The following is a 72,089-nucleotide window of genomic DNA, read 5'->3' on the forward strand; positions in this document are numbered from 1 at the left end:
AAAATAAATAAAAAAAGCAGACAGTGGAATGACAAGGCAGTGATATAACGGAGTTGCCGCGCGCAATTTTAACTTGGGGCGAAATTTATGTAAACCACCCGTGTGCTTAGATTTAGGTACGCTTTGAAGAACCCAGCCGTTAAAATTATTCCCGACGGCGTGCCTTACATCTATGTCGTATAATTTCACGCAAAACCTCATCCTTTTTTTTTACATTATCTTGAGTGTTTGTGTGGAGTTATAGATTGATGGAAGGCAGCGGACATTATTACTTTGAAAAAAAAAAAAGACACTTATTCCATAAAATAACCGGACATTTGTTGCATCACTGTCGTGCGCGTAATCAATCGATGAAAGATTTGTGCTCTTACCTGCGTATGCGTATTCGCATGAATATTGCTATTGAACTCATTGCGCACGAATATGGGCTGGTATACAAATGAAGAAGTAAACACTTTATTTCAGTCGTGCTACAGCAGTGCGTAGTACATAGAGCACAAGTTAAACACGTACAGAGAAAACAAGAAACGTCATATAGTGCGTAAGCGCAGACTGTCATCCAGGGCGAGCATCCCTTTCATCGGCAGATTACGCTTCTCTCACTAGTAATAGTAACATTGGATGACCTTCGTGCATCGATTCAATAATGAAGAGCATATATATTACCAGTCAGCTGCAATCAATGCATTTTATTCGCCGACAATAGGCCCAAACCGCGCACAACGAAGCGTCGTTGCGTGTATTTGTATACGCGCCGCCGACCGCCTCTCCGCACTAACGCGGTGACGGTGCTGCCACCTATAGGTCGATCTCGCGGCGAATAACGCTGCCTTCACACACTATTTAATGCTCCTGATGATTGTGACTATGCCAAGCGCACTTTAGGATGTGCTTGAACCAGAAAGCGGCACCAACACTGAAATGATTCTGGCGAACGAAGGGTACGACACCAATACACAGCCCTCTCGAAAGTCGCACTCACTCACATTACAATGCGCATGCAGCCGAGCAAGCCCATTTGCTTCTGTACACCATGTCAGGTATTCGCCGCGAGATCGGGCTACAGGTGGCAGCACCATCGCCGCGCTAGTGTGGATAGGCGGTTGTCGGCGCGTATACAAACGTGCACAACAGCGCTTCGTTGTGAGCGATGTGACCCGATTTCCGGCAAACAAAATGCATTGACTGCAGCTTTGCGGTAATATGTGCGCTCTTCATTCCCGAAATATTGCACGAAGCGCGCCGAACGTTACAATTACTTGTGAGAGAAGCGCATTCCGCCAACGAACGGGTTGCTCGCCTTCGGCGACAGTCGGCGTTTTCGCAATGGGTGACGTTTTTTTGTTGTTTTATTTGTACATGTTTAGCGTGTGTTCCACCTACTACGCACTGCTGTATCGCGCGAATGAATTAACTATTTACTTCTTGTTCATTTGGATGCTTATGAACAAAAAGAAAGCCCGTATTCCTGCACGATGACTTCAAATAGCACTTTGTGCACTGCATCCTCAAATATTCATTCGCATTTCTTATTCAGTTCTCCATGAAATGTTGGACAGTTTATAGGTTTACTGAGGAAAGCTACGTGGCTGACAGCGCTTTAGCGCTACGGAGACGTTTAACACGCACACGCTTGTTTTTATTCCAGTAACAGTACACAAAGGTAATGGTACAGCACGGAAATTTCTTCGATTGATTAATTGCACGACAGTAATGGAACAAAGGTCCCGTTATTTCACGGGACCAAAGTACGTTTTTTCATACGAATAATGTCCGCTGCCTTCTGTCAATCTAAACAACGCAACACAAACGCTCAAGATAATGTAAAGAAAAAAAGATGTGGCTTCGCGTGAAATTACTACGACATAAATGTAAACTACGCCGTTTGGATTAATTTTGACCATCAGCGCTCTTTAACGCGCACCTTAATTTAAGTACACGGGTGTTTTTGTATAAATTTCGCCACAAGTTAAAATTGCGCAAGGCAACTCAGTTTTGCGATTTCCGTGTCATTTCATTTTCTGTTCCTTTTAGGGGACAATTTAAGTACTGAAGTGTCAGACGTGACTTAACAGAAATATTTCTCTCTAGTGAGACCAGGACCGTACACAACTAAAGCTCGTCGCGTAACCTATAAACAACACCTAACCACAACGCTCAAGTACATGCGAGCCTTTTTTTACCACCGCGCCGCTAAAAGGCTATATTCACATGAGATTTAATACTTCTCATCTTTAGGGCAACGCCAAGTGCACTTTGCAATGCGCTTGAACCACAGAGCGGCACCTACGCTGATATGACTCTCGTGAACGGAGGGTACGATGACCACACACAGCACTCTCGACAAGTGCACTCTCTGACAGTATATATACAGCCGATCAAGGCCAAATGCTTCTTTACATCGTATTAGGCATACGTACGAGCGGTTAAAGTTGCACTAACGCAACGAAACAAACCGCCTTTTGAGGATCTGCATGACGTACGCGCACATGCAAACACAACGGGGCTAGCAGACGACGCACGGAGCAATCCACACTAGGCGCGGTTCAGCCAGAAGCCGCTAGGTGGCGACTCCGCTCGATCTCGCGGCCAATACGTACGAGCAGTTAAACTCGCGCTAACGCAACCGAACAAACCGCCCTTTGAGAACGTGCATGACGTACGCGCACATGCAAACATGACGTGGCTAGCAGACGACGCAGGGAGCAATCCACACTAGGCGCGCTTCAGCCAGTGGCCGCCAGGCGGCGACTCCGCTCGATCTCGCGGCCAATAGCTCTCGCGCATTTCGTCATCGAACGTTGCCGGCGGAGCTCCTCGTAGCTCTGGCACAGTGTTATGACCTCGGCCACGGTGGAGGGGGTTTTGGCGAGCAACATGGTGAAGGCATCGTCGTCAATGCCCTTCATAATGTTCCGGATCTTGTCAGACTCGGACATGGTGCCGTTGGCTTTCTTACACAAGTCCAGGACGCCTTCGATATAACTGGTGAAAGATTCACCGGCCTGCTGAGCTCGTTCGCGTAAGCGCTGTTCTGCTTGCAGCTTACGAACTGCAGGGCGGCCAAAAACGTTGATGACGGCGGTCTTGAAATCCGACCAAGTCGCAAAATCGGACGCGTGGTTGTTGTACCACAAGCTTGCTACTCCCGCGAGGTAGAAGACCAAGTTGCTCAACTTGCCTGCTTCGTCCTGTAGCGGAGAGGTAGAAGAAGATCGATGCTGCTACATTGACGTACGAAAACCAACTACTTTATTCCAGGGCCCACGCGCTCGCCTTGCACGCGCCTGCGCTGACTTCGTCGTCGTCGGTGCCTCGGCACGCCAGCACGCGACAGGGCCCCCCGCCGTATAGACGGAGTCCCAGTGAAAATGTGTCCGTTTGGCAGTCCTCGTCGAGATGGCGTAATGGCGAACGGGTGCTGAATTTTTTTCGGGGGGTCGGGCTGAGAATGGCGCAGAGGACGGATCGAGAAACCGCGAGGATTCTGCGAGCCGTTCCGCTGACGGGCGGCGCTGCGGAGAGACGCTCCAGGAGGGCCGAGTGGGTCCGCGAAAGAGCGGTCGCACCGGGCGCGCTCGTCGACGAAGGCGTGACCGTCGTGGCCACCAGTACCGGGGAGGGTGCCGGCGCAGTCATGGAGGACAGGGTGCTGCCGTGAGGGTGCAGTACGACGCTGCCGTCGTGCGCCAGCAAAACCTGTATGCGCTGCTAGGGAGACACTGCCGCAGTCTGCGAAGCCTTGCTCACCACAACCTGCACGCTCTCTGTGACTGGTGCGGGCGCGACAGAAGCCTCGACTGATATGATGTTTTCATGATTGAACGTAGGGGATGGCGGGGGCGTAGACTCCGGCATGATTCCATGCTCCTTCAGCTACTCGGCCAGGCCTACCGTGGGCGCTTTCGCGGGCTTCTCCGCGGCTGGTGGCGCCGTTGTAGTAGGCGCCTGTGGCTGGTGGTGTATCGTCGCCGACGTCATGGGCGCCGAGACAGACATGGGGAGAAGTTGCGGCGGCGCCGGATGCAACACCGCCGTAATGGTGATGACGGGATGGTGGCTGACGATGTTGGCAGCGGGCGCAGAGGACAACATACTGCCGCCCGTAGAGATGAGGGGCGCCGACAGGGTGCCATGATGGTGGTGATGGTGATGGTCCTGCGCCAGTATCTGCGGCTGCGTGAACGTCGGTATCTACACCAGGGACTGGTGCTGGTCTGTCTGGAACGCACCCAGCGTGGGCTGGGCCAGCATGGTCTGCACGTGCAGCATGGCCTGTAGCTGTTATAGTGTCAGGGGCTGTCTCGGGCCTATGGCAAACGAGGGGGGTGGCATCATGCGTGGCGGCGCCAGAATGATGTTGCGCCTTGGCCCCAGATTCTGCGGAATGACCAGGGTTGGGGTGCCACGTGTGGCCTTGTTCTGGGCCGCCCGGGGAGAATGGGACCGGGTGGTCGCGGTCGGTGCGGGCGTCGTCATGTTTGCGCTGCCGCTCGACAGCTTGGGCAGCATGGGGTCCGGACAGCCTGATGTTCGAAACCAACCAGCGTGTTCTGGACAGTCTGAGGTGACTCGGTTAGGGTGACACCCGTGGTGTCAGCGAACACGTGACAGGCAGCGCTGGTTTGGGTGTCGCACACAGGATCAGTAGGCGCTGATGCCGTCATGCTCACCGATGTGTCCACAGGTGTTGACCACTGTACCAAAGGCTGTTCGTCGGCGATGGCAGGAGTGGCAGGCAAAACAGTTGACGGCAGGTGATACTCAGTCGTGGCATGTGACGTGCACAGTGTCGTCCTGGGCGCCGCGTCGAAAGCGATGTCTTGCGATGGCTCGGTGGTTGCGTTTATCGCGGCAGGAAGTATGTGACGTGGCGCTGCCGGTTGCGGTAGGGCTAGAACGAAACCTCGAAGTTGGTCGTATGCCTGTGGCCCAGGAGGAGGCACAACGCATCGCAGAGCAGGAGGGAGCATAGCTACCGTGATGGCGTACATGTCCTGCTGCGAGACGATGTTTCGCAGGTAGAAACCAGCCTCCATCTTGATGAGCCAGATGGCTGGACATCGCGGCCAGAATTTGGGAAACTCCGGCGGCAGCAAGATGCAGTGCGCCGTGGATTCATCTGGTCCCAGCGCCATCGTGATAGGCGTGTCAGGGGTCGGTTCACTCGGTGAAAACGTCCGGCGGAATCTTCTGGAAGGTCATTCCAAGGTCCGGGTCACCACTGTAGCGGAGAGGTAGAAGAAGAACGATGCTGCTAGTGTGCCTCGATGTGTGCGGACAAAACGCGCATCAAGGCACCCTAGATGCTGCTACATTGACGTACGAAAACCAACTACTTTATTCCAGGGCCCACGCGCTCGCCTTGCACGCGCCTGCGCTGACTTCGTCGTCGTCGGTGCCTCGGCACGCCAGCACGCGACAGTCCCATTTGTAGGGTACGCTCACGCGCTCGTAAATTGCGAGCCAGTCCTCCACGTCGGTGCCATCGGCGCCAGTGAAAATAGGTGGATCGCGGATGCGTGGGACACCGGGACATGTGGTCGGTGTGGGAGGCGGCGTTTGCTGAGCGGCGTCCTGAGGCATGGTAGACGGCAGAGTACGGGAACGAAGCTCCAGGGGCATCGAATGGGAGCGCAGCACTCTCCACCAATTTGTTAAGCTGTTTATTGTACAGCACTCGGCGACAATGAGCTATGGCGACAGTCAAGGCAAAGGCACGGGCTCCGAGCGCGAGCGGCGTCTAGAAGAGAACGACCCACTAGGAGCCGCTGGAGAGCGCAACCGTTAAACAGTACCAATTGCTTCGCCACAAATAATAGATAACAAAGATATGCAATTGGATCAAAATACTGACAGCAATCACGTATTCATTTGTCATTTATTAATTGGTTACCTTTGCTGTAGACATTTCCTCAAGTAACATTATCATCATTGCTCCATAATGACTGTTTTGAACCAGCACAGCTTCGCCGAGCAAATATTCCGGAAGAGCGGAAATGCCAAGTAATATGGTGATTCGAACCTCAATTACCCATAGCTCTACACTAAAGCCTAAGCAACGCATTATTTTACACCCGCAGAGCAAGATCAGCTGGTGTCAAACGACGCCGTTTACGTTTTAAAGTAAATAAACTATCACGCCAACAAGCGCTCACAGGGCGTTTAAAGGTGGTTTCAGGCAGCAGCATACCATCGCGTGAAGCGGTGAATTTCATAGTGCTGTTAGACAATAAACTATCAAAAATAACATTTAATAAACCATGATAACACATTAATGCCTGTCCGGAGTATTATAGTCTACGCAAAGCCTCCGTACAGCCTGCAAACAGCTCACACACGCGCCGTCAATCAGGGCGCCGTCAATCAGGGCTATCGCGATACTGTTGTATCGCTATTTCAAAGATACTTTTGAGTATCTGTATTTCTATATCGAGATACATTTGAAAAATGTATTCGTATCTCAGTAACGAAATACTTTTACGATGTATCGGTTGTATCGCGATACTATGCAGGACACGGGTATCTTGTTACATTTATTTTTTGTCGGAAATGAGTTGAGGCGTCTTTCCAATAGGAGAATGGTAGGTTTTTGTTTATTTTTGTGCCAATACAAGCAATGGCGCGCCGCCGGTCGCCGACAGATAGGGGGCGATGGTTACCCCTGAAGCACAGATTGGTCCATGTGGGGAATGCGCGCGACGCCGCAGACGGCAGTGTTGCCGGCCTCTGCCGACGAAAGTCGCTGTTTCTCAAGGCCAGTGCAGCACGCCTAATTTTTTTTCGGGTGGCAAGCCATTACTTCGTGACCCCCCACGCGAATACCGGCTTGGAACAGAGGCTTTTCCATGCTTCGCGTGCGTTCAGTTCTCAAAGCGGCGGCACTTCCAAAAGCAGTTCCCGTAGTCGCGGTGGAAGTGACTAGAAGATGGCTATCTTTGTCGCGCTTTCAGCCACCTCTACAACGTTTCAGGGTGCGTTCCTGATTGATTGCAAACGTGAAACGGTCTTTTGTGGTACCAGGCTCCACCGCCGGAGCCGACTTCGCCTGTTGCGGCGTGCTGAAATGGGTGCTGGTAGCGTCGGTGGTGGTGACAGCTTTATTGAAGAAGGACCCTTTCGACCCAGGCGACGAGTGCTTGCCGTAGTTTCTGATGGGGCGCTCTGAGCAGCTATCCCCGTTTCCACGTCTGTTTAGAGAGCTGTCAGGAGCGACTCGGGAGGGCTTAAACCCTCTCACCCCCAAGGAACGTGATTATGGGAAGCCAATGTTTGAATCCTGCAGTTTTGACATATTGGGCTCCATTGCGCGTAGGTAATTATGGCCGGCCTATACGCGCAGCGGATGCCTCAGCCGTGTGACCCGGCGCCGGCCGGGCCATACGGCTGAGGATTCCGAAGATGGGGGCCGACTTCAGCTTCTGAACGATCAGAACAACCCACGTAAGGGCGGAAGTGTTTCGGTATCTGGATGACCCGAGAAGAGATATCGCCCCTCTGCAGGGCAATCCGGCTATGAAGGCGGCATTTATTCACTATAACACGAATTTGCGCTCGCCTTCAGCGGTAGAGAGACTTTTTTTTTCTTTCGCGAGTCTCGTGCTGAGGATGAAGCGACGCTGTTTAGAAGACAGCCTATTTGAGAAGCTCACACATGCAGCAACCTTCTCAGCAAAGTTTATCCTATGTGGAAAATAAATCTATACTTTTTCTCAATTCAATGGTGTTCATTAGTGATTTAAGTGATTTGCTAAAACTGTGCTATTTCTAGCATAGTTCATTTTGTTGTCACCAAGTATGTCCGTTTCGGTGTCCAATGCTTGTTACTGTTGCTGTGAAATGGTGTATTTTTATTGCAATTGATACGAGTAATTATGTCATTAATAATAATTACGTACTTCGTACCCCCCACCCTCCCTCTGTAATGTCTCAGTGGCCCTAGGGGTACTGTAATAAATAAATGAACTGAAAGTTTCAATGCGCTGCAACTTTAATACCATTATGCTGCACTAATACGCAAATGTCTTTACGTAGTATGACCATCCTTGAAATAAAAAAACGTATTCCAGTATCTGTATCGCTGTATCTGTATTCCGGAATACTTTTTTCGTCTTATTGCAAAAGTATCTCCGAAATATCCCGTTACGTTAAAGGCGAATGTATCTCAGTATCTGTATTTTAGGCTTCCAGTTGATGTATTTCGATATCTGCATTCCAGAATACTTTTCTGAGTATCTGCCCAGCCCTGGTTTAGGGGAGGCACCGGGTCCCCACTTGCTGCATAGCAATTGTCTTATGCGTAGGGGTATACTGGGCTCTTCCCAGTCTGTAATGACTTTAGATCTCCCTGCAGTTAACTGTGCAGTTCCCTCTTGACCTTAGAGGGAGCACCTTGGTGGCTCGTTATGTAATTGTTCAAGCCATGGCATGAGCCGCCTCATTTATGGGAAGGTATAGGTGCCCGATCATTTGGACAGAATTTGCTGTTCGGTCAGCGACATGCACCCCTGGTGAAGTTGCAGAGTGAGGCTTTGGAGATGCTGGTTACATATCTGACACAACCTTAATGAAAACCAGCAGATGATGAAGCCAAGCAAGGTATAGGAGGCGTTAATTGTACTGTTTTAAGTGTATCACTGTACAAATTGTGATATAGATGTGAAGAAAATAAAGTGGACGAAAAGACAACTTGCCGCCATCAGGGACCGAACCTGCAACCTTCGGATAACACACTCAATGCTCTACCGTAGCTCACTTGGTAGAGTATTTGGCGTGTTATCCGAAGGATTTCAGGTTCGGTCCCTGACGGCGGCAAGTTGTCATTTTGTCTACTTTACTTCCTTCACATCTATATCACAATTTGTACAGTGATGCACTTAAAACAGTACAATTAATGTCCCCGATACCCTTGGCTTCATTACGTGCTGGTTTTCATTAAGGTTGTGTGAAGCAAAGAAATGAGCACTCAAAATTCCCTTCTTTCATTGATTACATATTTGGCTCACGTGGAAGCCATTGCCAATGCAATAGGCAATTCCTCGGCTCCTTAGGCGTTTTCAGCTCACATTGAGCCTCCCACTTTGGGATCGCCATCTGTTACAATGGACACGTTGCAAAGAGCTATGAAAATTGTCACATCATTCTTGTATTTTTATTCTGTGATTTGGGGTGAATCTTTCTAGGTAGGGGGAGTAATTAAAGATATCTGCGTATATTATGGGGAATATTCGCCCTTATGCTGTCTCATGCTGTGTAGTTCGTTATGTCAATAAGTTCATTGAGTGTGTGTGTGCCCATAGGACTCTGCGTGAGTCGTAATATTGCACTATCTTTAGTGACCACTACCTATAGTAGTCTTCCCTGACATTTGGAGTTTGGTACGGTGTTGCACACAGCTCATGATAATGCAGGCCTGCACTAGGCGTACCAAGTTGGCCTCTTTCATGGCAGAATGACAACTGAATATCCTTTAGATAATTAAGCCACATCATTTGTTTGGCGTATGGTTTAGCCTGTGTATGGTGTACTGCACAGTTTTTTCCTATCTGACTATTGCTGTCACCTACCCACAACATGATTCCATAAGCTTACAGGCCATGCTGTAATGCTTTCATGCTATTCAGTTCTACCAGTAAGCGTATACATTCAGCACAAAGGAAGATGGAACCAATCCCCAAGGTGTTCACCAGCTTTTGAATTCTACGTCACCTGATCTGATCTCCGTAAACAGGGGGTGGGTGCTCGAGCCGACGTTTCGACAAGTGGACTTGTCTTCTTCAAGGCTGGAACTGATTTCAGTTCCAGCCAAGTCCACTTGTCGTAACGTCGGCTCGAGCACCCACCCCCTGTTTATGGATTTTTTTCATCGCAGGCTTCCATCTTTCACTTCCTGCCGTTTTTTTTGGGGGGGGGATCTGATCTGATCTCCCCTGTTACGATTACCATCATATGGTACACATGGGTGTCCTTGTATACATGTAGGTATGTTTAGCTTTTGCAGCTTCTCTATAACAGCCTTGTGTGTGATGTTGTCAAAGGCCTTCATGAGACTCGTTCTAACGATTGCTTTGCTATGCAATATCTGCAATCACACGTCTATTATGTAGGGTTCAATTTGTAGCATAATGTTGTGTACGGACAGTTTTGGCCTGAACCTGATCACGGTATGGAGGAAAAGATCGCGGTCATCAATGCCTCAAGCTACCTACGTAGCTTCTGGCTTGGTATGACCACTTCAGCATGTCAACAAAATAACATTAATGCGATCCGAATGTACTTAGTCATATGAGCATTACATAATAGGCTTGCCTGTGTTCGATGTTATTGAAATAGGCCGGAGGTGATCTTGTTGCACCTCTTTTCTTGGCTTTGGGATAATTACCATCTGTGCAGTTTACCACTTATGTAGGTGGCTTGCTTGCCAGCATTCGATCAGATACTGGGAGGGAGCCATGATAGAATCATCACAAAAATTTTGCCACATCTTGTTAATGATTCTGGCGGGGCTGGGCATGGATTACATGCAGAACCTAATAAGTTTCACCCTGTCCTCCCCTCAATTATCGGGCTGTGTAGGTCCCAGTTTTTCTTCCCAGCTGTACGTGTAATTGTTCCTTGCATGGTTGTACAACTTAAGTATCGCGACTATTTCTTTTGATGTCTTCCTCAGTGTGTGATAACTGTTAACAAGAAAAAAAAACATCGCATGTATCCATGTATTTTATCTGGGCAGAGTAAGAAAAGAACACAGCAGTGTTGGGCAGTATCGAAGATACATGTAGCTTCGATACTATCTTAGATACTTTTTGGGTATCTTGTATCTGTATCGCGATACGTCTCGCAAAACAAGTATCTGTATCTGTATTTCCGATACATTGAAGAATGTATCGTGTATCTTAAGATACAAGGTACTGCGATCGCAGCACCACCGTGCGAAGCATAAACATTCGCTGAGCTCGAGCTTCTCAAGCTGATGCTGCTGCCACTAAGTCACCGGAATAAAACTAGAGGCAGTGACATTATTTTATCTTTCTGCAAGAGTTTGCCAGCGAGGATAGGCGATAAGCTCTGAGCGTCTCTATATATTGGTTGAGCAGAGTTACGAGGTGGCGCTCGCGTCGTCTCGACAGACAAGCACGCGAACGTCTGCGCCAAGCCGAACTTTTGTTTAATCGTTATTTTTTTAGTTTTGTCAGTGCCATGACACTTGGCAATTAGCCATTCTTCTGTGCCGAGTACTACAGTGCGTGCGGCAGGGGCGTAGCCAAGGGGGGGGGGGCGTCGGGGGGTTCAAACCCCCCAAAATTTTTCAGTTTTGCTTGCGTATGTATATATACACGCACACATGCAAACACACGCACGAACATATATTAAGTATGGTTGAACCCCCCCCCCCCGAAAAACATTTCTGGCTACGCCCCTGGCGTGCGGCGTCTTTCGCACTCATGCTGATGCCGCTGCAAAGTCATTATCGAAGTTCCTCTTGTGTGATCCTTCATTACGAAGTCTGAAGAATGCAAAAATGGCGGGTTCCTTTGCGTCTCGTGGCTTTCACACGTAGGTGATTTGAAACATTTCGTGAATGTAGAGAGAGAGAGAGAGAATAAGGTTGAAAGAAGGGCAGGTAGGTTATTTAGGGCTGAGCCCGGTAGGCTACCCTGCACTGGGGAAGGGGGGAGGGGGAATAAAGGTTAGAGAGAGGAGGAGAGAAAAGTCACTGTTGCCGTCGACGTAACGGCAGTTCTGCGCTTGACATCACAGGTGGTGAGTCAGTCCAGTGGCTGAAACTAAAGCAGCGCATTCGTTGCTTTAAGCAACTGGTATGCGCGGTCCTATGCAACCAAAAATCTTGTCGGCGGTGAAGTCATGGTGGTGCTGCTAGTGTTCTCAAGCAACAGACTTCTGAAGGCTTGCGAGAACTGGAGTGATTGTGTACAGCAGTTGCAACAGCTATAGCACCAACGGTATCGATGCTGGATTTAACAGAACAAGCATTCACGTAACAGACGCTATGTTGGCCCACGTCTGTTTTTCTTTCATTCAAAGAGCTTTTGAAATTATAATTTGATTGTTAGCAGAAGTTATTTTTTAGCTGTCCTTCTTTCCTATCCCGTACATTACCTATGCCTCTATAGTGTTTTTTTTTTTTTCTGCCGATCTGCTTACTGCAATATGCCTTTAACGTGCTACCAATGTAAGCGCTCTGCTTTATTCCAAGTTTTAACTGTCTGCGTCATTTCTGCGGCTGTTCTTTTTCAAGTGGAATATAAGTTTATATACTTATATTCCACTGGAATTTACTGTTATGTAAAGGTGATGTTGAGAACAAATATATAATAATCTGGGCGCGCCGGGAGTATACAGTAACGATAATTTTGCTTACTGCTAACTCAAATTTTGCATTATAACATCGTAAGTTATTAGGCGCCATCCTAAATATGTTGGCAAACACTGTTATGCAAAATGCTCCGTTTTTCTCATGAGCGTCCAAAAGAGTCGTTTTACGCCTTTTCCATAGGCACTGAATTTAATTATCGTAGCTATTAGGGGTTACCCACCGCGGTGGTCCAGTGCTTATGGAGCTTGACTGCTGGCCCGAAGGTCACGGTAGCCGGATTTCGATGGAGAGAAAATAGTAGAGGCCCGTGTGCTTATATGTAGGTTTTAGAACCCCAGGTGGTCAACATTTCCGGAGCCCTCCATACAGCGTCTTTCATAATCATATCGTGGTTTTTCGACGTAAAACGCAACATTTAATATTAGCTCTTGGGGGTGCATCCTGTATTGTGTTTCTATACTTATTCGCTGTGTTTGATACGGAGCCGCTTTTCTATTTTACTTAGATATATTTGTTTTCGTTGTTTAGGCTTCCCTTAATCCCTTTACTGTTGCTAGTCGCCACGTAATCGGATCTATAAGTGTCAACAACGTGAATAGCAGCGGTGTCCTGCAGCGCTTTGCGCAACTGTACAATTCGTCTGAAACGTTTCTGGGCTGCACATGTTTTTGGTTACGTACACCTGTCCGGTGATCCGTTATTGCGAAAACCGTAATATGTTTACCGGCAAGGTAGAACTCCACATCGGTATTTGCACCATCGTGCGGAGGCTTCTTATTGAAGTTCATGTGGTTACTTGGCAACCCACTTGCTGGTTAGCAAGCAGAGCAGCGACTAGCTATCAGTCACAAAAGCCACAAGCAAGAATCGCTATCAGCGAAATGTATAAAGAGCTGTCACGTTAAGCAGCTAAAACAACGCCAATAAGTTATTTCGGAATGAAACAGATATACCTTCAGCAAGAAGTACAAAACTTTTGAGATACTAAGAGAGTTTTCTTTCAAATGAAACACAATTGGCCGCATTTAAGAAATTTTCAAGCGAACATTTATGTGCATAGGCGTTTAATGCTCACTCTTTTATTTACACGTCGCCTGGGTAAAACAGGAACGCCAGAGCGGCGCCCACAACCGGCACACACTCTTTTATTTACACGTCGCCTGGGTAAAACAGGAACGCCAGAGCGGCGCCCACAACCGGCAGCCTGAAGGCCGCCCACAACGCTGCTTTTTCATTTTTTTAATATTTTTTTTCACCTTCAACAAATTTGAGAATGAATCGAAGTATCTTGAGATACAATTCGAATGTATCGTATCGGATACAATCAGTGTTGCAGTATCTTGTATCTGTATCCCAAATACTTCTTGCATGAGTATCTTGTATCGTATCGCGATACAATTTCAAAGTATCTTTGCCCAGCCCTGGAACACAGCTACTCAGCAGTCTTGCACAGTATTTGAAAGGAGAGGATGCCAGTCTGGTGCTGTAACTTCTGATAATAAAAGTTAAACTTCGAATAGAAACTCATATACATAGGCATGCGCAGAAGGGGGGCACACACCCCCTTGTCACCTAATAAGAGGGGGGTGCAAAGTCTGCCCCATACATTGACTTAACATGGAGGGGGGGGGGCGCTGCGATGAACCTTCGCCCCCCCCTCCTCCCCTGAAGGGGAACCCTGAGCACGCCTATGCTCGTACATCTATCACTCAAAAGGACGGCCAAGAACAGTGACAAAATTGGCCGCGTATCTGCGTGCTTCGCTGCAAATGTCGTCTAAAGACGATAGAAGAGGCGCTGCGTGAGATATGAACGCCATCTGGCAATACGTCGGGAAGCGTGAATGCTGTGTTGCGGGCTGGTAGTCCCGGCGCAGCAGCAGGCGAAGACCGGCGGTGACCAACGCGACCGGCGGGGACGCCAGCCAGCCCGAAAACGCGGTTTGGCGCGAAGCGCTGAAACAGAGAAACGTCCGCACTCAACGAGTACTCTCCACACACTCTTTTATTTACACGTCGCCTGGGTAAAACAGGAACGCCAGAGCGGCGCCCACAACCGGCAGCCTGAAGGCCGCCCACAACGCTGCTTTTTCATTTTTTTAATATTTTTTTTTCACCTTCTTGGCCTTCTCAAAACTAAAGTTTTTCAACACCAACCCATGACATTCGTACAGTGCAACAGAACCGAAACCGAAACACAACAATGATCTCGTGCGAAGGGCACGGAGGAAGGCAAATTTCAGCGCAGTCGCATTTTCAGCTTTGTTGAAACAGCGCTCACTAACGACGACGAAGTAAAAGAAGGCACAGGACAGGCGCTGCCTGTCCTGTGCCTTCTTTTACTTCGTCGTCGTCTAGTGAGCGCTGTTTCAACAAAGATGAACGCATACCAACTCGCTCAAGCTTCCATTCTTATGCATTTTCAGCGCAGCTTAAGAAACTAGGGTCCTTAAAATTACGTATGTATGCATTTCCTATTAAAGGAACACGCCACCTCATACTTACCTAGTGATGTTGCACCTCAGATATGCATGATATTTACTTTTTGATCGACAACGTTCACAAGTATGAAGAGCCGTACCAGTTCAAGGCGGCTGGCCCTTGGGCAAGTGGTTCAGCTTTGGCCGAGTGGCTGAATTGAGGGACGTGCCGACAAACAGAAAGACGGACAGACAGACCAAAATTTCTGCGTTTAAGTTCCCCAAGAAAGACTATCGTCTTTAAAATTTGAGCAGGCCCCTTGTCACCTAAGAAGAGGGGGGTGCAAAGTCTGCCCCGTACATTGACTTAACATGGAGGGGGGGCGCTGCGATGAACCTTCGCCCGCCCCCTCCTCCCCTGAAGGGGAACCCTGAGCCCGCCTATGCTCGTATATCTATCACTCAAAAGGACGGCCAAGAACAGTGACAATAATTTGAGCAGGCACTCGTGCTTTGCCATGGCCGCGGACTTATGACGCAAGGTTGAACGGCTTTGGGAGAACTAGGATATACGAGTGAACCTTGTGAAAATTCTCCTACTTGCAGCTTCTTTTTTTTTTTACCATCGTGCCTTTGTGGCCAACTGCGTAGATTCTGCAGTGCTAGCTGGAAAGAAAACGGACAATTTGTGGAAGCGCGCGTTTGCTTTCATTGCATTTCAGAACGGTGCCATCGGTGGCAGGGGTCGCCGTCAGTTTATGGCACTGCATCCGCCCCCTCCCCCCGCCCGCCTCCCCATTGCCGGCACTGCGCACTTCTATGATATGAAGAGGAAGAAATTTTATTCATGACCTACACGTCTGCACGTCGCGATCGATGGCCTGATCGTCGTGAGCGTGCAGCGCTGTTGCCGCGACAGGTTCCCTACCTGGATCATCGCATTAGAGACGTGTGCGGGGACGCCGTGTTCTTGCAAGTTGACGCGCACACACCTTCAAACGCTGCGATGTCGCGCCGAACGCGACCTAGCGCAGATGGGCTGATTGTTGCTGAGATGCGGCAGCAATAACTGAATTTCCTCTATACAGCGTTTCGGGCGTCCATGACCGCAACCATGCAACTCGTGCCGCTGTAGAACAGAACGTAACCGTGCAAATGCTTTGTTTACGTCAAAATGCAGAAAATTAAACCCACATGGGCAAAAGTATACGTTTGAGTCGTCTGCTGGTGATAGTCACCGCCATCGAACACATCTGCAGTGACGAACGTTTGCCAGCGCTTCGCGAACATCGCGTCGGCCAATCAGCGCGCGCATGCTGTCCGCTCGTGCGGTCCCACCGAGGACTGTTGCGGAAGCCTCACTCGAAAGGCGGAACGGAACAGAAAAATGGAGCGGAAACAGACGTGCGGTGGCAGTAACGCCGCGCGCTGGAAAGCGGGAGGTCGCCCGTTCGATCCCGCGCGTCGGGAAGTTTTTCTGAATTATTTTTCTTTGTGGCTTTGATATATATATATATATATATATATATATATATATACGGTGCATGACGACGGCGACGGCAAAAATCAGCCGAGAATGTCCATATAATTGCTATCGCAATAAAACGGACAACTTATCCGTCTTTGTCTTCCGCACCTCCTTGGCTAGCTTGTCCTCACTGAGGAATTTGATGGTCTCAAGTTTTGCGGGTATTAGGGTTACAGCGTTGAAATTTTTCGTAACCGCGAGCATGGCTTTTTCCGAGGAAAACCAAAAAATGTGAAACAGACAACTAAAGCAGAACGAGTTAGCAGTGCTAACAAAGCTGCCCATGACGACCACAAGAGAGTAGAAGTCATCCCGTATATTCATAAGGTCTCACATAACGTGAAAAAGGTTGCCACACGGCATGGTGTTCGCGTTGTGTTTTCGGCGCCGTGTAAGCTATCAAGTCTATGTGGCAGGATTGATGGGCCGAAACCCAACAGTGCCCTCTGTACCGGTCATAAATCTTGTTTTACTTCATGCATTGCAAGTGTTATTTATCGTATACCATTGTCGTGTGGTTGCGTGTATATTGGACAAACGGGACGATGCATTAATGTCCGCTTAAAAGAACATGAAGCGTCTATCACTTCAGGAGGAGGAGCAAATCTGCCTGCTCATTGCCGTGTGTGCGGCTGTTCTCCTGATCTGAAAGGTAAGGGAACCATGCGATATGAACGTGAAGTGATTGAAGCGTATCAAATCTGGAAACATGGCTAAAAAAAAAAAAATGCGTTAGTGTACTTCGTTGTCACTTTCAAAGAAAGAGATTGACTATTTAGAAAAATGTGGTTACTGATGTTATCTCTTTTGTTGTGAATCACGTGTTTTATGTACGACGCATGCGCGCTTGGCTTTCCTGGGAACGTTTTGTGTGATGGTTTCGTTAAACCTGTGTCTAGTTCCAGCGAGTGTCTGTCGTCTACTCCTCTTGTGTACGCGTCCGTAAGCTGGTTTTTCGTTTCTTCAAGTATGTACCAGCAACAGATTCTCCTGCGATATGTTTCTTCTACAATGGGCGACTTTTTACGTTTGTGTTCTAAGGAAAGTCAACTGACTGTATGCGTTACGGCGATTTCCCTTGTAGCGCCCTCGTTCGGGCGGCGCGCAAACCGGAGAGCGCGCGATGGCGAGAGAAGAAAATAAAGGCGCTAGGCTGTATCGTGGTTGATGCTGCAACAAACAGCGATCACCGTCCCGTAGTTATAGACATTAATATCCCCTTGGTCCCAACGGAATGTCAATCGCACACTTTTGTAAATTACTCACAATTTTAAAAAAAAGTTTACAGTCAACATTATCCTGTCTGACTAGCACTGAAAATGAAATTAAAGCCATGAGTTTGTGTTCTGTTTTAAAAAGCACTATGAAAAAATCACAGTTTACGAAACCTTCCACAAATGGAAAGTCTGTAAGTGCATGGTGGAATTCTGATTGTGATCGAGAGTACAGGTGCAGAAAGGCTGCATGGAAAAAATTTTTAATTAACCAGAATCCTACTAATTGGAGTAATTATAAATATGCCAAAGCTAAATTTAAGAGAACTGTTTCCGAAGCTAAAGCTAAACATGACGATAATCGTTATGCTTTTCTATCTAAAAGCAAGAATAAACAAGCTCTTTTTAGATTTCTTAGATCTCGTAAGGCTATTCCTTCTCCTATTAACGTAGAATCAGTTGTTCCAACTTCAAAAGAATTGGCTGATTTATTAGATGAAATTGCATTGGGACTAAAACAGCGATTTGCCTTTCAATTACAAACAAAATTCCAAAAACCTTTATATGTGAATGATTTCGTTGACGTAACCATAGAAGAACTGGCGCATGCTGTTCAGTTACTCCCGAATTCAACCCCCGGTCCTGACGGTATTACGTCAGGCATGTTAAAAATATCATTTGATGTGTCTCAATTTGATGTGATTTGTCAACGTGGATTTTTGGGCTAGTTGGTTATATGCTGATAACTCGTTATTGAGCCCATGTCAGATAGGATTTAGACCTGGATACTCCATCTGGCATGCACATGTAGATTTAGAGGGACGTATTAAGCTTGCTCGTCACAAGCGGCAATCGGCAGCAGTAGTCACTCTAGATTTGGCTAAGGCGTACGACAGTGTTGAACATGTCATATTGCTCAATGCCTTAAAAAACTTGAATTTTCCGGGATATATGATCAATTGGTTGTATGAGTTCCTAAAGGATAGGGAATTTTACTGTTCCCAACGTGGCTTATCATCCTCGAAATATGAGCAATGTAGAGGGGTCCCTCAAGGTTCAGTTCTTTCCCCTGTTTTATTCAATATTCTATTAAGTTCAATTCCGTTGAACAATAACGTTACAGTTTATGTATATGCAGACGACAACGTGGCTTATCATCCTCGAAATATGAGCAATGTAGAGGGGTCCCTCAAGGTTCAGTTCTTTCCCCTGTTTTATTCAATATTCTATTAAGTTCAATTCCGTTGAACAATAACGTTACAGTTTATGTATATGCAGACGACATTGCATTCTTCGCTTCGGCAGGTAATATTCACTCACTGTATGCAGTACTACAATCATACTTGGGAAGTTTAGAATTCTGGTTTGAACATATTCGAATGACACTAAACGTTAGCAAAAGTTCCTTGATTGTTTTTTCATTGAATGCTCCAGTTAACATTTCCCTTCAGTATCGTCAAGAAGTAATTCCCCAAAATGACTGTGTCAAATATTTAGGAGCTTTTATGATGAAAAACTCAGCTGGCGCAAACACATTGAGCACGTCAAATGTAAGGCAACACGCGCTGTTGGGATGTTACGTAAGCTTGGTCACCATCCTTCTGGGCTACGCAGAGACAAGCTACTTATGATTTATCGGATGTATGTTCGACCAATTTTAGAGTTTGGTTGCATATTATACTCAGGGGGGCCTGCATACAAGTTTCATCCCCTGGTTCTCATAGAGCGAGAGGCCCTTCGAAGTTCTAGGGGTACCAAAATTTACAGCAAACAGTATTCTATACCTAGAAGCCCGAATCCCCACTCTAGTTTGCAGATTCTGCATTCTCACCGTCAAAACATATTTAAAAAATTCGGCAGAACCCATGTACCGTGGGAGTTACAAAATGACCTTACAAAATGACGCTAAAGATTTGTATAAATTTTATACGCACATTTATATATGTTGAAGAGCCGCATATGTGTTATATAACAAGTTGTTTACGGTTAGGTAACGCTGCCAATGGCAACGTGGGTATTACCAACACCAGAAGCGGTAAGCTGATATGTAGTGCTTATACGTGTCCCGAGAACGCACGCACGCTTCACGAACCCGTGTGCATGTGTGCAAGAAGTTCTTGACAGTTCTTGAACAAGGACACCATCACCGCGATCAGTGAGCACCAGCAGCTGGTCATGACTTGTTATAGGATCCGGTCGTGATCGTGGTGACGAGGGGTCGATGTGTAGTGCTGCTGGAATATGTGGATGCCTCGGCCATTTCGCCGACAAATTGTCTGTCGACAGAGCCGGCGACATGTCGGAACCTGAAGCCACCCTTCGCGTTGGTGAGGTATAGGCCGTCGAGGCTGGTTGGCCTGGATAGTGCTATGTAGACCAACATCAGTGGATGGTGTTTGTCGTATTTGTAGACTACGTCCAGGCTTACGTAAAAAAATCACAGCATATCCACGGAGTGAATGATGATGAGTGGGCGAAGCTGCGGAGGTTCATCGGTAAACCGTGAATCTTCCGTGAATTCTGCCCAGTACATCATCACCGACGTGAGATCGGGCGCGTTTATACTAAAGGTTCGATGAGTTATGACGACTTGCAGCTCACTTTAATTTTACATGTACGCTGTGAATTTTCATTGTTTAGAAAACTGTTGCTTTAGAAAACATGTGGCGTCTTTCGTTAAGCAGCTGGCGTCTTTTCGCTTTGCTTTAGAAACATCTGGCGTTCTTTCGTTTTGCTTTTACAAAACATCTGGCGTCTTTCGTTGGTTTAATTCATCAATCAACGGCGTTTTGAACAAAATTTTTATTGTTTAATCACGCACAGGAGAAATCTCACCAGGCACTACCTCGGAGGTAAACAATGGCTGCTAATGGGAATGAGAGAGAGAAGAAGTCGTCTTTTAGCTAACACTTACACTTCTACTTCTACTAACGTTTCCTACTGGAACATGCCAATGGCTGCTAATGGGGAATGAGAGACAGAAGAATTCGTCTTTTAGTTAACGCGCACGCTGCGAATTTTTTATTGTTCAACAACGCACAGGAGAAATCTCCCACCGGCACCACCTTGGAGGTCAAAGCGTAAGACTTGTTACGCACTACTACTACGACTACGACTACGAGGGACGAACGGGTGCCGCCTTAAGGAGCTTCGCCCCTAAAACTCAGATGGTGGACGCATCCAGCGTGGCCGTCGGAGCCGTCTTACAGCAGTGCATTAACTCTGAGTGAAGACCCTTGTCGTTTTACTCTCGGAAGCTACTTCCTGCTGAGACCCGCTACAGCGTCTTCGGTCGGGAATTACTAGCCATCTACGCTGCGATACAGCACTTTCCGCATTTTCTGGAAGGATGCTCGTTTTACGTGCTGACTGACCATAAGCCACTGGCGTATGTTTTCCGCACTAACTCATCCAAGTACGTGCCCCGTGAACTCCGCCATCTTGCTTATATATCGGAGTTCACGACTGATATCCGCTACGTGAAAGGAGCTGACAACACCGCCGCAGATGCCCTTTCTCGTATAGCCGCGGTTAACTCTCCATCTCCAACCATCGACTGGGCCTCATTCTCCTCCGCACAGCAGGATGATAGAGAGCTTGCCGCTTTTAACATGAAAGTGTTTTATGCCGGGGTCCACCAAGACTTCAGTGACGTATTTCCGTCACGGAAATGACGTCGAAAAAATATACACAATCAGATGGCAAAGAAAAAACGGTACCGTCAAAGGGCATCGAACCCACGACCGCTCGGTCCGCAACGACAGGTGCCGGGCACGCTACCCACTGCGCCACGGTCACAGACTCTGGAGGCTTTACGAACGCGCCTTTTATATCTACCACTCTCCCGGTCGGCGGGGTGGTGTTGACATCTGGGAGTGGTAAGGTAAAGTAATTCGTAATTGTTGTGGCCTCCGCGACTAGCACCTGCAACGCGTTTACGCGTCCGTCCCATTCGGCGCGTTTTCAATAGAAGTTGAATTTTGTCAATGCTTTAACACTCCGCGAGGTCGACAAAGGTCGTGGGAGCACGCTTTACAAGTTGGTTGGTTGGTCGGTCCTCAGTTACTTGGCGCAACCCACCACGGGGGATCGGCAATGAAACAGTCGGTACCTTATTTTAGAAATTAAATTGTTTTACAATACGAATAAGTTTAGGAATGAATGTTTTAAAAAATTAGATTCACTGGTACAATCCAGATGCTAAAAAAAAACCATTTGAATAGGTTGAAACAGTGAAATGGTGCATAAACTTAACATTCTATTCTTTTTGTTTCCCGTAAAAACTCGCACACGGCTGCGCAAACGTTCCTGTGGCTAAAGCCCATTTCAGTTGCACCAAAGGAAAGAATCACCGGAAGGGATAAATTTAAGCCCATCCTTCGGAGAGGTTGATCTAGCAATCGTTTTCTTTGATTTGTGAACAATCAGCATGTTAAAAAGAAATGATGCAGAGATTCACTCTCGTTGCAGTGGAGGCATAAGGGTGACTGTACCAGACCCGACCTGTGTAGGTAGAAGTTCAGTGGGGGAACTCGGCATCTTATCCTGGTAATTGATACTTCTTCCCTTCTAGTGCAGCACCAACGATTTCTCCATGGATACTTAAGGTGTGGAAACTCAGATGTTGCCAAAGCCGATTTGGCAAAGGTATCCGACGTTGCAAACTTTTCAAATCGTGCTACTGACACGAACGCCACCGTCGGCAATATCGAGATTATGGGACCATTATGTGATGCCACCGCAAGTGCATCTGCATATTCATTGAGGGTTAGACCCTTGTGCCCTGGTACCCACACTAAGCGAATAAGGCGATAATGTCTTGGGACAAGGGAATAAAATACTTCTAAGGCATTCGAGAAATTAGGTGCAGTTAATGCAGAGCAGATAGATAAACAATCTGTCAGAATGACAGCTTCTGTTATTGATAGGGGCAATTTACGTAAGGCTAGGACAATGGCAAGCAATTCCGCTTGATAAATAGGCGTAAAGTCGGGTAATCGAATTGAAAAGGACCAATCCAAAGCTGAGGATGCAATTCCCACTCCTGCCTTTTCTTCACAAACTGAAGCGTCAGTCGCTATAAGGATGTTTGTTTCTAAATGTGACAGGTGGTCTTCCAAAACGGCATTCAGGTACCTATTGGGTAAATGTTTGCATTCTTTAGGAAATATATTGTCGAATTCTATTCTAATTGTTTGAGGAGATCTGTTAAGTACAAGTACTTCACGAAGGTTTACTTGTATTTTTTCCAAAAGCTTTTGTGCGACAATCACTTGTGGGCACCTTAATCTAGACCACTGCTGGTTAAAAAAGGACGTCTGCTCATTGATAAAAACATAAAGTGACCTTCTCTGAGGTGTCGCATATATCTTTAGGAAGGTACGTACGGTTAGAATTTGGAACCGTGTAAGAAGAGAAGGCAGGCGCGCTTCTTTATACAAAATATTATTTGCGACAAATTTAGTAAGCCCAAGACATAATCTTAATGATTCGCGTTCTAGCAGAACCAGTCGTCGAAGTTTGTACGCAGGTGCTCCGGAAAACAAGACGCAGCCAAACTCCAATATCGGGCGTATATACATACAATAAATCATAATGAGCACATCACGACGTAAACCAGATCGTTTACTGCTGACTCTACGAAGCATCCCTACCGCCCGTGCTCCTTTAACTGCCATATTTTCTATATGCGCATCCCAATTGAGTTTTTCGGTATAGATCACCCCTAAATACTTGACTGATTCCACCTGCGGAATGACATCTTGTCGGTAAAGTAACGAAATTTGCACTGGGACACTTAGTGGGAAAACTACCATTGCGCTTTTCCTTATGTAAAAAGATAAATTAATGCCCTCAAGCCACGTTTCCAGAGTGTTCATATATATTTGTAGAATTTGATACAGTGTATGTATATCTGCAGCTGAAGCAAAAAATGCAATGTCGTCGGCATATACATACACCTGCACGTCATGTTGTAAAGGGATAGTACACAGCAATATATTAAATAATAATGGTGACAATACCGAGCCTTGCGGAAGACCTCTAGTTTGTTTATAGTTTGAAGAAGACACACCATATTGAGAGCAATAAAATTCTCTGTTTTTTAAAAAGGAATATACCCATGCAACGAAGTAGTGTGGTAAATCTACTTGCGTTAGCGAATTTATTAATTTAACGTGTTCTACGCTGTCATAAGCTTTTGTAATATCGAGAGTGACTAAAGCGGAAAAGTGTTTCTTAGAACGAGCTAATTGTATCCTGCTTTCTAAGTCAACATGGGCACACCAAATGGAGTAGCCACGCCTGAATCCAATTTGGCATGGGCTCAAAATCATGTTTTCGTTCAACCAATTTTCTATCCGAATGTGTAAGATTCTTTCGATTAGTTTTACCAGATTAGATGTGAGCGAAATAGGCCTAATGTTATCTAAAGTGAATCCAGCTCCATGCTTTTTTAATAAAGGAATTATTTTCGCCATTCTCCACTCAGGCGGGATCCATGAATTTCTAATAGAGTGGTTAACTATTGCAAGTAAATCCTGGGGCGAAACTTTATGTACAATTTTTATTACCGATGCGGTTATGCCATCAGGACCTGGCGCAGCATTGGGCAAGATGTTCACTACTTGTGCTAGTTCCGAAGCTGTCACTTCTTCAAAGTCGTCACTTTTGACAGGGGACCATGAGTGGAGTGAACACGCAGCCGTGAAGCGACTTTCAAGACCTTTGGCAATATTTTCCAGGAAACTAGACAACTCAATTGGCGTGGAGACTACCGATTCGATGTTAATTGGTGACGGAATTACTTTTTTGGCTTTAAGGAAATTAAAAAGGGGTTTCCTATTACCAGGCTTTGAAAGGAACTCTGAACGTTGGTTATCATGACAATCCTTTGCAGTGGCGACTGTTCGTTTAAAAACCGCAGCCGCATACTTATAATCCCTCCAATTTTTAGGACATTGGTTGTAGAGCAGTTTACGCCACGCAGCTTTTCTTAGTCTGTAATCCCGTGTACAATCCGAGTTCCACCAAGGATTAGAAGAATTGCTTTTAGAAACGTTTACTGTAAATTTAGCTTGATTTAGAGATTTCTTTATCAGATCGCTGAAGTTCATAGCATTTTGCTCTTCATTTTCATATGTTCGTTTTGACAAAACTACTCGTAGCACCTTTTCAAATGTATTAAAATTGATGTGAGTAATCGACTTGCTGTTTAGTGAAGTGACGGGAAACACAAGCTCAAAGAATATAGGAAAATGGTCACTACTTGTACCCGAGTTCAAAGTAGACCATGTAGAAATAGAGAGCCTGGGACTACAGAAAGTAAGATCAATCGCAGAGATAGACCGATTACAAGCGAAAGTTGGTGTTCGCTGGTTAATACATGTTAAATTATTCTTAGAAACGAAATCCCACAGACGTTTCCCACACGTATCTGTTCTGAAACCCCATGAAATATGATGCGAATTAAAGTCTCCTGCCAATAGAATTTCTTTCCTGCAAGATGTAATTACAGAATCTAAAACATTAGAATTTTGAACACCTGCTGGAAAATATGCATTTACTAATGAAAAGGGAAGACATCCCGGAAGGGAAATATCTAATGCTAAAATTTCGCTTTCTAAGTTCATTACTTGAGCTGTAATTCTTACCCGATGAGCAAATTTCAGAGAAATAAAGACTGCTAAACCGCCACCCCGAGAGGGTCGGTCTAAACGAAATGTGCGGTAATTTTTTAGATGAAAGCTCTTTTCTTTCGAAAGCCAAGTTTCTTGTAACACAATAACATCAGGTGAATGTTGATTGCAGAGGTAAAATAAATCTGTTGATGCAGAAAAAATTGACCGGCAATTCCACTGTAAAATTTTTAATCCACCTATTTTGACGAGATACCGGCAGCATTCACTGCCTTATCCAATATGCTATCTTTCAAAAAGTCGTTTTTTGATGCGATTTCCTTATATTTTTTGCTCTTCCCTTTTGGACTCACTGGAGAACCTTGCTTTCTAGGCGATGCCCGCCGTTTCATATTTCTAGATTCTGTCTCCATTTGTGAATCAAGAGAACTTGAATCCGAGCTCCATTCCAATTCTTGTTCAACGGGAATTATCTTACGGCTAGTGTTCGATGGCCCGGGTTTTGGTGAATATAACTGCTCTCCATCAGGTGCTATTTTCGTGCGGCTGGTTTTCAAGGAAACTGGTTCTTGCGAGCCTGTGTTTACCTCCTTTGTTGAAGAAAGTAACGGGGTTCCTTCCGGTTGGTTTACACTCATCAGGATTTGAGTCATCTGTGCGTTCACTATTTGAGCCAACGATTCCGTCAGCGTTACAAAAAGATTCTCCATTATCCTTGTCATTGTTTTTTCAACAGTAGAAGCTATTACCTCTGAGAGTGAGGAATCTGTGACATTATTACTACGGTTCGTAGCATTAGCGTACCCACGAGACCGCTCTGCGATGGCAGCTCGAGCTTCACGTCTAGAACATCGTTTTTGTTCAATGGTCTCCATGATTTGAATTTCCTGAGCCCTCGCGGGACAGTTACCATCATCAGCTGAGTGCGAACCACCGCAGAGACAACAGGACCTTTCCTGTGATGCACATTCGTCAGCGTTGTGTTGTCCTGCACACAGTTTACACCGCGCTACTGACCTGCATCCCTTTACACTATGACCATAACGCCAGCATTTATAGCACTGCAGTGGGCGAGGAGATAGCGCTTCAACTCGATATATCAGTGGCCACGCCTTGATTTCTGTCGGTCTAGTTGTACCAGCAAAGGTAACTATCACCGACTCGGTCGGGATCTTTCTGCTGTCAAAGCTGCGCGTGCAACGGAACACTGAGACTGCTCCTGCTACAGAAAACATCTCTAGAATTTCAGACGGGGAAAGGCTCGAGTCCACCCCACGAACTAAACCTTTAACACAGGCCAAGTGAGAAGGTATAAAACAGCTCACCGGGAGGGAGGCAAATGTAGTGCACTTTAGAAGATCTGAAATGCAGGCCTGGTCCGGTGAACAGCACAAAATACCTCCACGACCAAACTGACGCACCTCAGTGATCAATTGGAAATGCTCAGTCACCTTCCGGAGCTCTTCCTGAATGCTTTTCGGATTCTTCATTCGAACGGACTCCCCATTTGTTGGAACCAGTGCCACTGGAACGTTGCTCAGACCGCTGCGCAAGAAAACATCAATCGGTAAATGATTAGGAGCAAGACAGGCCGACCAGGCAGCATTTGCCTGGCCGGAAGACGAGACAGACATCAGTCTGTCTGCCTGAGTCAGCACCGCCCGTTATGGCCGCACCCCCCGGGAGGATGCACCTAACGCCGAAGGAGCAGAGTCTTCAACAGACGGGCGACGAAGCAGAGACGGCTGAACGAACCGGGGGACAAGTGCGTCTAAGAAAGGGAGGCAACCGTCTTTCTCTTCTTCCACCAAGTTTTCGGTACCGCTATGGGAGCATCCATTTCAGTCACGACCGCAAATGTAACAATGGAAGCAATTGAAAACAAGGCACTGGAATCATTTCAGCCGAGACCCAAGGTCTTCCTGAGATACGTCGACGACTGCTTCTGCGTTATCAAGAAGAAGGACGTGCAACCTTTCCTTGACTGCCTAAATGGCATCGAGCCTTCCATCAAGTTCACGGTGGAAGAAGAGAAAGACGGTTGCCTCCCTTTCTTAGACGCACTTGTAAAGCGTGCTCCCACAGGCCTCGCCTTCGCCGTGTACCGAAAGCCAGCTCACTCCGGTAGATACCTTGACTACGAGTCAGTTCATCCGGTAGCCCACAAACGCTCAGTGGTGCGTTCTTTAGTTCAACGAGCCATTCGCACCTGTTCCGATGCAAGAAGCCTGCAGGAGGAGCTCCAGACCATTGAAAATGACCTCATCAGGAATGGATATCCTAAACATTTTATTAAGAAAGCAACTAAGTTCATCATGCATAACCAGCAGCAAAACAGTCAAGCCATTGATAATACAGCGTCAACACGCCAGCGCGCAGCGATCCCGTACATTCAAGGTGTAAGCGAAGCCCTAGCTCGCGTGTTTAGAAAGCGTGGTGTCCAGATCGCGCATGTGCCAGCAAGCAAGCTTAAGGGTGACTTGCTAAATGTGAAGGATCCTCTCCATCGGTAACGTTTTCCTGGCGTGGTCTACAAGATACCATGCGCCGACTGCGAATCGGTGTACATTGGCGAAAGCGGAAATTTCTGCAAGCGTTTGAAGCAGCACAAGAACGACGTCGCCAAGGGCCACACAGTGACAAATGCACTCGCAGAGCATTCCGAGAAGACGGGCCACGAGATAAGCTGGGACAACGCGCGCATCATGGCCACGGAGAAGAATTGGACGACGAGGCTCAATCTCGAGTCACTAATAATTCAGACCACGAGTAACACAATCAATAGATCATCTGGCACATTAAACCACGTGTACTCCCGGACTTTGCGTCATGCGCTCAACGCTACTTAAGAACCTGCTGCTCTGCCGTCATTCCATTGTGAACAAGGGATCCGTACGGATCCCGAAACATCATTTTGTTGTTTTTTGACATTGGTCAGTGACCTGTTTTTTACCATGCCTTTACCTGACCAGACGGTATTCCGTCGAACTCTCGACTATATCTGAGCCCTTGTGGTGCGATGTCTCAGCTGCCCTTCCCCGCCCTTTCGTTCCCGCTTCATTACGACGCACCGTTTTCCACTCCTTACACGACATCTGTCACCCCGGCATTCGCGCTACTCAGCGTCTTCTCACCCAGCGCTATGTCTGGCCCGGAATCAACGGTGATGTGCGCGCTCGGACGCGCATGTGCCTGCCCTGCCAGAAGACAAAGGTCTCCCGTCATACTAAGACACCTCCCCAACCTTTCCTTCCACCCGGCCGTCGTTTCGACCATGTTCATCTAGACATTGTGGGCCCTCTACCAGTGTCTCAGGGGTACCGTTGACCATGGTCGATCGTTTCACACGCTGGCCAGAGGCTGTTCCAATTCAAGATATCACCGCCGAGACAGTTGCCCGCGCTTTCATTTCTACGTGGGTATCCCGTTTTGGCTGTCCTGGCACCGTGACAACAGACTGTGGACGTCAATTTGAGTCCTCGCTGTTTCCTTGCCTTAATGGCATCCTCGGAGCCAGACATTGCCGTACCACGGCTTATCATCCCTGCGCCAACGGCATGGTGGAGCGCCTTCACCGACAACTGAAGACCGCCTTGACGACCCGCCTCAATAGAGCCACGTGGGTTGACGCCTTACCACTGGTGCTCTTAGGTTTACGAGCTGTCATCCGGGCAGTGCTCAACAGCAGAGCTGGTGTACGGCACTTCTCTACGGCTTCCGGGAGACTTCTTCACGTCAACGAAGCTACCAGACCAGCCACAACAATTCCTACAACGCCTCCTCGACTGCTTTCAAGACCTCCGGCCCACTCCACCCAGACCTTCCGATTCCGAAACAAGACAATATTCGTCCACCCTGATCTGGCCACTGCAACACACGTTTTCGTGCGCCACGACGCGCTCAGACCACCTTTGACACAAGCCTGCGACGGACCATTCCGCGTCCTTAACCGCACCCCCAAAACTGCCACTCTTCTTCAGAACGGCCGTGAAGAGACAGTCAGTTTGGACCGACTTAAGCCGGCGTACCTGGAGACCGCGATAGAAAACCTCTCATCTACGCCTGACCTTCCGGTGGATTACCACAAACGGCATTATGACGGCATGTCACATTCCGGCTTCCAGTCTACACGGGGGGCCCTGTAGCGCCCTCGTTCGGGCGGCGCGCAAACCGGAAAGGGGACCATGAGGCGATGCGAAGCAGTGTTTCGGCATGTAGAGCCCGCGTTCTAGAGGTGGAGTGGTGAGGGGGAAAGGGGAGACGGGGAGTGGAGAGGGGGAAAGGAGAGGGGAGGGGAAAGAGAAAGGGAAGGGGAAAGGGAAGGGGAGAGGTGATGTGGAGAGGGGGAGGGGAGAGGGGGAAATGGGGAGGAAGAGGGGGAGGGGAGAGCGAATGGGGAGAGGGATGGGGGAGATGTGATGTGCAGAGGGGAAGGGGAGATGGGGAAAGGGATAGGGGAGTGGAGAGGGGAAGTGGAGAGGGTGTGCGCATGCGCAGTAATGGTGGTCACGCCGCACACCACCACCCAGGCACGCCGCGAACGCTCAACATAAATTTTTGTTTCTCGCCAAAAACAAAAAACACTCCGATTAAACTTTCACAAATAAATCTCCTTTGTTTACTCTTCCCAACGAGACCAAGCGTGCATTTTTTACTTGGACTGCATCACCACTCTACATGTGCCTGAACGTGGAGCATTTCACACATTTTTCAATGTCTGCGCCCCTTCCACTTCGAAACTACTCGGTCATCGACTTCAATACTTTTTTGACACGCTTACTGCCAACTATCGAGCCATATGATATAGTTCTATTTTGTCTGTAATATTCGTAGAATTTTTAAAAAATAATCAAAATGGGCGAAGAATTGCAGCATTGCTTCACCACAAAGCACATGGTGAGACAAGGTAGTGGTCATCAATGGGCAATAATAAGATAGTGCCATTCCTTTTAAAGTAAACAGCAGATATTAAACGCGTTCCGTAAAGTATTGTATCTTTAGAGTATTTTTTCGCAACCTATGGTTCACCCACTACGGCAAAATCACTGTAACAGACAAGAAATTTTTTTTTCCAAAAAATGCTTTCCGAGGGCAAATAGTGCACTGATATGAACGTCCACAATTTTTTACAATACAATTGGAGAGGGTCGAGCGCAATGTCTGGGACGTTTGGCGTGGAATGACCCTTCTGCATTCTGGTGAGAGAGCACGTAGAAAGGGCGAACGCGCAATACGCTCTGTTGTCAGCTATTTTCGTGAGCATAACCTGAGCTTACTGCAAGCTGATAAAGAAGGCAGGTTTGTTGTCGTCACGCGTGAACTCTTCTCGGAAAAAGCCATGCTCGCGGTTACGAAGAATTTCAAAGCAGTAACCCTAAAACCCGCAAAACTTAAGACGAAGGCCATCAAATTCCTCAGTGAGGCAAATCTGGACAAGCTAGCCAAGGTGGTGCGGAAGACAAAGACGGATAAGTTGTTAGTTTTCTTTGCAGCCAAGACCCATAAGATTGAATGCCCCTTTAGAGCCATAGTGACGGAGAAGGGAACCTGGCATCAACTTGTGGGTCAGTACATTCAACGCTGGCTAAATACGCTTGTTGTAGTTGATCCTTTTGCCACAAATTCTTCGGATGTTGTGGTGAACTTTCTGCACGATAAACAGCCCATTGCTAATGCCGCGTTCTCTTTAGACGTAGAGGAACTGTTTTATTATGTGCCACACGGCGAACTGTTTGTCGCCGTACGGGAGCTTATCGATGAAAATGGGGCTGTCCCTTTTCAGAATGCCTGTGGTGTTCGTGCTGATTCATTTCTGCAACTGCTCACCATGTACTTATCGTCGACGGTGGTTGAGTTTGAGGATAAGCTGTTTGTGCAAAAAAAAAAAAAAACGGTATTTGCATAGGATCCAGCGTAGCGCCTGTTTTCTGTCACATTTACCTTTCCAAGTTTGACAATGCTGTAAGCAGCTCTTTAAATGACCATAGGGTAGTAAAGATCTTCAGGTATGTTGATGATTTTTTGTTGTTGTTAAACCTGAAGGACCCTTTGGACCTAGAACCGGTATCATGTGATATTTTAAGCAAATTCAAAGCGTGCAGCAAGGCTCTCACGTTTGCTAAGGAACTAGCTTCAGACAATGTGATAAGGTTTTTAGATTTAAGACTAACCTTTTCTAATAACGGTCACGTGTGTTGGATGTACGCGCCCCGTACCCAGAAAAAGCTTCTACCATCTGACTCATCACACTCTAAAATCGTGAAGCGCGCCATAGCCACCTTGTGCATCAACAATACCCTGAACAGAAGCTGCCATGATGGAGCAAAATTTTCAAGAACAGATAAAACGTCTGGACGCGGCTGGCTTCCCTAAAACTGTTCTCAAGGCGGTAACTGAGGCAAAACTAAAAAAGGTGAAACAGACAACCATCGGCGTATCTACCGGGGGGGGGGGGGGGCAAGGGGGGCGCCAGCCCCTCCACTGAGAAATGTTGGGGGGGCCCCCCCACTTTCGACAGTGGTTATTGGCGGCTGCAGACTGGGAAACTAACAAGTCAGGCAAAGTTTTACTTGAACGCAGCAATAACGTAATTTTGCAATAAAATTGGTCCTACGATTCTGCTGTGACGACTGTCCTCCGTGTCATGACCACGCACTGTCGGCTACCTACGGTGCGGGCTGCATAATCCAGGCTTGTGCGTCTTGCGCTCGAGCATTGTAGAGGAGGCTATCGCTCAGCAGGAGCTCTATAACATTACAACAATCTGTCATGATTTTATTTTGTCCTGCCTGGCCTGAAATTTAAGTGATCCGCGACGCATATATGGGTGGGAACCAGCAAACGCTTTATAGCCCGATCAAACGCTCTCCTTTTTCAGGAAATTCAGTTCCTTTGAAAACGAATAGCATCGCCACTGCTCCATATTCAAGCTGCTGTGAGTTGATGAGTGTGCAGAAGTGTCCAGTATTTTAGTTGTGCCTAGCCAGGACAGCTAAAATAGATTCCCACTTTAGTCCCCGATTAGCCTGCTTCACTTGGCTTATATGGTAAACTGCAGCGATCGTAGCGGCTTGTAACAAGGCAGTGGACTCGAGTACATTGAGAAGCGCAGCTTTCAATTTGCCCCGTTATTTAATCTACCTCACCAGGGAGATGATCAGCGTCCACGGTTTTCTGGACTAGGAAGGCTGCTTACCTGCAAAGGATTGTGTCTGTTCCTAATAATGTTTATTTCTCTCTCTACCTCTTTGTCAGCAACGATGAGTACACAGAGAGTTGTACACGCGCAAAAACAGCTCAGCATCGTTATACTACAACTGAAAGTATCTATCATACACATATGAATCTATCTCGCCCACTGCTATAAGCAGCCGCTGCCAATGTGATTGGCGGGCAGCCTTCTTATTACGTTCAGAAAGGGACACTGTCTGGCTATTCCAAAAAAAAATGAGTTTTTGTTCAGCAAGGTAACATGTTGCTTATTGTGCACACTTCAATTTAACGCCGCGAGTTTTTGCAGACTTGTGACGTCGCGTGACAATTAGAGGCGATTTTATGGCACAATGATAATTTTTGACGAATAGTGAAGAACCAATGACAAACAATACGCCGTATTGAAAATAGTTCATTATTACTACTTTTTACGCAGTCATGCGTAACTGATCCACCGCGTAATTACCGCGTTCGTGGCAATTACGCGGTGGATCACTTACGCGTCATTTGTTGCGTCGTTTTACGAGCAGGCGCTGTGAGCATAACCCAAAAAATTTCGGCCAATCATTACTAACGTAATCAGACTAACGACCTATACGGAAGGAAACAATGCGCGGTAGTTTAACGTTATAATGGCCCACATTTTTTTTCAAGGAAAATTTGAGCTTACACAGTTTACATAGGCTATTTACTTGGAGGAACCGGAGGGGAGGAGTAAAGGACCACTTCACCGCTTTTCCGTCCACCCCCCACCCAAGCTGGGAAAAGTAGGAGGGCAAGGAACGACATCTAGTATATAAATTCGTAGTCATTTATAATCTTATAACTATACAAAACCAGCTCAATGTGGTTTGCTTAAGTACTAATCGACCTAACTTGGTCTTCTTCTGAAGAAAAACTTTATATTAGAGGGCTCTAACAGTAAAGAAATTGGCACTCGGTTTATTCTGAAGACTTTTGCGAAGTACCATGCATTGTCAGCCACATGTTTTGTTTAAAAATTTGCAGGACGCTTGAGCTTCGCCTTCAAGAGTAGAACGCGGTAGCGTAATCGGGCCTCGTGCGCATCGCCTTCTCAACTGCTAGCCTGGCTTCGGCTCTTGGTGTATGCCTCAACCATGCCGTGAGGAAACGAACGAGTGTGCGCGTAACATTGGCCGTTTCAAAGTATCCTATAATGCCTACTGCAAGTACAGTTGTTGAAGCGCCCACTATGCCATAATTATTCATTTTGCTAATCAGTGAAGAGCCCACTACGCGTCCGTAAACCAACAAGCGAACTTACGCAGCTGTTCACTTTGTTGGTGTTTTTGCTGCTGATGATGATTATTACAAATATCTAAGTGCTTTGTGATGAGTGGGCCTTTAAAAACCCACTCGTTGTGCGATTCACATGTTTTGATGCCTGGCGCGATTCTTGGTGGTTCAGGAGGAAAAGGAAAAAGGCACCTAATTTCGTTCTGCCTTTAGGCGACACGGCGCAGTGCCTTATAGGGGTGGGGGAAGGGGGGAATAAAAGAAAAGTAGAAAGAAATAGGAAAGGAAGTGATCGGAAGTCGACAGGCGCGACGAAGAGAGAAGAGGACAAAAAAGATTGGGGAGCCGGTCACAGGAGTTCACGGATGGGACAAAGTCGTATACTATTAGCTAGGCGTGAAAGAAAATATGCAGCGTTAGTCACTCTTGACATCGCAAAAGCATACGACAGCGTTGAACACATTGTTTCAATCAATCGGCTTCACAACCTTAACTTTCCAAAATATATTCAGGCGTGGATTGCGGAATTCTTAAGAAACAGAACATTCTATTGCTTCCAAAACGGCATCTCGTCTTCTATGTACGCTCAAACTAGAGGTGTCCCGCAAGGCGCAGTCCTTTACCCAGTATTATTTAATATCCTAATGAGTTCTATCCCTCTACATGACGATGTCCACACTTATGTATATGCTGACGACATCGCATTTTTTTCATCAGCTGGTGATATTCACGAACTGTTCCAAATATTACAGTCATACTTGTCAGCACTAGAAAGCTGGCTTGATAGTGTACATCTACTTTTGAATGTCAGTAAATGCGCCGTGCTAACATTTCCATTAAAAGACCCTATCCACATGTCACTTTCCTATCATCTCGAGCCTATTCCACAAGTAGAGAAAGTAAAATATCTCGGTGTCATATATGACCGATCTATGACGTGGAAGGCTCATATTGAAAACATCGCAACAAAGGGTGTTCGAGCAGTCGGACTATTAAGGAAGATCAGTCATTGCCGATTAGGTATGAGGAGGCATACACTTATGTCAATATACTGCATGTATGTTCGTCCAGTGCTTGAATTCGGGCGCATATTATACGCTGGGGCTCCTGCTTACAAGCTTCATCCTCTTGTAGTTCTCGAGAGACAAGCTTTGAGATTATGCCTAGGTCTTCCTAAATTTGTTGCAATAAAGGTCCTGTATATGGAAGCTAGACTCCCCTCACTTGCTACCCGGTTTAAATTGTTAGCAATGCAGGCATTTCTAAGGCTGTATGAATCCCCCGTTAGACGTTCCGAAACAGTTTTTATTGCACGTCCTGACTTGTATTTTGGATTATATTGGCCGCGATTTCATAAGCCCCGAATTTTAGTTATAGAAAGCCTTCTTGACAAAATAAACGTTCAAATTAATGATCTGTGTATAATCAGTAATGGTAACAACTCTATTAAAATACAGTTTGATGAGATTTTTCCAAAAAAATGCAAAACTAATGTCATACCGATTATTAAACGATATATTAAGTGATTACCTGGAGCATATGCCAATTAGGACAGTGATAGCGACGGATGATTTCCAAAATGAAGGAAAATGTGGAATTGGGATTTTCTCTCCTACTCTAGACTGGTCGTTTTCACTTCGCCTTCCAGATTTTGTGCCCATCTTTGTAGCAGAATTTTTAGCCATCAGTCTAGCCTTACGTAAATTAGAAGCATCAATAAGCTCCGCAATAATTTTGACGGACTCACTATCAGTATGTTCCTCCCTCACTTCAAACGAGGACTCGTATGTTTTGGATGCGTTCAAATCATTAGTCCCACTGCACATAAAGTTAATCAAATTAGTGTGGGTTCCTGGGCATAAGGGCGTATTTATGAATGAAATGGCAGACGCGCTAGCCAGGTCATCATTGAATGGCCCAGTAATTCAGGTATTGCCCGCATGCAAATTGATTACTGGTGCTAGATTTAGGAGGAAAATGATGTTAGAGGAATTTTCCGCACCGTCATTAACGACCATATTGGAATTCCAGCATTTAAATCATCAGTGGAATAGTAAAGTATGTCAATCACGAGCAATAGAAGTCGCAATCACAAGACTACGTTGTCAGACTCCCTATCTAAAATTTTATCTACACAGAGCTGGTCTGGCAGCATCGCCTAATTGTCCTATTTGCGGAATACGTGAGACAACGAAGCACTTTCTCGTTTCCTGCTAGAGGTACTCTACCTTGCGCAAAAATACCTTAGGTATTGTTTTCCGTCTGCTTAGATTAGAATTAAATGAACAAAATGTACTGTCTTTCGGGGCTTTTTCTCTGGGCCACAGTGACGGGAAGATTGCTGATGCATTGCAGGAGTTTCTTAAAGGTTCAAACAGATTTAGATTGTAAAATTTACCTTTCCAAAATATTATTTCTATTTTCCCCCCAAATTATCGGTTTTGTTGATTCAATTCTATACTATATTATTATTAGTAGTATAATTTTAACTCTAATTCATTTATACTTCTTTCGTATTAATTAAATAAAGTTTGAACTTCAATTGCAATTTTTCCTTTAAAAACTAACCGGTTCTTGGCCAATCCCCCAGTGTGGGTATGAGCCACAGCTTCCAGGCTCTACTCTACTCTACCACGATTCAGCCAGGGGCACGATGCACGTCGGTGACGACGCGGCGAAGGCCCCGCCGATGAGAGGCGCACGGCATGGCGGTCGAGGCAGCCGTCACAGAGCGTCGAAGGCGAGAGGCACGAGCGCGTCCTGAACGGGCGAGCGGGGCATCGCGGGCGACACGTCCGTCTCGCGTGAAATCCTCCGAGCGACCGCGCGATTCTACGCTTCTGCCACGCATTATTGCATGCGTTAGACTCACCTTCCACCACGTGACATCCATATAGCGTTTTTTTTTTTGCGAAGGAGTTTCAAGAAAAAGCGTGGCTCTGCGGTAGAACACCTGCTTGCCACGCAGTTCGATTCTCACATGGACCCAAAAATTTTTATTTATTTTATTTGCATCTTTCTCGATTTTTCGGTCACGGACAAGATTATTTTTCGCTCACAACCAAGGACGTCGTCACCAACGCCGACACCGCAATTTCTGTGAAACGAGCTCTTTAGCGCTCTCGCGTGAATAAGTGAGAATTTAAGGTACTAGCAGTCATAGCAGGTTCTCATACTCATCGTATCTACAACGCCAAACTAAGACTGGGAAGTTTGCTGATGGAATGCTCACATGATCAGGTTAAATTTGGGTGTACTTTTTAAACTTCATGGTAGTAAAGTTTTGATGGTCCTTCGTCGTCGATCACGAAGATCTTCGTTGATGATCGGCAGCGATGATGCACTCACACGTAGGCAGCAGTGGTGGTTAGATGAATTTAGCAGTTTATGTGAACGTAAAATAATGGATACAACTGAGCTAGAAATATACAAAAGATTAAACAGGAATAACACACAGTCTCACTCTTCTACTTATTGAAGAAGTTAGAGCCCAGACTGTCTTACGTTGCGCTCGCCGCTAGCCTCACTGATCTATTAACACATGATTTCAGCCCAGGCTAGTCTTACGTACATAGTACGGAGCCTCACCGATCTATCAGCAACGCTGATTACAGCCCAGACTGTCGTGCCGCACTCGTGCAGCTCGATATCTCCTGCCAAGAACAAAGAAAATGGGCGGTGGCCGCTCTTTGTCCATCCCTTGACCACGGCGGCCAACCAGAGCGTATTTCTTGGCCCCCGCCCACCGGGCAAGGGCCTAAACGGAAAGCCCAGATATTCCGAGAAACACTGCTTTCCTCCTTTCTCTTCCACACGTGTTCATTCACGGTGTCAGGAGCCAACACCACGTGCGCGGAATTTATCGCTTACACATTCCACTCCTCGGCCAGCAAGCAGGCCGTCGCCTGCGACTCGGCGCGAACGCGACCACAGGGGGTGTTCTGCAGTGTGTCCCCGTGGCCGACAGATGCCTTCAAACAGCGTGGCCAGCGCCTCAGACCCAGTCCGTGTTTTGACCGGAATTCCTGGAGCTCGAAAACCAGACCACCGCGGCTCTGGGCCAGATGAGGCAGCACGCACTTGCCCGCATGGCGCCACCGCAGACGGCTCGACCGTCCTGAACGCTCCCGAACACAGCGGGAGACGGCGCCGACCCCTCTCGGCCTTCCGCGAACTCGCGGTTCGTTCCTTGGCGCCAAACCGCGGCCACCATCGGCGTGCTAAAGGGCTCCTGCCCTCTCTCCTGAACGGCTCGCAGCCATAAGCGGCCTTACACGCCCCTCCTAAAGAGTATACTGGGCTCTAAACGTGCTCAGCTATACTATAAATTAAACAAAGGCCGCTGGATCGTTACGTCCGGGCTCCATGAAAAATTATTTACAGATCAACGAAAAGCAGCCTTTCCATGCAGAATAACGCCGAGAATGATACACTCAATAAAGCATACATGTAAAATTGGGCTATACAGGCAAGGTAACATAACATATTTCATTTCACTATAAAGCACGACACTTGCAAAGAAACAAAAAGAAATATTGTATGCACGTGGCAGAAGCGCTCTAAATACAGCTATACATATATCTACAAAGAGTCCAATGCACCACGAAGAGTTCCTGGCCGGAAGACGAGACAGACATCAGTCTGTCTGCCTGAGTCAGCACCGCCCGTTATGGCCGCACCCCCCGGGAGGATGCACCTAACGCCGAAGGAGCAGAGTCTTCAACAGACGGGCGACGAAGCAGAGACGGCTGAACGAACCGGGGGACAAGTGCGTCTAAGAAAGGGAGGCAACCGTCTTTCTCTTCTTCCACCAAGTTTTCGGTACCGCTATGGGAGCATCCATTTCAGTCACGACCGCAAATGTAACAATGGAAGCAATTGAAAACAAGGCACTGGAATCATTTCAGCCGAGACCCAAGGTCTTCCTGAGATACGTCGACGACTGCTTCTGCGTTATCAAGAAGAAGGACGTGCAACCTTTCCTTGACTGCCTAAATGGCATCGAGCCTTCCATCAAGTTCACGGTGGAAGAAGAGAAAGACGGTTGCCTCCCTTTCTTAGACGCAGTCTCCTCAGGGCAAACAAACAAACAAACACTTGTAAAGCGTGCTCCCACAGGCCTCGCCTTCGCCGTGTACCGAAAGCCAACTCACTCCGGTAGATACCTTGACTACGAGTCAGTTCATCCGGTAGCCCACAAACGCTCAGTGGTGCGTTCTTTAGTTCAACGAGCCATTCGCACCTGTTCCGATGCAAGAAGCCTGCAGGAGGAGCTCCAGACCATTGAAAATGACCTCATCAGGAATGGATATCCTAAACATTTTATTAAGAAAGCAACTAAGTTCATCATGCATAACCAGCAGCAAAACAGTCAAGCCATTGATAATACAGCGTCAACACGCCAGCGCGCAGCGATCCCGTACATTCAAGGTGTAAGCGAAGCCCTAGCTCGCGTGTTTAGAAAGCGTGGTGTCCAGATCGCGCATGTGCCAGCAAGCAAGCTTAAGGGTGACTTGCTAAATGTGAAGGATCCTCTCCCTCGGTAACGTTTTCCTGGCGTGGTCTACAAGATACCATGCGCCGACTGCGAATCGGTGTACATTGGCGAAAGCGGAAATTTCTGCAAGCGTTTGAAGCAGCACAAGAACGACGTTGCCAAGGGCCACACAGTGACAAATGCACTCGCAGAGCATTCCGAGAAGACGGGCCACGAGATAAGCTGGGACAACGCGCGCATCATGGCCACGGAGAAGAATTGGACGACGAGGCTCAATCTCGAGTCACTAATAATTCAGACCACGAGTAACACAATCAATAGATCATCTGGCACATTAAACCACGTGTACTCCCGGACTTTGCGTCATGCGCTCAACGCTACTTAAGAACCTGCTGCTCTGCCGTCATTCCATTGTGAACAAGGGATCCGTACGGATCCCGAAACGTCATTTTGTTGTTTTTTGACATTGGTCAGTGACCTGTTTTTTACCATGCCTTTACCTGACCAGACGGTATTCCGTCGAACTCTCGACTATATCTGAGCCCTTGTGGTGCGATGTCTCAGCTGCCCTTCCCCGCCCTTTCGTTCCCGCTTCATTACGACGCACCGTTTTCCACTCCTTACACGACATCTGTCACCCCGGCATTCGCGCTACTCAGCGTCTTCTCACCCAGCGCTATGTCTGGCCCGGAATCAACGGTGATGTGCGCGCTCGGACGCGCATGTGCCTGCCCTGCCAGAAGACAAAGGTCTCCCGTCATACTAAGACACCTCCCCAACCTTTCCTTCCACCCGGCCGTCGTTTCGACCATGTTCATCTAGACATTGTGGGCCCTCTACCAGTGTCTCAGGGGTACCGTTGACCATGGTCGATCGTTTCACACGCTGGCCAGAGGCTGTTCCAATTCAAGATATCACCGCCGAGACAGTTGCCCGCGCTTTCATTTCTACGTGGGTATCCCGTTTTGGCTGTCCTGGCACCGTGACAACAGACTGTGGACGTCAATTTGAGTCCTCGCTGTTTCCTTGCCTTAATGGCATCCTCGGAGCCAGACATTGCCGTACCACGGCTTATCATCCCTGCGCCAACGGCATGGTGGAGCGCCTTCACCGACAACTGAAGACCGCCTTGACGACCCGCCTCAATAGAGCCACGTGGGTTGACGCCTTACCACTGGTGCTCTTAGGTTTACGAGCTGTCATCCGGGCAGTGCTCAACAGCAGAGCTGGTGTACGGCACTTCTCTACGGCTTCCGGGAGACTTCTTCACGTCAACGAAGCTACCAGACCAGCCACAACAATTCCTACAACGCCTCCTCGACTGCTTTCAAGACCTCCGGCCCACTCCACCCAGACCTTCCGATTCCGAAACAAGACAATATTCGTCCACCCTGATCTGGCCACTGCAACACACGTTTTCGTGCGCCACGACGCGCTCAGACCACCTTTGACACAAGCCTGCGACGGACCATTCCGCGTCCTTAACCGCACCCCCAAAACTGCCACTCTTCTTCAGAACGGCCGTGAAGAGACAGTCAGTTTGGACCGACTTAAGCCGGCGTACCTGGAGACCGCGATAGAAAACCTCTCATCTACGCCTGACCTTCCGGTGGATTACCACAAACGGCATTATGACGGCATGTCACATTCCGGCTTCCAGTCTACACGGGGGGCCCTGTAGCGCCCTCGTTCGGGCGGCGCGCAAACCGGAGAGCGGCGCGCAAACCGGAGAGGGGACCATGAGGCGATGCAAAGCAGTGTTTCGGCATGTAGAGCCCGCGTTCTAGAGGTGGAGTGGTGAGGGGGAAAGGGGAGACGGGGAGTGGAGAGGGGGAAAGGAGAGGGGAGGGGAAAGAGAAAGGGAAGGGGGAAAGGGAAGGGGAGAGGTGATGTGGAGAGGGGGAGGGGAGAGGGGGAATGGGGAGGAAGAGGGGGAGGGGAGAGCGAATGGGGAGAGGGATGGGGGAGAGGTGATGTGCAGAGGGGAAGGGGAGATGGGGAAAGGGATAGGGGAGTGGAGAGGGGAAGTGGAGAGGGTGTGCGCATGCGCAGTAATGGTGGTCACGCCGCACACCACCACCCAGGCACGCCGCGAACGCTCAACATAAATTTTTGTTTCTCGCCAAAAACAAAAAACACTCCGATTAAACTTTCACAAATAAATCTCCTTTGTTTACTCTTCCCAACGAGACCAAGCGTGCATTTTTACTTGGACTGCATCACCACTCTACATGTGCCTGAACGTGGAGCATTTCACACATTTTTCAATGTCTGCGCCCCTTCCACTTCGAAACTACTCGGTCATCGACTTCAATACTTTTTTGACACGCTTACTGCCAACTATCGAGCCATATGATATAGTTCTATTTTGTCTGTAATATTCGTAGAATTTTTAAAAAATAATCAAAATGGGCGAAGAATTGCAGCATTGCTTCACCACAAAGCACATGGTGAGACAAGGTAGTGGTCATCAATGGGCAATAATAAGATAGTGCCATTCCTTTTAAAGTAAACAGCAGATATTAAACGCGTTCCGTAAAGTATTGTATCTTTAGAGTATTTTTTCGCAACCTATGGTTCACCCACTACGGCAAAATCACTGTAACAGACAAGAAATTTTTTTTTTCCAAAAAATGCTTTCCGAGGGCAAATAGTGCACTGATATGAACGTCCACAATTTTTTACAATACAATTGGAGAGGGTCGAGCGCAATGTCTGGGACGTTTGGCGTGGAATGACCCTTCTGCATTCTGGTGAGAGAGCACGTAGAAAGGGCGAACGCGCAATACGCTCTGTTGTCAGCTATTTTCGTGAGCATAACCTGAGCTTACTGCAAGCTGATAAAGAAGGCCGTGGTCAAGGGATGGACAAAGAGCGGCCACCGCCCATTTTCTTTGTTCTTGGCAGGAGATATCGAGCTGCACGAGTGCGGCACGACAGTCTGGGCTGTAATCAGCGTTGCTGATAGATCGGTGAGGCTCCGTACTATGTACGTAAGACTAGCCTGGGCTGAAATCATGTGTTAATAGATCAGTGAGGCTAGCGTTCCGTGCAGCTCTATAGTTCAGCACACACCACTTTTGAGGTGAACGGGAACATTCACGCCCGTCCAAGCTAGCATGGCTCGTTATTGAGCTGGCTCCCATGAGCCATTCTGAAGCCTTGACAGTGCATCCGCATTGGCATTATGCGCGCCTTTCCGATGGCGCACCGTGACATTGTATCGCTGCAATGAAAGTGCCCACCTAGCTAGCTTTACTCCCTGCGGAGTGCTGGTGGTCAGGTAGGACAGAGGGTTATGATCAGAGACCACATTCACCACTGCTCCAAAGAGCCAATAGTCAAATTTCTTGAGCGCCCATATTATTGCAAACGCCTCCCTTTCTATCGTTGACCAGCGCTCCTGTGTCGGGTTAAATCGATGGCTAGCGAACGCTATCGGCTTTTCTTTCCCGTCTGCCGACATTTGAGCCAAACAGGCTCCGGCTGCCGTGGCCGACGCATCCGTGAAGAGCCAATATGGCTGATGAGGGTCAGGAGTGTTCATGGCGACAGCCTGGCACAACGACGTCTTTGAGCTATCGAACGCCTCCTGGGCATCTTCTCCCCATGGGATTTCATTTGGCACCCCCCGCCTAGTTAACGCTGTGAACGGGCCCGCGACGTCCGCGTAGTTCGACACATATTCGCGGTAATACCCACAAAGCTCCAAGAGGCTTCTCACTTCCTTCTTTGTGCGCGGCGGTACAAGGCCTTTGATAGCAGCTATCTTTTCTGGGTCTGGGCCGTGAGTTCCCGAGCCAACCACATGTCCGAGATAACGGATATGTGTCTGCGCTACCTGGCATTTTTCAGAGCTTGCCCTCAGACCGGCATCACCAAGAATCCTAAGCACGGTGTCCACATGGCGAAGGTGTTCCTCCCATGTGTCTGAAAAAATTGCTATATCATCAAGGTACGCTGATGCATAAGCCTGGTGTGCTGACAGCAATGCATTAACCATCCGCTGAAAGGTAGCTGCTGAGTTCTTCAAACCGAAGGGCATTACCCTCCACGCGTACTGCCCATCGTGTGTCACGAACGCCGTGAGATATTCACTTTGGGGATCCATTGGCACCTGCCAGTACCCTCTTCTGAGGTCAACTACAGTTATGAAATTTGCGCGACCCACTCTGAAAATTAGCTCTCGCGGCTTAGTCATTGGAAAGGCATCCACGCGCGTGACAGCATTCAACGTCCTATAATCAATGCACATGCGCATTGACCCGTCTTTCTTACCCACACACACAACCGGGTGTGCGAATTCACTTTCCACTGGGTATATAAGCCCCAGATCAAGAAGTTGTCCAACCTGCCGACTAACCTCTTTCTTTAACAGCTCTGGAGCTCGGTAAGGGAATGCCCTTTTGGGCTTACAACTCTCCTCCAACTCAATACGATGCCGACCTACCTGAGCCATCCCAGGCTTTCCATCAAAAACACAGCGATGTTTCTGAAATACTCTCTCAATCTCCTTCCGCGCGTCAGGACGCAAATGATCCAGCTTTTCGGGGGTATCACGCGCCACAGGGGTGCAGTAGGCACCGCCTGTGGCGCGTACTCCACATCACCAAACTCTTCGTCCTCCTCGAAGACCACCCCAACGTGGGGTGGTCTTCGACAGCTCTGGAGCTCGGTAAGGGAATGTCCTTTTGGGCTTACAACTCTCCTCCAACTCAATACGATGCCGACCTACCTGAGCCATCCCAGGCTTTCCATCAAAAACACAGCGATGTTTCTGAAATACTCTCTCAATCTCCTTCCGCGCGTCAGGACGCAAATGATCCAGCTTTTCGGGGGGTATCACGCGCCACAGGGGTGCAGTAGGCACCGCCTGTGGCGCGTACTCCACATCACCAAACTCTTCGTCCTCCTCGAAGACCACCCCAACGTGGCTTACTCTAGCATAGTAGGGCCTGAGCCGATTTGCATGCACCACCGAGGACTTTCCGTCATTCATTTGTAGGCGATAAGAGTGTTCCCACTCTTTACCTGTTATCGTGAACGGCCCCAACCACCTGGCCGCCATCTTTGTTGCCCTAGCTGTATCAAACAGCAGCACTTGGTCTCCAACATTAAATTCTTTACTTCGTGCCCTCCTATTGTACACTTCAGCATATCTGCCCTGGTGTGCAGTGCTTGTCAACTCCGCTACACTCGCGGCAAGATCTAGTTGCTCACGCAGTTGTTGCAAATACTTCGATGGTTTCTCTCTTAGAGTTGCCGGCACAATTACTTCACCCGTCCAAGTCTGTTGCAAAATTGATAGAGGCTTTCTGCCATACACATGACACCCCTGTGGTGTCATGTGGCACTTCGCGGTGCGCCCACAGCACAAATGGGGCAAGCTTGTCCCAATTCTTTTGGTTACGTTCTATTACATGATACAGCATATTTTTGAGAACCCTGTTCCATCTTTCCACCACGCCATTGCTCTCGGGGTGTTCAGGGGTGAAAAACCTGGGTGAACAGCCCAATTTTTCCAACATCAACTGTGTCATATGTGACTTAAAGTTTGTGCCCTGATCAGAACAGACCATTTCCGGAACACCGGTGCGACTAAAAATTTCCAGTAATGCCTCGCATGTGGCCTTTGCAGTCAACGATCGCAGTGGCACCACCTCAGGCCATCTAGTGCAAAGATCAACGAGGCACAGGGCATATCTGTGGCCTCTCGCCGACGGCACATCGATAGGGCCGATGACATCTACATTATAACCACCTGGAATGGGTGTTCCGGCCGCGTGAGTGGCGTAATGGGTATCTTGTCACTTTGCCTTCTATCAGACCGCGTCTGGCACTGATGGCATGTCTTACAATGCTCAGCAATGTCCCTTTCCACTCCTGGCCAAAAGAAACTATACTTTATGCGTTGCCTGGTCTTTTTCGACCCCAAGTGTCCACCCCATAAGGACTCATGCGCCAGCTCCGACACCTCGCTGCGCCTTTCAACCGGCAGGACTTACTGTCTGACCTTGACTCCCGCTAAAGAGTCCTGATGGTATAAGAGCCCATCTGCTACAAACATGCCAGCTTTCTTTTTTCTTGCATCCTCCCATGACCTTCGAAGACTATCATCTGAGAGCTGCTCAGCTCTAAATTACTCTCGCTGATTAGTGACCTGATCGGCAAAAGCGCGACCACTTTCTCCCGATTCTTTAACCTCATCAACCGTTTCACCGCGGCCACAGTTTAAAACTGCTGTATCGCTGTCTTTCATTTCACCTGATCGAAGTCCCACTGCACTGACGACATGCGTAACACTTTCCCGTTCACTCCCATTGTCTTCTTGTGCATGCAGTAACTCCCAATCCTCCCCCGCAGGGGCGTCTGCGCGAGCAGGCGTTTGGTGTGTAGCGACACCACGGACCCGAGCTAATGGGGGGTTTCGACCCCTCCCACGCCTAGCCGTGCGTGGCTTTGCCGTGTCCGGGGAAAAGGGGATCCTGGGGGTTGAGTCGGCGCCGGGTGTTTGGACCTTTGAGGCCCCCCGGCAGAGGCAACACACCCCTGTGGCCCCAGCTTCACGTAGACGGCACCCCTGGGCTGACCCACCCAGGGGAAATCGGCAGTCGCCTTTTCCTATCCCCTTCTCTCATCTTTCACTTTCCTATCCTCTCTCCTCGCTGTCCTGTCTCCTATTCGCTTCAGTTACTTCCCAGTTTTCGTAGGCGGCCTGGGTTAACCTTGTGTACTATATCCAGCCTTGGATATATTATATTGGGTTATAGCAGCTATGTATAGCTGGCGTCTGCATGTGTTGACCAAGCATTGTAGCGTCCCCTTGTTGGGTTCGATGGTGGGTGGCTACCATGGCTGCTGAATAATGAAGCATTTAATGGGTACTCCTTTCCCCCCACTTTCGGATCGCCCTCTCAAAAGAGGGCGCACCGAAGTGACAGCAAGTTTCCTGACAAACCACAAAGACAACTTTCCTCGGTATCACGTGATACACAGTGAGCAAACCGACATGCCAGCGAGAGGCGTTTCACCTTTTCTTGTCGCTAAATACCTTGAACAAAAGCTAGGACCAGGATATAAGATCACTAAAATGTCAAGTGGAGATCTACTTCTTGAGATTTCTTGCAAAGCCCAGTATGAGAAACTCCCCAGCTTTGAGAGATTCGGAGACATTCCTATAACTGTGACTGCACACAAATCAATGAATACGGTCCGTGGTGTAGTGACAGATGACGACTTAATTACACTAAGTGAGGCCGAACTACTGGACGGGTGGAAAGAACAAAATGTGATTGATGTTAAAAGGATCAAGATACGCAGAGATGACAGAGAAATACCAACCATGCACTTGATCATCACATTTGACTCAAGCAAGCTGCCAGAACACATTGAAACAGGGTACATGAAAATCCGTGTCAGGGCATACATACCTAATCCGAGACGGTGTTTCCGGTGCCAGAGATATGGCCACGGATCTCTGAGCTGCCGAGGACGGCCAACGTGTGCAAAGTGTGCTGAGCACGATCACTCCTCTGACGACTGCAACAACACGCCTCACTGTGCGAACTGCGATGGTGAGCACCCTTCTTACTCTCGATCATGTCCTGCATGGAAAAAGGAAAAGGATATAATAACGTTCAAAGTCAAAGAAAATGTATCGTTCAAGGAAGCACGGAAACGGTTTTCAATAGTTCACTACACTACATACGCCGATGTGACACGCGAGGGGGCAGTGTCACAACGGACAGTGGCTCCCGCCCAGACCTCACGCAGGGTTGCAGCGGCTAAGCCCCCAGCCCCCCACGCGGATGCAGCAGCTGCCGCTCTGTCACCAACAAAGGGCCAGCAGCCTAGCGGCTCGGTGGCCTCAACGGCCTCCTCTCGCGAGTCGAGGCCTAAACCACAACAGTCTGCGCGCATAATGCGCTCATCCAGCGCCTCCAGGGAGGCGATGGATGACAACACCAGTCACCTCGACGCCTTTGGTGTCGAAGGAGCGGCACCGCTCCCTTGAGCGTGCCGCAACAAGCAAACAACGCATAACAGCTCCTCCAAAAGAAAGTCTTACATAAGATAAATCCTAGTATACAGAGTACTCTCCCCTCTAGCTCATAATGGCTACACAGATACTGCAGTGGAATGCTAGAGGCCTTCTACACAACCTAGATGATGTTAGAGAACTAATAAGCAAGTTTAATCCTAAAGTACTCTGTGTACAGGAGACACACCTCAAGCCTGAAAACACAAACTTTTTAAATCAACATGTCATTTTTCGTAAGGACCGCACTGACAGCCTTGCCTCGTCAGGTGGGGTAGCTATTATAGCAGTAAAGTCAGTTGCAAGCCAGAAGTTACAACTTCAAACTTCTCTAGAGGCAGTGGCCATTCGCGCCATCTTGCTTAATAGGATCACAACTATCTGCTCTCTATATATTCCTCCTGATCAAATGCTAGACAAGGCAGATTTTGAAGGCCTAATTAATCAGCTCCCGGAGCCGTTTATCTTGACAGGCGATTTCAATGCACACAACTCGCTCTGGGGAGACTGTCGGTGTGATGCGAGGGGCCGCCTGATAGAGCGGTATCTCTTGAACTCTGGTACATGCCTTCTAAATAAAAAACAACCGACATACTACAGCACAACACACAATACCTACTCTGCTATAGATCTAGCGATCTGCTCAGCCACTCTTTTACCCTACTTAGATTGGGAGGTGATTCAGAACCCCTACGGCAGCGATCACTTCCCTATCTGCCTCAAATGACTCCATACCACATACCAAGACTCCATACCAAGACTCCATACCACATAACCCTCAGTGGAAAGTAGCATGTGCAGAGGAGGAGGAGGAGGAATAAACTTTATTAAGGGAAACCAGCAGGTTTAAGTGGCCGGGCCTAGGCCTCCCATGAGGGGACGTCAAGGGCTTGCCTCAACGCCGCCTCACGGGCGTGCTGGGTCGCCCAGGTTTGTTCGTCAAGAGCGGAGCTCCGCAGAGCCTCGCGGAGCCTCGACGAAAGGGTCGTGGTGTTAGTGTGTGTGTACTGTGCCGGGCACTCCCACAGCATATGCGAAAGCGTCGCCGGGTGAGTGCCACAGCACCGGCAGTTGGGGGTAGTGTACACGTCCGGGAATATGAGGTGGAGGCGGGCAGGGGAGGGATACGTGTTTGTTTGTAGTAGACGGAAAGTGGTGGCCTGTGCCCGGCTGAGCTTGGGGTGAGGTGGGGGAAAGACTCGGCGTCTGAGGTAAAAGGTCTTAACGAGGTCATTGAAGGTAGTCAGGTTGTCCCTGGTGTCTATCTCGTCTCCAGTAGCTCCGGCGCGGTTGACAAGGCCTCGCGCAATGGAAAGGCCGCATCTCTCCTCAAGCGCTTCGCATCCTCTGCCAGGCACCACACTCCAAAGACAGCATGATCTCCCTGACATGGATCCCCGCCCATGCGGGCCCTGTCCATCCACGCCTCCCCAACCTCAACGAGCATGTGCAGATTGGGAAAAGTTTTTTTCGTATAACTGACATGCCTAGAAATGCTTTTAATGATTTTAACATAAACGATGCTATTGCTCATTTTACCGCTTTTATAGTTGATGCTGCATTAGAGTGCATTCCCCTTACAAATGGTAGCACAAGAAAAAAGCGCGTCCCATGGTGGAATGACGAGTGCAGAAATGCGCGCAAAAAGCAAAATAAGGCATGGAGCTTGCTTCGTGAGCATCCAACGGCGGAAAATCTTGAAAACTTTAAACAAGTAAAATCCCCGGGTAGGCGCACTCGCCGTAATGCTAAAAGAGAGAGCTGGGTAAAATATATCTCGAGTATAAACTCATACACACAAGAAATGAAAGCGTGGAATAGGCTGAGAAAATTATCAGATAAGCAGTTCCGCGCTTTGCCCTTTGTTGACGCCGAAGGCAACAGCCTTGAAGACCAGGCAAATGCGCTCGGTGAACATTTCGAGCGCGTGTCTAGCTCATCAAACTACTCAGCAAGTTTCCGTAAACACAAAGAAATAGCAGAAAAGAAAGCACTGAACCGTAAGCCTAGTAGAGACGAACCGTACAATCGTCCCTTTGGCATGGCTGAGTTTAGAGTTTCCTTGAACAGTTGTCACAAGTCTTCGCCGGGAGCTGACAGAGTCATGTACATAATGATACAACATCTCCATCCCGACGCGCAGATGGTGCTCTTGAGTATCTATAACAAGATCTGGACCGCAGGATATATTCCTTTAGCATGGAAAGAGTCTATCGTAATCACCGTCCTAAAAGAAGGTAAAGATCCATCTTGTGCAGCAAGCTACCGGCCAATAGCTCTGACAAGTTGCCTTTGCAAGCTATTTGAAAAGATGATAAATCGCCGGTTGTTGTACTTTCTTGAAACTAATATGCTGCTCGATATGTATCAGTGCGGTTTCAGGGAAGGCCGTTCAACAACGGACCATCTCGTGCGTATTGAGGCCTACATTCGGGATGCCTTTATCCACAAACAGTTTTTCCTCTCCGTGTTTCTTGATATGGAGAAGGCGTATGACACTACCTGGCGATTCGGAATCTTGAAAGACCTCTCCGAAATTGGTATTCGAGGTAACATGCTAAACGTGATAGAAAGTTACGTAAGTGACCGTACCTTCCGCGTCAGAGTAGGAAATGCTCTGTCCAAGCCATTTACCCAAGAGACTGGTGTACCGCAGGGCGGTGTGCTAAGCTGTACCCCTTTTCATAGTAAAAATGACCTCTCTACGGTCATTCATTCCGCGAAACATGTTTTATTCAGTCTACGTAGATGATGTTCAGATTGGGTTTAAGTCCTGTAATCTTGCAATATGTGAGCGGCAGGTACAGTTAGGCCTCAATAAAGTGTCAGCCTGGGCAAACGAGAATGGGTTCAAATTAAACCCCCAGAAAAGCTCCTGCGTTCTTTTTTCAAGAAAGAGAGGCCCAACCCCTCAGCCCGATATCCACCTACAAGAGCACCGCATACCTTTGAGCGCAGAACATAAATTTTTAGGTGTGATCCTAGACTCAAAACTGACCTTTGTATCTCACATTAAAAACCTGAAAAATAAATGTCTTAAAACCATGAACATACTAAAAATTCTCTCACACACAGCATGGGGTAGTGATAGAGAATGTCTCATGAAACTTTACAAAAGCCTCATACGCACACGCTTGGACTATGGTTCTGTAATTTATCATTCTGCTGCCCCAAGTGTATTGAAGATGCTAGATCCTGTGCATCATCTGGGCTAGAGCACTGCACGGGCCCGGGCCGGCCCGAAAGCCCGGGCCCGGCCCCGGCCCGGCCCGCGGGCCGGGCCGGGCCGGGTAAGGGGTTGTTGGATCGGGCCCGGGCCGGGCTCGGGCCCATGATCTTCGGGCTCGGACCTGAGCCAGGCCCGTATTAGGCCCGGGTCACATACGTATATGTATAATTGCGTGTGTACGTTGAGTGGCTTTGTTTTACAGCGAAAGCTGTTATGAGATCATTTCACCGGCCGTTTTTGGCGCCGTAGTTGTCCGCCGCCGCCGCCGCCGGTGTCCGTAACCAGTATCGCTCGAAATAAGAAAAAAAACGAAATAAGAAAAAATTCCAGGATGGAAGGAGGTTCGAACCTGGGCCCTCTGCGTGGGAGCCCAGTATTCAACCTCTGAGCCATGGCGGTGCTTGAAACTGCTTTGCAAAGAGGTCCTACACAGGCTTCATGTCGGGAAGGAACCACATTAGCATATGCAATATAGCGTGGTAGAATAGTAAAATAAGCAACAAGCATCGCACAATGCCAATTCTGTAACCAGGCGTCACACAATGCGAATTGCGCAACGAGTAGGTTGTTGAATGCTTCCAACCCATTACAAAGGGCTCTGCCATAATTCTTCGTCGTCATCAGGCACAGCATCAGCAAAGTGCGCATAATGCCTTACATGCGTTTAGCAGGTACCACGGCTCCCCGTAGAATGACGAAAAATGGCACAGTGCCTGCTGCCCTACTTCTCAAAAATTACAATGATTTATAGCGTAGTGGGTTCCTCGCAAGTGCACTTGTATTGGTTGCCAAGGAAGCCCATAAGCGCATGATCCATTTCCTTGGGGTCTCAGTAAAATTACAATGATTTAGAGCGTAGTGGGTTCCTAGCAAGTGCGCTTGTATTGGTTGCCAAGGAAGCCCATAAGCGCATGATCCATATCTTCGGTGTCTCAGTAAAGTTCTTCGCACCCCCCCCCCGTCTCTCTCCCACGTCAACGTATGTTATACAGCATGACGGGAGAGGGAAATAGCGACCGGGCGTCACCATTTACATAACTGGTGGGCCGTTTCAAGCTTCCAACCCATTACAAAGGGCTGAGCCATAATTCTTCATCGTCATCAGTCGTCGCGTCAACAAAGTGCACATAATGCCTTATAGACGTGTAGCTGGTGCCTCGCTTCTCCGCAGAATGGCGAATAATGGCTTAGTAGGTGCTTCCCAACTTTACAAAAATTGTGATTTATGGCGTAGTGGGTACCTTGCTAGTGTACTTGTATTAGTAGCCCCAAGAGAGCTTACAACGGGCTCTAGAAACGCCGCTCTTCCAGCTTTCGCTGTGACTGTGCTGCGATTTCAGCGCAGGCCTGGCGTTTTTTGTTGTTTTGTGGGGTTCAACTTCCCGAAGCGACCCAGGCTATATATGAGACGCCGTCGTTGAGGGCTCCGGGTAATTTAAACAACCTGGTGTATTGGCGTGCACAGAAATTGCACAGTACAAGACGTCTACAATTTTGCTCCATCGGTATGCTACACGAGATTTCAAGAAACGCCTAATATAAGTTTCCGCCATTATAGTGAGTGAAAGACGTTCTTGGGTACCGTGTAAGGAAAGCAACGGTAAGCTGCCTAGATTATTGTATATTGTATATTGTATATTGTATATTGTATATTGTATATTGTATATTGTATATTGTATATTGTATATTGTATATTGTATACAAGATGTGCGCGTTCGTATCTAGGGAAACATTCCGAGTATGCAGCTACGCTCGCATGCCCGTAAACTGGCCAACGCGACTTGTGAGTCAGTAATATCTCAGGAGCTGTTTTTCGTGCATTTTGAGTGCAAGATGCGGAGCGACTCTTATCACATGTAGGGCGAACACCGTTGTTGATTTTGCCATTACTAGTAGTGAGGCGCCAGACCATAGAGACACTCGTTTCCCCGAGTGTGGCTCACAACTGGAGTGATCAGGCTAGAGAAGCGATCCGGGAGTCTGGGAATAACCAACACGCAGACTGATTAGTTTTATTTAAAGCACCCTTTATTCAACACACCGTTACTGTACACATGTCTGACACGAGGACGGTGGCTCGCTCGTTAACGGGTGTGCCTTGCTTTGACAGATCTATGGCACTGCGGTGGCGGTGACTCGGGGAAGAAGGGTGGGACAAAGAACCTTGTTGTTTTGACCACGAAAACGTAGTGTAGATTGGGTGCAGTTGCCTGCCGAGGAGTCAACACGACAGCTTTAATTTATGTAACGCTGCCCATCCTGGTGTAATCCTCCCAGAAGCAGCTAGAGCACGTTTTTTTCTTCATTGCATTATGCAATAGATGAAGTTTGCAGGAGACTTGCTACTTTTACTCAACAGCCCTAGCTCGTATGCATTTGATGTAGACGCAACCTAAAAATGTCTGCCATGCTTTTTTTCTCCACTTTAGGCAGGTATTATAATTTGTGGTTGTTCTTTGAAATGCAAAAATGAGATGGCGTGGTTAGCACTGCGTGCGTACATGAAAGAGCCAGCTATGACTCCAATTATATTTTATATTGCCCTGCAATCATTTCGCAAGAGTGTTACGCGCGTAATTCACCGAAAGTATACACAGTACCAGTGAAAGTCGTGACACTGAAAGAAGTTCGTAAAACAATCTCTAGAAAATATATTTTGTGCGGCAGGTATCTTCACAATAACCGAAGGTTGGACAGTGCCTCCTTTATGCTCAAGGCATAACTAGCTGAAACGGGCCGGGCCGGGCCGGGCCGGGCCGGCCCGGGCCCAAACCTTTCGGGCCCGGGCCGGGTACGGGCCACATTTAAGAACACCGGGCCGGGCTCGGGCGGGCCGGAGCATGGCATTATCGGGCCGGGCCGGGCCCGGGCCGGAAAAATCGGCCCGTGCAGTGCTCTAATCTGGGCATCCGGCTGGCTACTGGTGCATTCAGAACAAGTCCAGTGGAGAGCCTTCATGTGGAATCTAATGAATGGTCGCTCCATATGCAAAGGTCATATTTAAGCTTTACTTATTTCCTTAATGTACACTCGGATCAACAGCATCCCACTTACACAACTACAAACGATATGACCACGGCCACATTGTATAGTAACCGACCTGCAGCAAGACGTCCCTTTTCGCTGCGGGTGAGGAACCTAAGTGATGAAATGGATGTCCCTCTTGAGCATGTGTTAATGCGCCCTGCAAGAGCGGCGCCACCGTGGCAGTGGCAGGTATTAGAGTGTGACATGTCTTTTGTGGAGGTAACTAAGCACGCTCCAGAAATACACATTCAAATGCACTACCTAGAGTTACAGTCAAAATACTCGTGCCCTGCATTTTTTACGGACGCATCAAAATCTAAGGTAGGCGTGTCCTACGCTGCTGTGGGTCCATCGTTCTCTGAATGCGAGGCTGCAACCAGAGACGAGTATTTTTACAGCTGAGGCTTACGCACACCTTTCTGCTGTTAAATACATCCATAGTACAAGGCTCCAAAAGGCGGTTATCTATACAGACTCGCTAAGTGTTGTTAAAGCCCTGAAGTCACTAAAAACAAATAAAAATCCAGTTCTTGTCGAACTGTTTTCAATCCTGTGCAAAGTCTATTTGTCAGAACAACGTGTGATAATATGCTGGGTCCCCGGGCACAGGGGCATTGAAGGCAATGTACTCGCTGACAGCATGGCGACTTCCATAGGCACGAAACCTGTGAATCCCTCTATAGGTCTTCCTGCCTTAGATCTTAAATCATTCGTGCGTAGGAAGGTGAGGGACTACTGGCAGCGACTATGGGATACCAGGACTTCTAACAAGCTCCACCTAATTAAACCACAGATAGGAAAATGGCCTCCTCATAGTAAAGTACGACGCACCGAGGTCACTCTCTGTCGACTAAGAATAGGCCATACATATGGTACGCACGCTTACCTGCTCCTTGGAAATGATCCCCCCGTCTGTGGTATGTGGTTAGACACTAACGGTCCTCCACGCATTACTGGAATGCCGCAAACTTGACGTACTAAGAAAAAAGCATTTTCCCCTGGCATTTAGACAAAGGATACCACTACACCCAGCTTTATTCCTCGGCACAGATCCTTTATTCAGCACAGGTTCTGTTTTAAGTTTTTTAAGAGAATGCCAAGCATTGCATGTTTTTGCCCAATTTGTACTGTAGAGCAGCCTCTCAGGAGAGGCTGCTGCTGCGGCAGTTTTAAGAGGCACGTGTCTCCACGCCCTTGTGGTTAAGGGTCTTGTTGAGGCATTAGTGCCGCGTTTACAGAATGCCAGTGAAACTTATAATCTCTTGCGATATACTTTTAACCTACTTTAATCTTTGACCTCTACCAACTCTAGCCCATAGCCCACCGCACTACATTCATCATGCCTCCATTGATTGTATATATCTCTTTTAGGCCGTTTTACAGCCATGATATCACACACACACATCGTAAATCATGGCCCATCTACATCCCAGCATCAATTGACGTGGCGCTCTTTGGCCTGATTTGGCCCTTGCGCCGCAAAACACCAATACATCATCAACTCCCAATCCTCTTTTGACAGCAGACAGTTAACTTCATCCGCGAGCTGGTCAGTAATAGCACACACCAGATCAACCTTCTGTGGTTGTCCCACTAAAGCTATTGGCAATGTAGCCAAAGTTGCTTGGATGGTTTTTCCAAACGCCGACTGGAGCCTTACTGCGCCCGATGAATCCTTTACCCTTTGCGGAAGTATCCCTTCACGTATCACCGTTATTTCGCTGCCTGTGTCCAGCACAGCTTCAGCAGTTATGCCACCGCACGTGATCGGGATAAGTTCCAGTTTCGACCGGCCCGAGCCAGCACTTCGCTCGAATACTTCCACCCTCGCACTCAGCACCCTTTCCTGCTCGGGTGGCGGTAACTTACCAACAATGGCGACATTATGGACTCTCTGTTTAGGCACAGTGGTCAACTTCGCCTGCTGCTCCTTGCTTGAGGCCTGAGGACAATCCCTAGCCACGTGACCCTGACCGCGACAAATGTAGCACCCCATAACCCATTGGCCTTTTCCATGCCGGCCTGCCTGGCTAACAGCGGAGCAGTTGGCACTCCAACCATCTTAGTTGCTCGACCCTTTCCTTTCGCCTGTTCAAAAGTCTCGAGAACTTTAGCGACCTCTACAGGTTTGAACCACTCTTCACCCTCCCGCAAAAGAACATACTCTAGACCTTCTGGGCCCAAACTCGCCTTCATTCGGTCAGCGACCATTCGCTCAGCAACCGCTTCCTTAGTATCCGCATTATACGAGATTGCAGGTAATACGCGAAGTACGTTCTGGCCCGAGAAGCGAACTGAGCCCATGTTTCCTCTCTTTTCTTCGTCACCTTTTGAAACCTGTCTAAGTACTCAGCTGGGGTGAGCTTAAGTTGATTTAGTACCGCACATTTCACGATCTCATAATCCACACACTCCTCTTCACTCAAGCTACACAGCATATAGCAGACTCGCTCAGACAGCGCAGGCATTATCAAGTGTACTCGGTTGCCCTCCGGTACCTGGAAGGATGAAAACAGTTTTTCCACCTCATCGAACCACATCGGGACATCCGCGTCGCACGGCAACCTGTATGCCTTCAGCATTTTAGCGCATTGTGCTACTCCGTCAATGCCGGTATGGCGGCGGTCGTTCGTTCCCGACATCAAAGGCGACCTACTCCATTGCTCAATCTCTGCTCTGCGTAGGGCTACGCGTTCACATTCAAGCTGTAGGCGTACTTTTTCGAGCTCGAGCTGCAGGCATCGTACTGCCATTCCCTCTGGATCTGACCTATCCGGATCTTGTAGAGCGCCTAGCGCCCCACTACCACCTCCGGTGACCGACTGCTCAGACTCAGTCTCTCTGAAGCTCGGTAGCTCCTGCTGTCTCTGATCTTCTCTCTGCTCAGACGCACCATCCTCGCCCACACTAGACCCCACAGCGCTTGCCATTCTGCGCGTGATCATCTCTAGCCTCACAGAGCAACAGCCATGCCAACTTAGACAAAGCGTAAGGAATCCCGCTCACCCGTTTCTGCTGGGGGCCTCCGCTGTGGTTCGGCTCCCGACGACTTTCGATGGCGGTGGGACTCGCTGGCACCTCCTTGCAGTCGTGCGTCTCTGGCTCGATGGACACCTTGCAGTTGCTCTTCGTGTGGCTTGCCGATCCTGTCGGGCTGCGCCAGTAAAGTTTTGATGGTCCTTCGTCGTCGATCACAGAGATCTTCGTTGATGATCGGCAGCGATGATGCACTCACACGTAGGCAGCAGTGGTGGTTAGATGAATTTAGTAGTTTATGTGAACGTAAAATAATGGATACAACTGAGCTAGAAATATACAAAAGATTAAACAGGAATAACACACAGTCTCACTCTTCTACTTATTGAAGAAGTTAGAGCCCAGACTGTCTTACGTTGCGCTCGCCGCTAGCCTCACTGATCTATCAACACATTTCAGCCCAGGCTAGCCTTACGTACATAGTACGGAGCCTCACCGATCTATCAGCAACGCTGATTACAGCCCAGACTGTCGTGCCGCACTCGTGCAGCTCGATATCTCCTGCCAAGAACAAAGAAAATTGGCGGTGGCCGCTCTTTGTCCATCCCTTGACCACGGCGGCCAACCAGAGCGTAAGTATTCCTTGGCCCCCGCCCACCGGGCAGGGCCTAAACGGAAAGCCCAGATATTCCGAGAAACACTGCTTTCCTCCTTTCTCTTCCACGCGTGTTCATTCACGGTGTCAGGAGCCAATACCCCGTGCGCGGAATTTATCGCTGTTAAGGTGTTTAATAGACAGCACTCAACGACAATGAGTAATGGCGACAGTCACGGCAAGGCACGAACTCCCTGCGCGAGCGGCGTTCTTTTACAAGCAACCAAAGAGGACGACCCACTAGAAGGCGCTGGAGAGGGTAACCAATTACCATGTCCCAAGGCTTCTCTACAATTACCCCGGGTACGAAAAGGGAGCCGTCCGGCCAGGGGCGTAGCCAAGGGGGGTGGGGGGGGTTGGGGGGTTCAACCCCCCCCCCCCCCGAAATTTTTCAGTTTTGCTTGCGTATATATACACGCACACATACAAACGCACGCACGAACATACATAAAGTATGGTTGAACCCCCCCCCCCGAAAAAAATTTCTGGCTACGCCCCTGCGTCCGGCGACTTAACACCTCGTCACTATGAGTGGGTCATAGTAGGCCTTGAGGCGCTCCACGTTGACTATGTCGCGCCCTCGACGGCGCATGTCCGAAGCTGGTTCGATGGGTTCGATCAAGTAGTTGACCGGGGATGTGCGCTCGACGACCCGATATGGGCCTTCGTATTTCGGCAGTAGTTTTGAAGAGAGGCCACTTGCAGTGGTAGGGACCGAGAGCCATACGAGCGCTCCAGGGAGGAACGTGGGCTCAGAAGTGGTGGTGCCATCGCGAATGCTCTTCTGCAGCTCTTGTCCCTGCGTCGTAAATGTCTTGGCAAGCTCGCGACACTCTTCAGCGAGCCTGGCTGTGTCAGAAATAGGCGCACACTCTGATGGATCCGGCTTGTATGGAAGTATCGTGTCAATGGTGTGCGACGGGTGCCTTCGTACAGTAAGAAGAAGGGTGAAAAACCAGTAGTGCTTTGAGGGGCGGTGTTATAGGCGTAGGTGACGAAGGGCAGAAAGGCATCCCAATTGGTGTGATCGGCGGCGACGTACATTGACAGCATGTCGCCGAGCGTGCGGTTAAAGCGTTGGGTTAGGCCGTTCGTCTGCGGGTGGTAAGCAGTAGTTTAGCGGTGAACAGCATGGCACTCTTTCAGAATGGCTTCCACGACTTCCGATAAGAAGACACGGCCTCGATCGCTGAAAAGCTCTTGGGGTGGACCGTGACGCAGTATGAATCGGTGTAGTAGGAAGGAGGCAACACCGCGCGCTGTAGCCGCTGGGAGGGCGGCGGTTTCGGCGTATCGCGTTAGATGGTCAACAGCGACGATAGCCCAGCGGTTACCAGCCGAAGTCAGAGGAAGTGCTCCGTACAAATCGATGCCCACGCGCCCGAACGGACGGTTAGGGCAAGGAAATGGTTGTAGACCTGGTGGCGACACGTGCGTTGCAGGTTTTCGGCGTTGGCAATCGAGGCAGGAGCGAACGAACTTCTGCACGTAGCGGTACATCCCACGCCAGAAGTATCGTTGTCGAATGCGGTGGTAAGTTTTGGATACCCCAGAGAGCATTGCGGATCAGAGTGGAAGGACTCGCATATTTCAGCACGCAGACTTCGGGGTATCACAAGTAGCCACTGGCGACCGTCGGCGTTGTAATTGCGTCGGTGCAGGATGTCGTCACGAACGGCGAAATGGTGGGCTTGACGAGGCAACGCGCGAGTGGATGGTGTTGCCGACGGATCAGTGAGTAAGTCGATCAGCGAGGTGATCCATTTATCCTTGCGCTGTTCGGTAGCGATGGTGTGAACGTTGATTGAAGCAACAGCTATGTGAGGTACTGAGCAGGGGGCATTGTCGTCGGGCAAGGGAGAGCGCGAGAGAGCGTCGGCGTCAGCATGCTGGCGTCCGTTGCGGTACAGCACGCGGATGTCGTAGTCCTGCAGGCGAAGTGCCCAGCGAGCGAGACGGCCTGAGGGATCCTTCAATGACGACAGCCAGCATAGTGCATGACGGTCGGTGACGACATCAAATGGGCGACCATACAAATAAGGTTGAAACTTTGTAAGGGCCCATATGATCGCCAGGCACTCTTTTTCCGTGACTGAGTAAATGGTCTCGGCTCTGGTAAGCGTACGGCTTGCGTATGCCACGACATATTCGGGGAACCCTGGTTTGCGTTGCGCAAGGACAGCGCCGGGGCCTACACCGCTGGCGTCCGTGTGTACCTCCGTGGGGCCGTAGGGTCGTAGTGGCGTAGTATGGGAGGAGACGTCAACAAACGACGGAGCTTTGCGAACGCGTCGTCACACTCGGACGACCACGAATTTAGGGGTCCGTTACTTCCAAGGAGCTTCGTCAGCGGCGATATGATGGTGGCAAAGTTTCGTATGAAGCGTCGAAAGTATGAACACAGTCCGACGAAACTGCGCAGTTCTTTGACGGACGTAGGTTTGGGAAATTCGGCCACGGCCCGAAGCTTGGCCGGATCGGGAAGGATTCCGTCTTTGGACACGACGTAGCCGAGGATTGTCAGCTGCCGTGCCGCAAATCGGCACTTCTTCAGATTCATGGAGGCCGGCGTTGCTCAAACGTGTCAAAACATGCCGCAGACGTTGGAGATGCGTGGAAAAGTCCGGAGCGAAGACGACGACGTCGTCCAGGTAACACAGGCACGTGTGCCATTTCAAGTTACGCAGAACGGTGTCCATCATGCGCTCGAAGGTCGCGGGCGCATTACACAGACCGAACGGCATGACGTTGAACTCGTACAAGCCTTCGGGCGTGACAAAGGCTGTCTTTGGTCGAGCGTCATCAGCCATGGGTAATTGCCAGTAACCCGAGCGCAAATCGAGAGATGAAAAGAATTCTGCTCCTTGGAGGCTGTCAATCGTGTCGTCGATTCGCGGCAATGGATAAACATCCTTGCGGGTGACCTTGTTGAGCCGTCGGTAGTCCACACAGAACCACACAGAACCGTCCTTCTTCGCAACGAGAACAACAGGAGACGCCCATGGGCTGTCGAAGGGCCGAATTACATCACGTCGAAGCATATCGTCCACTTGCTCGTTAATTACCCGGCGTTCTGTGGGAGACACGCGATATGGACGTTGCCGCAGTGGTGGTTGGGCGCCAGTGTCGATGCGATGCGTAACAGCGGACGTGCGGCCGAGGGATGTTTGCCCGACATCGAAAGAATGACGAAATTCACCCAACAAGCACAGAAGCTGGGAAGGCTGGACCGACGTGAGGTTGTCAGCAATGGAGGGACCAAATACATCAGTGGGTGACGAATCAGACGTAGAAACAGCACTGATGGTGCGGGAACTGGTACAGTGCGAGTCATCGGGTGCGTCCAGAACTTGTGCGTCTTCAACGGGTTCCACTTTGCCGAGACATTCCCCTCGAACCAACGTAACAATGCGCGGGGGTGGGTTGGTAACAAAAATAGCGGTGCTGCCCTGAGTGACTCGCACGGTCGCGAAAGGTACCAGCAACCCTTTCCCAGTGCAGACGCGGGCAGACGGCGAAAGGAGTGCAATGGTATCGGAGAGACCGGCGCAGCAGACCGACACAGCCGTTGACGAGTTTGGAGGCACTTTCATATCGTCTTTGACGAGGATCTTGCTCACTGCCGATGGACTGTCTGTCGGCGTCAAATGTGAGAACGGTGAGAGTTCGATTTCGGCTGGTGCGCAACGAATTACGGCGTCGTAGCGGGAGAGGAAATCCCATCCCAGGATGACGTCGTGAGTGCATGCCGCAATTATGATGAACTCGACGTCGTACAGAACGTCCTGAATGACGACGCGAGCAGTGCGTACTGCTGTAGGATGAATACTCTGGGAGCTCGCGGTACGGAGGGACATCCCAGAAAGTGGCGTCATCACTTTTCGAAGTAAGCGGCAAAGATTTGCGTCCATAACGGATACAGCGGCTCCAGTATCGATAAGGGCCGATGCGCGAACACCGTCCACAAACACGTCGATTACATTCGATGGACTTCGCTGAGGGCTTTCACAGTTCGATAGCGTCGCAGCCCTTGCCTCCTGGACTGCGACGACTAGTTTTCCTGCTCTCGTGCGACAGAACGTGGCCGCATGGGTGACAGTGATCGACGTCGTGGAGACGGAGAGCGGCGAGTAGGTGGAGGTGGGCGTGACGTCGGCGACATAGGCGGAGGTGGGTCGTAGAATGCACGGCTTGACTGGCTGGTGACAGGTGACGCGACTCGAGGCGGCTGCACACGTTGACAATAACGTGCCACGTGACCGGCGTAACCGCAAGCAAAGCAGATGGGCCGGTTGTCGGGGGTGCGCCATCGGTTCGCCGGGGTAGGTCCCGCCCATGTCGCAGGACGCGATTGACGGGGCGGCTGCTGAAATGACTGCATGGTGGGCTGCAGTCGGGGCTGAGGGATGGCGTCAGCATATGTAGCCGGCACACCCGCTTCAAAGAACGGAGGTCTAGCGGCGGCTTCGGTGTAACTCATTGGGGCAGCCGCAGGAATTACTTGGGGCGTCCTGGCGACAACTGGAGGGTAACTCTGAGGCGCAGGAGCCGGAGGTTGCGGGTGGTACTCAGGCATGACCTCCGCAATTTTCTGCTCAATCGCTCGGCGGAGAGGAGGAGGAAGGGCGGTCGACGACTGTTGAACGTGCGGCGGGTGGGCAAAGGCGAGGAGGGAGACCTGGCGTGCAATTTCCTCGCGCACGAACGACTTGACTTCTGCCAGCAACGCGGCCTGGTCAAATATTGCCGCCAAGCCAGCAAGCTCTGCGTCGCGTGATGGGGAGCGACGGGTCATCGAACGCTGCCGGCGGAGCTCCTCGTAGCTCTGACACAGCTTTATGACCTCGGCCACTGTGCCAGGGTTTGTGGCGAGCAGCATGGTGAAGGCATCGTCGTCAATGCCTTTCATTACGTTCCGGATCTTGTCAGACTCACACATGGTTCCGTTGGCCTTCTTACACAAGTCGAGGACGTCTTCGATATAACTTGTGAAAGATTCACCGGCCTGCTGAGCTCGTTCACGTAAGCGCTGTTCGGCTTGCAGCTTACGAACTGCTGGGCGGCCAAAAACGCTGATGACGGCGGTCTTGAAATCGGACCAAGTCGCAAAATCGGACGCGTGGTTGTTGTACCACAAGCTTGCTACGCCCGCGAGGTAGAATACCATGTTGCTTAACTTGCCTTCTTCGTCCCATTTGTTGGGGATGCTGATGCGCTCGTAAATTGCGAGCCAGTCCTCCACGTCGGTGCTATCGGCGCCAGTGAAGATAGGTGGATCGCGTATGCGGGGGACACCGGGACATGTGCTCGTTGCGAGAGGAGGCGTTTGCTGGGCGGCGTCTTGAGGTATGGTAGATGGCAGGGTACGGGATCTGAGCTCCAGGGGCATTGAATGGGAGCAGAGCACTCTCCACCAAATTGCTAAGGTGTTTAATAGACAGCACTCAACGACAATGAGTAATGGCGACAGTCACGGCAAGGCACGGACTCCCTGCGCGAGCGGCGTTCTTTTACAAGCAACCAAAGAGGACGACCCACTAGAAGGCGCTGGAGAGGGTAACCCATTACCATGTCCCAAGGCTTCTCTACATCGCTTACACATTCCACTCCTCGGCCAGCAAGAAGGCCGTCGCCTGCGACTCGGCGCGAACGCGACCACAGGGGGTGTTCTGCAGTGTGTCCCCGTGGCCGGCAGATGCCTTCAAACAGCGCAGCCAGCGCCTCAGACCCAGTCCGTGTTTTGACCGGAATTCCTGGAGCTCGAAAACCAGACCGTCGCGGCTCTGGGCCAGATGTCACATCCAAACGGGAGGCAGCGCGCACTTGCCCGCATGGCGCCACCGCAGACGGCTCGACCGTCCTGAACGCTCCCGAACACAGCGGGAGACGGCGCCGACCCCTCTCGGCCTTCCGCGAACTCTCGGTTCGTTCCTTGGCGCCAAACCGCGGCCACCATCGTCGTGCTAAAGGGCCCCTGCCCTCTCTCCCGAACGGCTCGCAGCCATAAGCGGCCTTACAATGGTATTATTACCAAAATGTCAATAAACACTGCTGTGTTGTCGCGGCATAAGGTGGCCCAGCCTGCACAATCTGCTTTTGCAAATTCTTCCTTGATTTAAGACAGTTTTGAAAAGCAAGTCATCTGGTCAGCTCTATGAATATAAAGATCGCCTCAAATTATATATATGTGTATATATATATATATATATATATATATATATATACGGCGGACAAAGTGAGCGACGCCAGCCCCCCCCCCCCCCCCCCCACTCGCGAACGAGTTGGTACGCCACTACAGACAACTAAAGCAGAACGAGTTAGCAGTGCTAACAAAGCTGCCCACGACGACCGCAACAGAGTAGAAGTCATACCGTATATTCCGAAGGTCTCACGTAACGTGAAAAAGGTTGCCACACGGCATGGTGTTAGCGTTGTGTTTTCGGCGCAGTGTAAGCTATCAAGTCTATGTGGCAGGATTCATGGGCCGAAACCCAGGAGTGCCCTCTGTACCGGTCATAAATCTTGTTTTACTTCATGCATTGCAAATGTTATTTATCGTATACCATTGTCGTGTGGTTGCGTGTATATTGGACAAACGGGACGATGCATTAATGTCCGCTTAAAAGAACATGAAGCGTCTATCAGGTCAGGAGGAGGAGAAAATCTGCCTGCTCATTGCCGGGTGTGCGGCTGTTCTCCTGACCTGAAAGGCACGCAAATTATTGGTAAGGGAACCACGCAATATGAACGTGATGTGATGAAGCCTATCAAATCTGGAAACACGGCTGAAAAAATACGTTAATGTACTTTCGCTGTCACTTTCAAAGAAAGAGATTGATTATTTAGAAAAATCTGGTTACTGATGTTGTTATCTCTTTTGTTGTGAATCACGTGTTTTATGTACGACGCATGCCCGCTTGGCTTTCCTGGGAACGTTTTGTGTGATGGTTTCATTAAACGTGTTGCTAGTTCCAGCGAGTGTCTGTCGTCTTCTCCTCATGTGTACGCGTCCGTAAGCTGGTTTTTCGTTTCTTCAATATGTAAAGCATGTAGAATAGAAGAGGCCTCCCTAAGCCACATGCTATGGGGGTGTCCCAATCAGCAAACAGACTCTCCAGAACCTCTCCGGGAGCGATGGCGGAAAACGCTGCTCAGCTCCGATCTACAGGACCAAACCTGGGCTATCCAGCAGCCCAGGGAGGCTAGTGGAAGACAAGGTCTTCCGTCCTCCATCTGAGCGGTCTGGCCCGGACCAGCAACTAGCCGGATCTCGCAATAAAGTTGTTTCATTCTTTCATTCATCCCCATACTATTTCTTGGCATTTGCAGATTGGCAACGCACAGGAGAATAAAATACGAACGGCTGGTGCGAATAATTTGATGATGCTATCCGCCTCGTGCGCTGCTGCTTTCAGTGGTACTGGTGGCGCCACCAACGGCGGACGGTGGCGATAGGTGGATATGCGCGGCTCATAGAAGCCGTGGGCAAAGCGCCTGTTACTCTCCGTTTTTCTATTCATGTTTCATTCTGGTTTGATATTTGTACTGCCGACGCTGCTCCACTAGACAACCATGCCGTCTGTTACGTCGATTGTTCTATATTATTTGTTTTAAAATGACAGGCCCGTTTTTTTATGAGTGCGCGCGATGCACTGCGTACGTTTCTTACGTGCATGTGTCCAAGTTGTTTGCGTGATCTGTTAACACAGATGAAATAAAAATTGTTGCAGTACAAAACAGCATTCTTGTTTTATTGAACAACCCAAACAGTACAACAACAATGACTATTACGGCTGTATGCCTGCTTAAGAAACGCACAAAAGACACGCGATTTTATCTTCGCCCAACACTCGTAGCGCTCAACTAGGCCAAGAAAACCAAAATCTAACTTGCTGAACGTTTTAACAGCCGTCACACAGCTGCATAATAATGCGTGAAAGTACTGCAGCAAATGACCAACAAACATTCACACAGCGTTTTTTTTTTTTTTGTTCACAGACCGTATTAACATATGAGAAAGTTCTAACTGCATTGCAATCACATATTTCGGAATATCTAATCACTTTTACCATTGAAGCCACAATCCTCTAACACATGCGCTTTTCATTCTAAAAAGAGACAGGGCGTGCAAACACGGACACAAGAAAGGATCAGGACACCGGCGTTTGTGGTGTCCTGATCTCTTTCTTGTGTCCGTGTTTGCACGCTGTCTCTTTTTAGAATGAATACGTACCAACTAGCTCAGCTCTCTGTTATTCTAAACATGCGCTTTAAATTGAGCATGGCATTACTCAGACTTATATAGGAAATGCGCACGCGTGGCATTACTCAGATTTATACAGGAAATGCGCACGCGTGTAGTGTATCTCGTATGCTAGATTCTCCTTTGGTACGTGCAGCTCAACATAAAAAGCGATTCTAGAAGTAATGTTCGTGGAGTAGCGAGCATATAGCAGGACAACTACTTACAGCTTCACTTACCTTTGCAAAAACGGTATTCCAATTGCAATTCAATATTAACCGACGCAACAACGATAACAACACGCTTGTTGCACACAGGCGTACCAGGTTGACGCTCGAGGCCAAGCGCGGTATTTTAAGTGTAGCACAATCGTGCGCGTACAGTACGCTAGAATATCCTGGCACAATGTCGTCAAGCTTGCAGTCACTTCAGCGGTTCCCACGATGTAGCACCAGTTGACGTCCTCGCGTCATCAAACTGCTACGACGCCGAGAACTACGCACACAGCTGACTTGGAAAAACGCGGTCTTGCAGGAGGCCATCTTGTCCCGCAACCAACGGACAAAAGTACACAACTGAGGCGTCTGAAACATTGACGTTGATGAGATGGCAGCTGAACGAAATCGGGGCTCATCGTCCGACGTGTGGCCACCGCCTTAACACAATATTAACGTTGCAACGTTCAAGGAAGACGCGACGAAAGCGACGAGCCCAGCCGGTCTTGTCGGGTGCGCTACAGCACAGTGCACAGCGCGCGCTCTCACGGCCACCGAAAGAAATAAAAGAAAGTGGAGAGGCATCGCGTATCGGTGGAAGCAAGAGGAAGTGTGGCGTCGTCGGTGTGGCGTATTGTCGAGAGATGGCGCTAGTTTGTTTTTGCGCAACGAAATCGCAAACTTCATTCAAAATGCATGGGATCCTATGGGGGGTTGGGAGAGGGTACAACCGCCTTAGCCGAGCGGTGGCGCCACCATACCGATGCACGAGGCGGATAGCCAAAATGCTGACTAAATGTTAAAAGAAACCATTCAGAGTCCCTTTAAGAAATAAATTACACCATCTCCCGCTAAAGGGAACCATGTGTGGATGCGAAGCAGCGGGGAGATGGTTCGCTTGAGCGGGAGATGGTGTAATTTTTTTTTCTTGCGTTCTCGAGCCATGCAGTGCTTTCCTCTGGCGTAGAATCAGCACCGTCTTCCAGTCTCCATCCAGCTCCCGCTGCGCGGAACTGCCGGCGTCCGAGGTATTCGACTCCCGCAAAGTCGCAAGATCATGTGCGTCTGCCTCTCTGCAGTCCATGCCATTGGTGTCGTCGTGGGATTCTTCAGCGAGGGAAGGGGAGCACGAGCGCCCCGCGTCTAGAGCCACAGAAGCAGAGACGGCCATCGGCCGCTCGTGCCACGTCAAGACGCCGGAGGCGTCGCTGCTACCTACTCGTTGCAGGAGAGAATGAGGAGCGCGAGATGGGGGGGGGGGGGGGATGGTAGGAGAGGAAGGTGAGGGGGCGCGCATGCGTAGTGGGGGTGTGGACACCGCACGGCGGAGGGAGGGAGTGACATAGCCCCGATCATAAGCTGCTTCGCATCTAAAAATTAGCGCAGCTTGCATTACGTCGTGCAAATCTGTTTCATAGCCAACCTCCTTGGACACAGCAGAGCTGCTGCGCATCCAGCTGATCCTGGCTTGACTAGGCTTTTACCCTCTCACCTCTCTCTTACCCACCACTTACTAGCTGAAAACGTCGGCGCCACCGTATGAGCTGCTTGGCAGGATCACGTGGTCTCAGCGGCCGCGTCGGCTGCTTGTGCATGGAGCGTTGCCGCGTGCTTTGAAAACAAGTTTGAAGTTCCACCTGCGCTGCGGTCTGTTCACGTGCGGAGGTTTTCTCCCATTTTTAGCGTAATTGAACCCATTGTAATAGGAGTGGCTGCCTCCGAAGGCGACGAACATGCGCTCAGTGCCGCAGTGCCGGACGTACGCAACGTAAGGTAACGCAACGGAGCGTGGTGTCAGCCTGCACCGGTACCTGTGGCAAGGAAATTGGGTGAAGCGTGGGTTGTGAAGCTCGACTCGTAGCCGATGGCTGCTTGCCGACTCGTAGCCGGCAAGCAGCCATCGGCTACGAGTCGTGTGTGCAACAAGCACTTCCGACACGAAGACTGTCCCTACTGCGTCGGGGCTGCGATGATCGGTGAGTAGCAGAAAGCGCGCACTGAAACGATCGTTCGCGCGCGCTTTCCGCCGGCCAATGAGGCTTATCTCCCGCGGGATGGAAAAGGCTCTACCTTTTAGCAGGTACGATACCGTGTCAGAACCTCCCCGTGCGACCTCGTGATCGTCGGCGCCGTGCTCAGCGTCCACAAAATCGGCTGCAGATACCGAAGTCATCGCTTAGGTCTCGAGACGTTGGATTTGAAAACTCGCGGGGTCTTTTATGCATTCCCCTAAGATGACTGGAAGGCGAAAGCCAGCTGATTCTTTTTGTGTTGATTCTTCCCGCCCCCCTCCGAAAGCTTTCTTCACCCAACGCGGTTTTGCATTGCCTCCGTGATCGATGGACCGATCACGGAGGCTGTGCAAAGCGAGCATGTCCTGTGAATACGTCATCATGTGACGTCACGTTATGTGGCGTCATGGTGACGTCACTAATCTTGACAATCTGTGACGTCATGGAGACGTCATCGCGTGGTGAATATTTTTTGCATCACTCGTGTTGACGCCGCCGACGCGGGACGCATATGCCGACAGTCAATATTCCCGTATGATGCGGCATGTCTTACGGCTACACGATGTTTGTTGGTGGATATCGAGCGAGTCGAATGCTGAGGCTGATGCGTGCTGCATTGATGTTGGCAATAACATTCTTTCAGTCAAGCTTGCGTTCTCCTGACGCAAACACTACGCCACTTTCAAACTCAAGTTCGGCCTCTCCAACCCCATGTACTTTGTTTGGGCCTTGCATATTTATGTGGTAAAGATGCCGCGCTGTTTGCGTTAGGCACGACATGCTGCCGAAATTGCTGGGCGATTCGCCAAATAATGCTGCGCATTAAAATTTTGCATTTTACTCTTTATGCGCTGTTGTTACCGTGCTTTGCGGCTTCAGATTGCTGCAATAACTTCTCTTTCTTTCACCGCTATTTCAAGTTGATGTGGGTCCTTGTTCACAGACGATGTTTGCAGAACAAGTCCGGCGAATGTTACTGTATTTTCTTAATTTTCCTTAGCGTCGCACGGCGTCAAGGCCTCGTAGACCGCTTCTCCTTCCACCAGCAATCTCGAAGTGGTGAAGCTTTAACTATGAATTTGCTGATGGCAAAGAGTGACAAGTTCACTGGAATGCAAAGAGAACGATAATTAAGGAGCATTAAAAAAGGTCATCGCATTTGCCTCACGCTTTGTCTGAGCTCCAAATGAAACGAACGCACTGAAATAAGAAACATAAGCAGCAGCAATTGCTCTCTGAGAATGCCGATCAATATGCAGTGTGAAGCAACTTGTAAAATGACATTGAAACGTACACGAATTTAGACCGAAAAAAGAATCACAAGTTATCTTAGGTGCGGCGAAGTCGTAGTTCTAACGAAATGGTTTTTGAATTCCTCTGATAGCGTCCGCGCAACAATGGTTGTTTGCGCACGTACTGACAAATTCTCATATTTTATGGCCTGAAGTTCACAGCAAGGTGCAAATACGCGCTCGAAGCGAAAGCGAAACCATCTGTGCGAACACATGCAAATGCTGATACTAGAGCTGTGCACGGGCCGTATTTCCGAGTCCGAGCCCGGCCCGGGCCCGCTGACATTGTCGAAGGCCCGCCCGAGCCCGACGGCAAAGGGCTGCCAGCCCACCCGGCCCGGCCCGACGTACGAAAACACAATCCCGGGCCCGGCCCGGCTTTTTGAAGGTTCGCTGCGAAAACAAAACATCCTTTTCCGGTAATTTGGCATTTTATTGAGCATATCTAATATGATCAAACGACACACGACGAACAGTCTCGCGGCACTTTTGCTATACAAGTAGACGACCTCATGCCAGCAACAATGGAGTTCGCTCGCCAAAGCCGTCACGTGTATGGGGTATGCCAATGCAAGCGTCAGCTTGCACGAAGGCGATCTACGTCGCCTGAGGTCGTCCTCAAATGGTACAATCGTCCTCGCACATTTCTCGATGTCCTTGGTACGTATTGAGTACGACACGAGCTGGTTTGACCCGGAAACGTCTTTGCGAGTGCTTTCTGAGGACAACAAGTTGTCCTGAATTAGTTCTTCCAGATACCTTTTGGGGATGACAAAAGCAATATCGAGAGCGCGCTAACAAGTTGTCCTGAAAAGGTTCTTCCAGGGACCTTTTGGGGATGACAAATGCAACGCATGCACTGAGCGCTTACATATGATTCCTCGCGTCCTTTTCACGCTAACTAGATGCATATCATATATGAAAATTTTCTCAGCACGGTTGTTTCTGTTGTGTCGGCGAGCGGTGACCGACGGCGAGGGCCCGACGACTGGCACGAGACGCGCCGCGCGCCGGCACGGCCCGCGACACGAGTGGGAGAAGTGAGAGTCCGGAGCCCGCGGAAGCCCAACAACGACTGAGCCGGCCAGCGGCCGTTTATTCGGAAACATGACACAACGGACACGCGTGCACCCGTGATTGGCCATATGTCATCACGTGTGCCGATACAAGACGGCCTCTGCCGACACACAATAAGGCGCACTCTAAGTGCGCGCGCCATTCGCAGATGGCGCCACTACACTACATCATCCCCCCCGTCAATAGCGTGGGCGATATCACCGGGTAACACTAAAGCCACTCCCAGGATCCATACTATGGGTAACACTGAAGCTAGTCCCAGGATCCACACTAAGGGTAACACTGAAGCAAGTCCCAGGATCCACAAGGGTAACACTGAAGCAAGTCCCAGGATCCACCTAATGCACGCACCACACGAGCGGCGGGGATGAGGTCAGTTGCGCACACCCATAAGTGGCACTAACACAGCACACAACATGTGAAACGAAAACACAAAAGAGCAAGACCGCTGCAACACTTTCATTGGAGCTTGGAAGGAGCCCATGATCTCGATGCCGACTGGAGAAGTTCCACAAGTCATCTACAGCCGTGGACAGGCTGTGCTGTCTGTCGAAATGACGCTGGGAATCCTTTTCAGCATCGAGGACGCATGCTCCGGTATCCACCAGTAGTTGCAGTGTAACACCATCGACCACAGCGTGGACGACTAAGTCTTTTCTAGACGAGGTGCTAACTCAGCACGTATGACGAAGGACGATCCAAAGAACACTGACGAGGTTGAAGCTACGTTCAATTGTGTGGAAGCCTGCTGTTCTGGTACGACGTCGACAGCTCCCCACGAAGAGACGCGCTGTACAGGAGCAGTCTTGCGGCACATCGACGCGAAATGTCCCCAAGCGTTGCACGTATTGCAACGTCAATTTTGGCTGGACAATTTCGAAAACTTGAATGGTGCCATCTGCTCCCGCAGCGGTCGCCATCTTGGCTTGCCGGAACCTTAGTGACGTTGTGGCTCCGGAAGCGTTGACGTGACGTCACGGCCTACGTCACGGCCTCCCCGACTGCTCTGGCCATATTTTTTCCTTGCGCCGCCATATTGGCGCCTCGCTCTACGGCTTGGACATTTCCAGTGTGAGTGGGAGCAAACGCATGGTTTGCCAACGACAACGCCTCGAGCGTCCGAACGATTTCTTCCGCCTTTTCCAAGGTTAGCTCTTCACCGTATGCCAGCAGCTTCTCCCTTACCCGCGCGTCGGACGAGCCATGGATGATTTGGTCGCGGACGCGTTCCGCGTACGTCAGGCCGAACTTGCATCGTACGGCTTTCTCCTTCAGCACGGTCACATAGTCCAGAAAACTCTCTCCAGGGAGTTGACGCCGACTTGTGAACTCGTGACGTTCAACTAGCGGATTCGTGGACGCGGCGAAAAGCCGGTCAAGCTGCTTGACGAGACTGTCAAACTTGGAAGCGGCCGGAGCCGAGGAATCAGGGGCAAACGCCGGCACGGACGCCGCGTTGCTTGGAGTCGTGCGGGCTTCTTCTAGGTCTGCTGACGCAAAGTACTTCCTCTGTCCTTCCCGTCCCAGCATGCTGACGAGCACGGACGCGCGACGCGCGTCGTTCCATTCGATGCCGCCGGCCGCCTCAAGGTAGGCATGAAACATTTTCTTCCAGTCAGTCCACGGAACCGGGGGTGGCCCTGACAGCTCGAGGAACACAGGGAGGTGCCCGAAGAGAGCCATGCCGACAGGAGAGGTACAGCGAGGTGCAGCTGGCTGAACAAGGGCGAAGGCCTAGGCGAAGGCTTGACAGGAGCCGCACATAAAGAGCTCTAGGCCTCGCGACGCCAGACGCGTCAGAGAAGCCAGAAAAAGGCGGGAGTCACGGAACACTCACGGGTTCTTTCTGCCGCGGTCGAAACCGAGGCGAAAAACATCCTCGTCGCCATATATGGACTCCAGGCCATCAAGGTCTCCGGGGTAACGAGGCTGCAGATGCAGCGGCCCGCGCGCTTACTTCCCGGGAGACTCCCCGTAGCCCTGATGGACCTGAACCTCCCACACCCTTAACACGGTTCCGCGAAATTAGAGATTACTATATCGAAAAACGCCGTTTGTATCCTGCACCAGCGAAGGGAATCTCGAAAACGGAGGAGCGCGTCCTGCGGCGCCTACAGACAAACACGTTGCTATGTCCAGCGGTACTAAAACATTACGACCCAAAAATAAGTGGGCAGTGCCAGTACTGTGGTGCAGTGGCCGACACTTACCATATGGTCTGGGCC

General features: G+C 49.2%; 2 protein-coding genes and 1 pseudogene across 2 annotated transcripts; 2 read left to right on the top strand and 1 right to left on the bottom strand.

Annotated features, from left to right (window-relative positions):
• The first annotated feature begins 28,692 nt into the window (after positions 1–28,692).
• On the top strand, positions 28,693–29,280 carry LOC119382256 (uncharacterized). The gene has a single exon (XM_037649964.1). The coding sequence runs from the start codon at positions 28,693–28,695 to the stop codon at positions 29,278–29,280; it is 588 nt and encodes a 195-aa protein (XP_037505892.1).
• A 10,914-nt stretch (positions 29,281–40,194) lies between these two features.
• Positions 40,195–40,782, top strand: LOC119382257 (uncharacterized). The gene has a single exon (XM_037649966.1). The coding sequence runs from the start codon at positions 40,195–40,197 to the stop codon at positions 40,780–40,782; it is 588 nt and encodes a 195-aa protein (XP_037505894.1).
• Positions 40,783–54,830: 14,048 nt separating this feature from the next.
• On the bottom strand, positions 54,831–62,982 carry LOC125757454 (uncharacterized; annotated as a pseudogene).
• Between the last annotated feature and the right edge of the window lie 9,107 nt (positions 62,983–72,089).

The sequence above is a fragment of the Rhipicephalus sanguineus genome, chromosome 2 (genome assembly GCF_013339695.2).
Source record: "Rhipicephalus sanguineus isolate Rsan-2018 chromosome 2, BIME_Rsan_1.4, whole genome shotgun sequence".
NCBI classification, from domain to species: domain Eukaryota; kingdom Metazoa; phylum Arthropoda; class Arachnida; order Ixodida; family Ixodidae; genus Rhipicephalus; species Rhipicephalus sanguineus.

Bases quoted from the DNA above. Each gene is read 5' to 3' on its own strand.
- LOC119382257 (XM_037649966.1), top strand. From the start codon at position 40,195: ATGGTGGAGCGCCTTCACCGACAACTGAAGACCGCCTTGACGACCCGC.
- LOC119382256 (XM_037649964.1), top strand. From the start codon at position 28,693: ATGGTGGAGCGCCTTCACCGACAACTGAAGACCGCCTTGACGACCCGC.